The 72,089-nt window shown below is 37.8% G+C and overlaps 1 protein-coding gene, 1 long non-coding RNA gene and 3 pseudogenes across 2 annotated transcripts; 2 read left to right on the forward strand and 3 right to left on the reverse strand.

Annotated features, from left to right (window-relative positions):
- Window positions 1-20,009: 20,009 nt before the first annotated feature.
- Window positions 20,010-22,680, reverse strand: LOC113285544. The gene is made up of 4 exons (XR_003328722.1): window positions 22,502-22,680; window positions 22,263-22,384; window positions 20,657-20,906; window positions 20,010-20,427 (listed from the first exon to the last, which is right to left on the reverse strand). It is a non-coding gene; the product is annotated as an uncharacterized LOC113285544 (long non-coding RNA).
- Window positions 22,681-40,193: 17,513 nt separating this feature from the next.
- Window positions 40,194-40,334, forward strand: LOC113292200 (annotated as a pseudogene).
- A 792-nt stretch (window positions 40,335-41,126) lies between these two features.
- LOC113291961 lies at window positions 41,127-41,296 on the forward strand (annotated as a pseudogene).
- LOC113285526 (clathrin interactor EPSIN 2-like) lies at window positions 41,257-41,888 on the reverse strand. Its single transcript, XM_026534397.1, has 2 exons — window positions 41,599-41,888; window positions 41,257-41,377 (listed from the first exon to the last, which is right to left on the reverse strand). The coding sequence occupies exons 1-2, from the start codon at window positions 41,776-41,778 to the stop codon at window positions 41,264-41,266; spliced, it is 294 nt and encodes a 97-aa protein (XP_026390182.1). The 5' UTR covers window positions 41,779-41,888; the 3' UTR covers window positions 41,257-41,263.
- A 1,413-nt stretch (window positions 41,889-43,301) lies between these two features.
- LOC113290607 lies at window positions 43,302-43,943 on the reverse strand (annotated as a pseudogene).
- Between the last annotated feature and the right edge of the window lie 28,146 nt (window positions 43,944-72,089).

Raw genomic sequence — 72,089 nt, forward strand, 5'->3', positions numbered from 1 at the left:
CCCTAATACAGAAGATCTAAGATGCATTAAAAGTATTGAGTACATATTCAAATAGAACTCAGATGTTTTTTGAGGGATGGTTTTTGGAACTCTTTCCAACCATTTGGATAACTTCTTCAAATCTTGATGCTCCCATAGGAAGGAGTAATAAGCACATAACACTGTAATCATGATTAAAACCGGTAGCCATAGATCTTGTATCGAGTTGCAGAGATCAACGCAACGCCGGATGAGATCGTCGTCAATAATATACATGAATATACCATCACATGTTAAAAAAGTGCCATTAAGGTTATTATATTCTTCATAATGACAATAGTCAGCCATTAGAAGACGATCAAGAGAAATATATACAAAACCTGATTCTAAAATCCTTGTAGAACAAGGATAAATTTTATTGAAAGCATAAAAACCTAATTTAAGTGTTACCCAAATTTACCCTAATTAATACTCCCTTCGTCCCACCATTAAATGACCTATTTACTTTTAGATTTTGTCCCACCATTAAGTGACCTATATCACTAAACAAGAGATATTTCTAAAATTATCATTTTAATTGATTATAAGAAATATAAGAAATATGCATAATTTGATAGGCATGTTTATATTCGTTACATAGGTGTTTTAAAATGCTTTTCAATGGTATGAAGTTTGCGAACATCCGTAGTGTAATTTGAGAGATAAATCATTTCAAAATTTCACTAGTTATTATCTATAAGGGTATAATTGTAAAAAATGCTTAAATATACTCTTTCTCCTTGCTTGCCTTAAAAATTGTGCAAACTTGAACTAGATCACTTAATAGTGGGACGGAGGGAGTATTAGGCAACATATGTTAATCTAATAAGAAATTGATGTGTAATTGAAGTTTTGTCAAAGGAATTGAAAAAGAAAAGGTAGTTTGAGTTTTTTGGGATTTTATTGAAAGCCTGTGTCACTCTTTACCCTAACCTAAACTGTGGGGTACGTGTTATTGTTTAAGTAGCAAAGGTTCGCCCCAATTCGCTCATCATCCCTTCCTGCAGCCGTCTCTCTCTAATGAAACAAAAGAACCCTAAAAATCAACAAACAACATTCAGCAGATTAGATGCAGACCTCTCTTCATCACAAATTCACAACCAAGTCATGGCTACCCGTTGCAACATCTTCAACAACAACAACGATATATAACACTTGCACTATGATTTTTCCTCTCAAATAATTAAAATGATACCTCCTCCTCTTGTTCTTCTCTTACCTCCTCCTTTTGATTTACTGTTCTTTTTTCCTTTTTATTGTTCTCTTTTATACTCCCTCCGTCCCACTATTAGATGATCTACTTAGTTTAAAGTTTTGTCCCACCGTTAGTTGTCCTATTTCATTAAATAAGGGAATATTTCTAAAATTATCCTTTTGATTGGTTATCGTTAATGTAAGAAATGTATATAATTTGATATCCATGTTTATACCCGTTATGTAGGTGTTTTAAAATGCTTTCCAATGATACAAAGTTTACGAAAATCCATGATATAGTTTGAGAGATAAATCGTTTTCTAAATTTTACAAATTATTATCCATAAGTGTATAATTGTAAAAAACACTTAAAAATACTCCTTCTCATTCATTGCCTTAATAATTGTGCAAACTTCAACTAAGTCATCTAATAGTGGGACGGAGGGAGTAAAAAGAAAAAAATATTAGGGCGAGGGATATATGATTTAAATCCAAGTTTTAGGATCCATGAAACAAGACCTTCTTATATCATAGATAGGGGAAAGGGGTAGGCGAAGATATGAATACTAAGATTGAGGAGGTAAGATGAGGATGATAGAAGCTATGTCGACATTGAGGAAGTGTTTCTATCCTGAATTGCTGTAATGCCTAATGATCATATAATTCCTAAAATTAGTTTTAATGTCTGTATTCTGTATCCTGATCTGTTTTCTGTTCTTGTTAATGTCTGTGTGTAGTTCTGCCTTTTGTTTTAGGATACAAACTCTGGCATCATAATAAATTAAATTCCCCCTTTGATAAGGATTTTAACTTTAAAATGTTTGTTTAAATTTTTTGACAGAATTTCAAATTTCTACTTCTTCATTATCTAACCATCTGAGCATTAATAAAGAATTTCAAGTAAGCAGTTCAATGAATGTGGTTTTGGTGAATTCAAATTGAGCCTTTTAATGTTTTTACTACACTGCATTACATAATACTAGTTAGTAATTTATAGTGAACCAAAGGGAGTTGTTAAAGTAAAGACCGTCAGGAATCAGGTTAGGCGCCCTCATAGAGAGATTATCACCAAAAAACTTCTGTGCACAACAATTTCAATGTTTCATTTGATTTCAGAGATCCTGAATAAGCTTAAACCTGAGCTCTACATAAGAAGCCTCAGAGAGGATGAGGATCTTTTTGAAGGAGATTGCAAATCTGTGAATAAAGGTACTTTAAATTTTGCTTACGCTAAATGGGAAGAAACCACAATCTATTATCGGATTATAGTAGGTGGTTATCGATTGGGGGCCTAAGCATGCAAGACTGTTGTTAAATGTAACTGATGTTTTGGCTAAGCATGCAATAGTCTGTAATTTAGAGAAAAATAGTCATCTCCAGCACTTCATCAAACAAAAAACACTAACATTTACCGATAAAAACAAAATTAGAGGTTAAAAGTAGCATGTTGATAAGAGTTTTCAACCATCCGGCTAGAGCTAGCCATCCTAATTCCATCATATCTTAACAGAATTGATAATTACAATAATAGTAGATGCCTGCCTATCTGGTACCCCGACACAGGCACTACATGCATTGGTATCCTGTTTATTAGATGCTCCAGGTTTATCCTATACTGCAAGGTCATAAAACCCTAAGTCGGAGATGCTGAAACACTGAAGCAATGGCGGCAATCAGCGTATAGCCTAGCTAGACATCTTCTCTTTCAAATACTCTTCGAACCCTTTATCAACTTCTCAGCGTCCTTAGAAGCCCGCGCCAACCGTTTCTTGATTTTCTTCTCATTCTTATTCACCTCAGCAAGTGTTAGCCACCGCAGTCTGGAGTAAATGCCGCCTTTAATCTCAACTCTCTCAGCCTCTCATCAATTGCAGCCTTCAACTCTTCTTTCTGGCGCTTGACTGATAGTTTTTCCTCCTTCCCAAGTTTACTTTCTACGCGTCTTTTGGCTGTTTAATTCCTTCCAAAACTCTTAAAGATTGATACAAATCTTTATAAAAATTTATCTTCCCTTAAATCTTCATGAATTTCCAAAAGTAACTTAAATATACCCGATATCTTTTATGTAGGAATTACCTATAGATCCTATTATAGTGTTCTTAGTTAGTGGCAGGTCCACGCACTAAAGCCCAGTAACCGGAGGTCCATAATTAAAAGAAAAGATAAAAATGGACCCAATTTTTTAAGCCCAGGTCCTGCACACGTGTGTAACCTATTACGTGCATTTTAAGAATTCCCAAAATAGCCTTCACTATATATAACAGAAATAAAAACAGCTTTCCTCAATTTTCTTTTTCTTCTCAGATGCGTTTTCTCTCTCTCTCTCCCTCTCCTCTTCTCTGCTGCTGCCGCTTATGAAGTTTAAACCTAGGGTTTGTGAAGATGTTTAGTGATTTTACAGGTATGTTATTTAATTTTTCTCCAGTTCTTCTTTATTTTTGTTTTGTTTCTCAACTGAATCATGAAATTTCGATCGATTTCATGATGTTTTCACTTTCTTTTTGCGGTTTTGGTAGTTCGATCTCATGATGCGTCTCTTGTTTTCACGTGCTGCTGATTTTTAAACTATGAATCAACAGTACATATTTGGTATACTGAAATATACTGCTCTAATCTTGTTGTTTTTTATAGTTTTGGAGATTCTTCTTGTTTGATCCAGAAGTACATATATGGAATACTCAAATAAAAGTGTTTCGATTCTATTTTTTCATAGATTCGTTACTTGTTTTTCACATGCAGCTAAATTTTAGATTATGAATCAGCAGTGAATATATGATGTACTGAAAAATTATGCTTTAATTTTGTTATTTTTGTAGTTTTGGATATTTTTATTCTTCGATCTAGAAGTATATATATGGAATACTGGAAAAAAAAGTGTTTCGATCCTGTTTTTTATGGATTCATTACTTGGTTTTCACATGCAGCTGATTTTAGTTTCATTTTGGTTGTTTTTTATATGCTTTTGAGTTGCTTTTGTGTATCAATCATCCGTACGTATATGATATACTGGTGGATTTTGATGAAACAAGTTCATATCTAAATAAAAAATCATGTTTTATGTTTATTTCATTAGTAGATCTAATATTTTTATGGTTTTTGGTTTGTTTTTCAGTTTTCTTTTGTGTATTAACCATCAGTACATATATGACGTACTGTTTATTTTTGTGTTTACTATGAATTTATAGATTTTTTCTTATTTTTTTGGTTTGATCCAGGAGTACATATATGGAATACTGAAATATGTGCTTTGATTCGGTTAGATTTTACGGATTCATCACTTCTTCTTGACATTCAGTTAAGTTTTTCTCTACCTGATCAGGTGCGTATTAACTTTGATTCTTCGTTTTTATTTACTTCTTTAAAAAAATGAGTTCGATAGACTTACAAAATGAGTCTTTACAGGGATACCAGGTAACCTTAGATTTGTTAATTTTCAAAGCACCAAATTTGAAATTTTGAAGTTTCGTTCAAAACCCTAATTTTGATTTCCTTGGATGAGCAAATTAGTTCTGAGCTACTAGAGGCATTATATGAGAAATTTCAGTCTGAATATGCAAAGTTCCCGCAATATCAGGACAGTTAAGGAATGCGGGACAATTTTCAGGTCTTAACATTACTTTGTTCTCATTTAATTGATTTCCTCTTGGAATCCACTTTGAATAACGATATTTTACCTTGATTTGTTCTTATGGATATTTTATTTTGCAGTTTGATTTTCTTGCTTCTAGCTAATTTAGGATATCGATCCCGATGCAATAGGATTTCTCGGAATGTACTGCCTTTCTATTGGAGCTTAACAATAATTTTTCTGTTTGACTAGATATTTCCCGGCATATGTTTAAGAATTACACATCATATACCAACTTGAACGAGTTCCCCAAGTTGCATGATGCTAGGTCATGTTTGAGGTGATTCACACTAAGGAAAATGTGGTTTGGGTTCTGATTTAGATGCGATTATTTTCGACTTAGCAGACCATCATTCTCAGATGTGAATGATGAATACAAATACAAAGGGTAATATCCGCCATCAGACGACATTCCATGTACAAAAAACTTTGCTCGCATTTGGAAAAATTTGTAATATTGTAGGTTTAGAAATCATATTCTATTGTGTTCATAATTATAGGCATAAATGTGGTGCATATCAAAGCACTTAAATGAATCTTAATTAGAGATTGCATAGGACGGACACAGAAATGACATGAGTTATTGCGAGATAAATTAATCATCTTTTAGATGCCTATATGATAACGATGTTTTACTTGCATTTGATAGTCTGTGTTGCAGCAGAATTGAAATGACAATGGTGTTGATGTAGCTGTTGCAGTTGTGGTTCAAGCTAAGAATATTGTGATGCAGCAAGATAGAAGATTATTGAGAAGATGGAGCTGAAGGCAGTGGTGAATGGTTGACTGCAGAGTGGTGGGCCCGGGAAAGCTATAAAATTGAAGCGAAATGAAACGGGCCTACAGTAATACCGCAAGTGCACGGTCGTCGGTTGTAGCTCGTGCAAGTACGGGTCGATCCACAGAGACTGGGTGTGTTTTGGAGTTTTCTAGCTATTTTGGGCTCTAATTTTTTGTTGGTTAACTATGAATCCTTGGGCTTAGGGTACCTTTGGATTATAGGCTTGTTTGATAATGAAGTGAACTGAGCTTGGGCTCAGTTGGTCTTGAAGTGCACTAGGCTTGGCCCTTGAAGTGCACTGGGCTTTTAATTGAGTTTGGGTTTTGACCTTATTCCCTAAGAATGAACTGGGCTTTTAGCCTTTCACCTGGGCTTTGGTTAAGTCCACAGTAGACTGGGCTTAGGGTATGGTTTGAACCTGGGCTGTATTGAACTGGGTTTGGAGCAGTAGCAGCAAACAAGGCTGGGCCTGGCAGGAGCAGCAGCAGGGTTGCAGGGCAGTGGCCAAGGCAGCTGAGTAGCAAGGCAAGGAGAAAAGAAGAGATGGCAGTGAAGTAATGGTGGCACTAAGCCAAGAACAGTGAAAATTGATATAGGAAAAATGGACAGTGGAAAATGAAGAAAAACAGTGGCCAATGGCCAAAGGCAGTGATGGTGTGGCAGTGACAGTGACAAAAAAAAACAAAGCCAAGGCAATGGCTTTAGGCATTCATCTAGAGTGGGAAGAGAACCAGCTTGCTCACAGTCACTAGTAAGCACTAGTTTCTCCCCACTGCTCAATCAACTCAATGCTCTAAGGCTCTAACCTAGCATTGACACACAACAGTAAACTAAGCCTAACATTTGAGCAAAGAAGAGTGATATTTACACTAACATAATACTAACAGTTATATTTAAACATGATCATAACCCTAAACAGTGACTAACAGTCTATCATTATCATAACACAAGATTGAAATTGAAACTAAAATTAAAATCTAACATAACATGAAATTGAAATTAACCCTGACATGAAATTAAAACTAACCCTAACATGAAATTAAACCATAAAAACAGGAATTTAAACATCACACATGGAATTAAAACATAACAATTGAAATTGAAATTGAAAATTAAAACAAACCTAAATTGAAATTGGAACTAAATTGAATTAAAATTAAAATATCAAAACTGAAATTTAACCCTAATTGGTTACTTGGTTAATCCAAGAACAAGTTTTAACATCCTACATCAGTTCCTATTTATAGTTTACAACAAAACCCTAAATTGAAAATCCCCAATTTTGCAAACCCTAATTTTTAAATTCCAAATTAAACTCACTGATTTCTGAATTTGTCTCCCATGTGCTCGACCCATGCTTTTTCTGACCTTCCTGCTCCTCTCTCATGCTTCAATTGACGCCTCTGCAACCCTAGCTCGAGTTATTTTACTCACCCCAAAACCTAGGGTTTCAGTGGTTGTGAGATGGGGAAAATAACTAGGCTAGGGAGATGGGTTTGAGGTGTTGTCGGGTGGTTGTGGTGGTGGTGTGGTTCGAGAAGAAGGTGTAGCTGGTGGAGGTGATGGAGTTGCAGAGCTCTGCAATTTTTTGGGAAGAAGGGGAAGAAGAGCTCGAGAGAAGAATGGGTTAGGGGCTGTTTGTTTTGGGGTAATAGGGTTCGGTTGCTAGGGTGTTGAGCGGGTGTAGCGAGTTTTGATGAACAGCAAGTAAAGAGCGTTGGATGATCCCATATAGATTGAATCGAACGGCTACGATGGAGAGGTATGTGGCGACCGTTGGATTATGAGATACAACAAAATTGACGACACCAGATGGAGTTAGGTGTTCTAGTGTTAAGCGGAAGTATCGAGGTTTGATGCGCAGGCAAAGAAGCGACCGTAGGATCTAAATGTGATCTAATCTGAAGGCTTGGAATTTAGGTACTATGGTGCTTTGCAGGGACTTCAGATTTTGATGAACGATGAAGAAGCGGCCATTGGATGATGAGATGGATCCGATCTAACGGCTGAGAATGGAGGCGGGTATGGATATAGAAAATGGGTTTGGGTAAGGGTTTTGGGCCTTGGGTATGCCAATCCCATATCTTCTTTAAGAACAATTCTTCCTTCTTGAGCCCATTTCTACCCTTTTGGTCTTGTGCACAACATTCTTCACGGCTTCCTTGTGTAATTCCTCCCGGCTTTTCACTACTTTTCTGCTCTTTTCCGCTCTGCTATTCATCCAAACTTTATTTATTACCTAAAAATGCAAAATTAAGTAAGAAAAATATTTATTCTTGAAAACAATGAAAATACAGAATATGGGACAAAATGTAGAATTACTGCACAAAAGATGAGTTAAATGCCAACAAAATGGGATAAATATATACATTATTTGGCACTCATCAAATACCCCCAAACCTGAATTTTACTTGTCCTCAAGTAAAACAAAACTAAGGAAATCCTACCTATACCACTGTCGCTGGTCTCTCGAATGCATTTAGCGTATGCACTAAGCCTTTTAAACCACTAAGTGTCCCTAGTGGACGAGTTGAAGTCTCGTGAAGGTTTGCTTAGAACGTACCTACATAGTTTTAGGTCAAAATATAAGCTCAGATTCCATCAAATGTGACATGTGCAAGTCAGTTAAGCTCACAGCAAAATGGAGATGTCAATCTAGCTATCGAAGGCACAATCCTAGCACTGATAACAAATAAAGACATGTGATAAGAGTGTAAAGTGTATCTACACATGTGTAAAGAAAGATCGGATTTCATGACTACTAATCACCAAGAGATAGTTTCTCAGGCTAAGAACCAAGGTCGAAATCTAGCTAGCTGTCCGGACTTTACGAGAATTGTGAATGAGTTGGAGGTATTTCACAATTACTCGCGTTGTACATCAATGGCATACACCCTTCCTTTCTTATTACAATGAAACAACAAAAGATGACTCTTTACATGACTCTTATTTACATTGACTACTCTCTTTTATTTTTGGAACAAGAGAGAATGGAATTGATAAATACTTGATTTTTTTGTATTTTTCTGATATATATATATATATATATTTTTTTTTTTTGAATAAGGAAACACTTTTGATACAAATAAAAAAAGGAAACAAAAAATTACATGACACTTTGCAAGAGGTAGCCCTTTTTGATGCACCCAGTTAAATTCGATGGTTGTCTTTCTTAATGTAACCTCCACCTTCTATCCCAACCAACCAAAGAACAAGCTAGTCAAGTTTCGTTCAGTATTCTAAAGTGATTGGCAATCGTGACTTCCTATCAAACACCTTGAAGATCGAGGCCATACATGTATTGGTGGATCGTGCGCGTGCAAATTTCTTATCACTATGTGAATTGTGCTAGAATCAGGGTGCCTAAATATCTAGACTAAGACTCCTAATAATTACATATTTGCACAAGAGTCAACATTTCAAGGTAAATGAGCTCCATTTTTTTTTTTTTTTTTTTTTTTTTTTTTTTTTCAAAAAGATGGAGTTTTGTTTTCAATTATGGCATATTATCGTGGTATCTACTCTATACCCCCAAACCTAAACTAAACATTATCCTCAATGTTTCAAAATATGAACAAAATTATAATACAACATATGAAGAGGATCATGTTGAGTAGAGAAAAAGGAAAGAGAATACCCGATTTCGGCGAAAGCAATATTAGAACTCCGTTATTCAAGGCAAGAATCCAACATATGTCAGCCGAGATCATATTGGATTAGCAAAATATATACAAAAGGAACAAAAGGGTTTTTAAGAAATTTTATCTACTGGATTATATACAAAAATTCACCATACACTAACAATCTAAAGAGTTGAGGATCAACCCAAAAGACAAAGTGTAGAGGTTTCAACAGCTTCACACAATAATAATATGGTAGGCATGCAAGTGAAGCTGTGAAACAAAATGAGCTACCCCCAAACCTGGATTTTACAGAAGATATAATTTTGAAAACAAAATCGCGCAGTTTCGGGGGTTCATCATGCACAAGGTCTAGCTCGAAATGAACTGTGCTAGGGACGGGCAAACATGCTAATTCCAACTGTGGTTCCTCAAAGATATTATACTTAGAAGCAAAATAGTCCAAGAGGACTTGGGAAGCACACAGTTCCAAACCTAGATTAGGGACTCTCAGAAAAGTCGGTTTGACAATATGGGTACAAACCAAATCTAGGTTGGGTGGAAGGCCATCAGATTGTGACTTATGTAGGACGATAGGCACATCATTATTAATCACATAAACATCTCCTACGTCTTCTACACGTGTCACAACATGCTCACAACCATCAAACAAATTGGCAAGATCACAATCAGAGTCATCAACATCATCAACAAATTTATTCTCATGCATCGGCAAATCAGGAGAAATATCACAATGTGACCTAGGTAGAGAATCAGACACATCAAATATATTTTCATGCATATTAGTGTCTACAGAAGATTCAACTATTCCTATGTCATGCTCATCTTCACAGAATAATTTTACGAATCCCATGTCAATATCAAAATCATATGAATTACAATGAGTATTAGAAAGAACAACATTCATGAAGGTCGAGGGCGAGAAGCCATATGTTATTGAACCAACAGGTTCCACAATATTTTCATGTTCTTCTAACATATCATCATAATCATCATAATCATCATCATGGTAGCATGCATATTGGTCCTCATTAACAGTGGTGGTGTCATTAGTCGATTCATGTTCCTCTAAATTAGGTTCATATTCAACATTATTTACATGAATGGGACTAGACACTTCGTTAGGGACAACATACATTTCCTCATGAATTTCCTCCTTTTGTAGGTGAAGCAAAATTTGATTTAAATATGCATGAATTCGTGATGTAGATCTATCGAAGTTTTGCTCACTGAGTCTGAAAGCTTCTGTGGTGGAGTCTAAATTCATGGGAGTACAAAATTCTTCATGTTCAAATTGTGGTGATTGGTACATGTGTGCATGGTCATTAGGGTTTACAAAATACTGATCGCAACCCTCAAAGGATTGATTATGGTCCCAATGACTACCATTCTCACAATTTATGGGCATTTCATACCTTGGATTTTCTCTAGATTGCCTAAAATTATGCAAAATATGACAATTCTCAACAGGGTGGTCTAGACTACCACATGCGGGACATGCATAGATTTCAGGTTGCCTAAGAAAATTAGATGTGACAGATTCCTCATGTGATTGCATTTCTAAAGCTGTGATTCGAGCTTCTATTTGATCGATCAATGATGATTGTGTGAGTGAGGCACTAGCAAAATGTTCATTTTCACGTTGCGATGAATGATGCATGTATGAATAGTCATTAGGGTTCATGTATTGCGGCTCGGGACTTTGAAAATGTCCATTATAATTCCTATAACTATTGACATCATGGAATGGGGGAGGATCACAATGTGAATTTGGCCCGTAAGCAAGTTCTCTAAGTGTTTTGTTTCCACTCCCCGAAGCAGGACAAAATCTAGACATGATTGGCTCAAAAGCTAAGTAACTATGTTACAAAGCCCAAAATTTGGTTTTTAAAGGGTTTGGATTATTGGGAAAAATTTGGTTTTGGTGGGAGACATTTTTTTGGTTTTTTAAAATTTTGGGAGCAAGTTTGGTTTTAATGGGATAAAGAGGAAAAAATTTGGTTGTAAAAATGGGAGCAAGTAAAATTTGGTTTTTGAATGGGAGAAAAGTAAAATATTTTTTTTTTCTTTTTTTAAAAAGAAAATAAAATTTGGTTTTTGAATGGGAGCAAGCCCACTGTTGGTTTTGTGTTTGCTTTGGCTCAGCTGGTTTGAAAACGTTTGGTGAAACTGAGTCCAAAATCTCGGCCTAGAATTTGGGTACTCGGCCCACTAACGAGTTAACCTAGCGTGATGGGTTACAAGCTCAGCTGGGTTTAAAAACCCAGAATACAAAATACAAGTCCAAATTAAACAAGCTCACAAAAATTAAATACAAGCCCACAAATTAAACAAACAAGCCCACAAAAATTAATTACAAACCCAACAGAAAATAAAAAGCCCAAAAATTGGCTTTAATATTACAAGCCCACAGTTAAAAATTGGAAGCCCACAATTCGGGTTCTCTTAAATGGGTTACCTTTTTAGCACAGCCCAGCTGCTCTGATATTATTGCAAAAACCCAGTTGGGCTTTGGTTCTTTTCCTTGGTGGCGTCCCAGCAGAGGAAAAACAGGTTCAGAACAGCAGGTCCAACAGCGAATGAAGTGAAGCAGATGCAGATGCAAATGCTATGCAGTGAAATGCAAAAATAGCTAATAAAACTACAAGAAAAACACAGCACCAGTCCCCGGCAGCGGCGCCAAAAACTTGGTGGGCCCGGGAAAGCGTATAAAATTGAAGCGAAATGAAACGGGCCTACAGTAATACCGCAAGTGCACGGTCGTCGGTTGTAGCTCGTGCAAGTACGGGTCGATCCACAGAGACTGGGTGTGTTTTGGAGTTTTCTAGCTATTTTGGGCTCTAATTTGTTGTTGGTTAACTATGAAGCCTTTTGGGCTTTGGGCTTAGGGTACCTTTGGATTATAGGCTTGTTTGATAATGAAGTGAACTGAGCTTGGGCTCAGTTGGTCTTGAAGTGCACTAGGCTTGGCCCTTGAAGTGCACTGGGCTTTTAATTGAGTTTGGGTTTTGACCTTATTCCCTAAGAATAAACTGGGCTTTTAGCCTTTCACATGGGCTTTGGTTAAGTCCACAGTAGACTGGGCTTAGGGTATGGTTTGAACCTGGGCTGTATTGAACTTGGTTTGGAGCAGTAGCAGCAAACAAGGCTGGGCCTGGAAGGAGCAGCAGCAGGGTTGCAGGGCAGTGGCCAAGGCAGCTGAGTAGCAAGGCAAGGAGAAAAGAAGAGATGGCAGTGAAGTAATGGTGGCACTAAGCCAAGAACAGTGAAAATTGATATAGGAAAAATGGACAGTGGAAAATGGAGAAAAACAGTGGCCAATGGCCAAAGGCAGTGATGGTGTGGCAGTGACATTGACAAAAAAAACAAAGCCAAGGCAATGGCTTTAGGCATTCATCTAGAGTGGGAAGAGAACCAACTTGCTCACAGTCACTAGTAAGCACTAGTTTCTCCCCACTGCTCAATCAACTCAATGCTCTAAGGCTCTAACCTAGCATTGACACACAACAGTAAACTAAGCCTAACATTTGAGCAAAGAAGAGTGATATTTACACTAACGTAATACTAACAGTTATATTTAAACATGATCATAACCCTAAACAGTGACTAACAGTCTATCATTATCATAACACAAGATTGAAATTGAAACTAAAATTAAAATCTAACATAACATGAAATTGAAATTAACCCTGACATGAAATTAAAACTAACCCTAACATGAAATTAAACCATAAAAACAGGAATTTAAACATCACACATGGAATTAAAACATAACAATTGAAATTGAAATTGAAAATTAAAACAAACCTAAATTGAAACTGGAACTAAATTGAATTAAAATTAAAATATCAAAACTGAAATTTAACCCTAATTGGTTACTTGGTTAATCCAAGAACAAGTTTTAACATCCTACATCAGTTCCTATTTATAGTTTACAACAAAACCCTAAATTGAAAATCCCCAATTTTGCAAACCCTAATTTTTAAATTCCAAATTAAACTCACTGATTTCTGAATTTGTCTCCCATGTGCTCGACCCATGCTTTTTCTGACCTTCCTGCTCCTCTCTCATGCTTCAATTGACGCCTCTGCAACCCTAGCTCGAGTTATTTTACTCACCCCAAAACCTAGGGTTTCAGTGGTTGTGAGATGGGGAAAATAACTAGGCTAGGGAGATGGGGAAAATAACTAGGCTAGGGAGATGGGTTTGAGGTGTTGTCGGGTGGTTGTGGTGGTGGTGTGGTTCGAGAAGAAGGTGTAGCTGGTGGAGGTGATGGAGTTGCAGAGCTCTGCAAATTTTTGGGAAGAAGGGGAAGAAGAGCTCGACAGAAGAATGGGTTAGGGGCTGTTTGTTTTGGGGTAATAGGGTTCGGTTGCTAGGGTGTTGAGCGGGTGTAGCGAGTTTTGATGAACAGCAAGTAAAGAGCGTTGGATGATCCCATATAGATTGAATCGAACGGCTACGATGGAGAGGTATGTGGCGACCGTTGGATTATGAGATACAACAAAATTGACGACACCAGATGGAGTTAGGTGTTGTAGTGTTAAGCGGAAGTATCGAGGTTTGATGCGCAGGCAAAGAAGCGACCGTAGGATCTAAATGTGATCTAATCTGAAGGCTTGGAATTTAGGTACTATGGTGTTTTGCAGGGACTTCAGATTTTGATGAACGATGAAGAAGCGGCCATTGGATGATGAGATGGATCCGATCTAACGGCTGAGAATGGAGGCGGGTATGGATATAGAAAATGGGTTTGGGTAAGGGTTTTGGGCCTTGGGTATGCCAAGCCCATATCTTCTTTAAGAACAATTTTTCCTTCTTGAGCCCATTTCTACCCTTTTGGTCTTGTGCACAACATTCTTCGCGGCTTCCTTGTGTAATTCCTCCCGGCTTTTCACTACTTTTCTGCTCTTTTCCGCTCTGCTATTCATCCAAACTTTATTTATTACCTAAAAATGCAAAATTAAGTAAGAAAAATATTTATTCTTGAAAACAATGAAAATACAGAATATGGGACAAAATGTAGAATTACTGCACAAAAGATGAGTTAAATGCCAACAAAAAGGGATAAATATATACATTATTTGGCACTCATCACAGAGGTGCTGGTGCTGCAATAAAGTAAAGTGAATTGAGGAGTACTCAGATTCCTAAGTAGTGTAGCAGATGTGTACTCATATTTGTAAGCATTGTGGCAGATATATACTCAAATTTGTAAACAATGTAGCAGATATGTACTCAAATTTGTAAACAGTGTATCAGTTATGTACTCAAATCTATGGTAGTATGTTATTTCACACGTACTTAAACGGTGGGGTATATTAGTCATTTCCATGTTTTCAAATAACTTTGGATCTTAGAATAAGAGTAAAATCTAGTTGGACCCTGCTATAAATAACCTTATGGGCTTAGGACCAAACAAGAAATTATCCATCTTTTATTCCCTATTTTATAGAAAATCCGATTATCTAGCCAATTTCAATCGATCCCATCAACCATACCAGGCCTGTTTACTCAATTCAAGTCCAATACAACCAAACACAGTGTTTGAATCTCCTTAGAGCTCGTCCAAAATCGGGACCCTAATTATGCCCGTGAAAAATAAAGTTTCCGCCAATTTCAAAATTCAAAATGGAGAAGAAGACCTCCCCTTATCCGTGGCTGGTATAACTTTAGAAATTTGGGGGTACAAAGATTAATTCTCCATGGGTATAAATAGAAATTTTTAGGGTGTAAATACTAGAACTCCCGGGGTGGCTTTATCACCTTTTCGGGTGCCTTTAGCGATTTCCTCCGGAGGTTCAAATGCCACTTTTCAAGCCAATTTCTCTGCACAAGTGCATTTCTCAAAAAACACCTACAAAAACATAAAAATCCATAATAAATACAAAATCGAGGACTAACAGTACATACAACTGAGATCAAAATAGACACATAAATGCCTCTATCAGCCATTCATCTCTTGACTCCATTTCAATGCACGGATGGTATTTGATAACGAATCTACTGGTACGTTTTTCATTAAGTGATTCATAAATCTACTTTCATGGATTTCAAGGTGTAGAGAGAAGGCATTTTCTTCAGCATATGAAAAGATTTTGTTGGTCTTTGATGATAATACCAGAGATAGTGATTTCCATATAAGAAAGTACCTCTTTAAGATGGTGATTTTTGTATAACAAAGTACCTTCATAAATCACCATTTCATAAAAGAACGTGGTGATAGAAACCCCTAAGAAGGATTAACCAATGAAAAAATCAATGCTTATCAGAGACTTTTTAAATATATTTTATGGATCTATGACCATTGATAGAAGAACTAACTATTCGAAAGTTGATGGCTTGATAGATTGATGTTTATACTTTCATCAGTGGAACAAGAAGAAAATGAGCATATTTGTTTTGCTGTCACCCTTGATTTTTATGGTTAGGGTTTCGTGTTGGTAGGTAGGTGAAGGACTAGAATATGAAATCTAGTTAGATTAAGAAACCCACTATTTGTGTCCTAGGTAGAATAACTTAAGAGGTTTGTCTCTTATAGTTAAGTTAAGAAACCTTATACTTATAGGAAAATTAACCCTTGTTGGAATGCGTCTTTTCTTATTGATATGTATAAACATCCATAGAGAGAATCTAATAGAAACACACCAGAAATCTCTTCTTCTCTTCCAAAGGATTTGTATATTGCGCCTTCCTATATGGTAATCTATAAAATTTCTTATTCCTTCCCGGAAAAAGTCAAAATCGTTAAATACTTGTTCGCATGTGTTTGTTATTGTTTTCTTGGCGATACTGGAAAGACTTAACGCTTCCGCGCGTTTTGATGCAACAATTGGTATCGGAGTAAGGAGACGCTCTTAGATACGAGTATTCATATTGCAGTAAAAGTGATGGTATATTTATGAAGATTGCTTGAAGTAATTACAAATCTCAAAGGTTCTGTTTTACATCTATATTTGTTGTTTGTGAATAATGGTTAATCTAGAAAAAACCAGAGGATCCGGTAGGACCATCATATTTCACAAGTAAAGATAAAAAAAACAAAATAAGAAATACTTCATTCACATATGTCACAACTCAGGGTAGAACAGTTTACAAGAACCAATAACTTTTGTTTGTGGAGAACATACATAATGAATATTATTGTTCATCTCGACCTGGAAGAAGCTCTAGAAGGTCAGCCAGCGGAAATGTCTCATAAGAAGGAAACAAGATGAATATATTATTTATGAAGTCTCGTGTTAACTATTGACACGAGACTTCAGAAGGAATACCTTGTGGAATATTTGGGCCAATATGATAGGAATTTGTATCCCCATAACATGAAGAACGATGATCTACAACTGAGAATCTAGATTTATATAGTTGAATATATGCTGAGTTGGTTAACTATAGTGAGACAATCTGGGACGAGGAACAAGCTCTGTGTCTGATAATATCTCTTCTTGAAAGGCATGAACCCGTGATTAAGGCTTTAATGAACGTCAACGAAAAGATGAGATATGCTGAGGTCACTAAAACAATTCCTTGTGAGGATTTAAGGAATATGGACCATGAAGATCTTGCAAGTGAAGATGATAATGATGTGTTTATTGCAAGAGGTCTTTCAATATAAAGGAGAGAAAAGGATGGTGGCTACGCACAAGGTGAAGGGATTTCTAGAAGTAAAATAAATTTTCAAAAGGATGAGCATACTTGGTATTCCGATTCCATTCATTGGTCTAAGGATTGTACCAAGTGTAAGGATAGAGAGGAGATAACAGTAAGACCGAGGTAAACATCGTAAAGGAAAGTGAAGAATCAAATGTTACTTATGATTTCTCGACGGCTATGAAAAATCATCTTGTGCTATAACAGATGGTACATAGATATTATATACTGGAACCCCGTATCTTACATATCCTTACGGGGACTGGTTTTAAGCTTTGAAGAGCTTGATGAAGAAGTACGTATGGAAAATAATCATACACCTGCAGAGTGATTGGGATTGGTAGTGTCCATATATAGATGCATGATGGCATGGTTAGAAAGCTGAAGGAGGTAAGAAATGTACCTTTTATAAAGAAGAATTTGATTTCACTCAGAAGTTTATAAGCTAAGGGATACAAGTTAATATATGAAAATGGTGTTCTAAAGTTAATCTTTGGATTTATGGTAATGATGAAGAGCACACGTCATCATAACTTGTACTACTTGATTGGGAGTACAAAATCTTGGGATGTGTTTATATCTGTACACATCGATAATGCATCTTACAGGAAGACGAATCTATGGCACATAATACTTGCACATCCTGGTGAAAAGTCATCGCGTCGTTTGAATTAACAAAACTTGTAGAAATGTGCTGTTTTTCAAGTTATCATTTTGTGAACATTGTGTAAAGGGAAAGAAAACAAGAATAAGCTTTGGCGCAGAGATCCACAATACAAGTGAATTTCTTGACTATGTTCGCTCAAATGTTTGGGGTCCTTCCAAGAATGCATCATTGGGAGGGAGATATTGGTTTGTGTCTTTCGTTGATGACTAATCCAAGAGTATATGGGTGTACACCATGAGGCACAAGGATCAAGACCTAAAAGTTTTTATTAGGTGAAAAAAGGAAACTGGGAATCAAACTGATAGAAAAACCAAAGTACCACGTTCAAACAATTGGAGAGAGTAAAAGAGTGATTCATTATTACATAGTATGAAGAGATAAAAAAGCACTACATAATTAAGAACACGCCGCAACAGAATGGGGTAGTTGAACGCATGAATCGTACTTTGCTGGAAGATGTACGATATATGTTATTTAATGTTGGATTACATAAGGCATGTTGGGATGAGGTAGTTGCATATACGTGGTTCCTCATTAACAGGTTTCCATCAATATAATGGTAAACCATCTTATGACTATGACTCAATTCATATCTTTTGTTGTCCTGCTGGTATCATGTTTATTAAAAGAAGCTTGATCATTGTTCCGTGAGAGGAATACTTATGGGTATTAAGATTAAAGTGAAAGGGTTCAAGATTTGGAATCCTGTTGAAAAGAAGATTGTCATGAGTAGATATTTCACATTTAATGAGATGTTTATGGTAGAGTCTTGGGGTTCTCGGCTGGTGGAAAACGGAAGCACAAGTAATAATAGTCCTTCACATCAGATGGAGATTTATGCGACTCCACCACTTCCAGATAAGTCAATATCTTTTAAAAATACTTTTGAAGAATGTGGCCTAAAGGGAAATTAGCCACTGAATTTTTTTTCGAATGAGAAAGTTATATTAAGAGAGAAAAAACTCATGCAGAGGTAGTGAGTAGAATACAGACTCATGCGAAATCCAAAAGAAAATTACAGAGGATGTAGTATCATAGCAATACATGAACTACAGTAGACAAGTATTATTGACTCAGTAGGACATCCCAACTACTCCAAATAAGAGAAAAATTTTCAAGCTTGAAAGTATCCTTTTCGCAAGACCATAGAACCACTGAAAGCTTCACCAAATCAATGAGTTCAGCTGCAATCTTGTGTCTATGGCCAAAAAATTGGTCGTTTTGTTTCATCCAAAAAAGCAAACAAACAGCATAATGCAAGTTATTCCAGACTTCTTTCCCTCTCCCCTTAAGTGTTGGAAAACGATTAATAAAATATGATTTTAAAGTTTTAATAAAAATTATAATTTATTGTTTTCTTTTGTGAATGAAAAACTTATTAGTCCCACATCGTGGAGTTTCCACTTTTTAGTTGTTTTAAGAGACTATATAAGCTTTTTAGTCCCACATCGGGGAGTTCATCTTTATAAGTTGTATTATTCCATTATATAAATAAATTCACTACTTTTATAAAATCTATGGGAAAGTGGTTTCTCTATATTTTAGAGGGACCCCGAAGGGAAGATATTTTGTATTGTTTTCTTATGCATTCGCGATTTTCCTTAAGGGTCTTTTCGGAGTTGCCAAGCTCAAGTTGAGCATCTACTACATATGCTAGTAGTAGGTGTAGGAGGGTGTTTTATCCCGGAGATATCCATCCTGTGAGGGTTATAACATCACTCTTGAGTGTAGCCGGGAGCTAATGTCTTCAGGGCAACGTGTTGAACACGTGACTCACTCTGTTTTTCCAAAGTTTTGCCTTGTTGTTGTTGTTGTTGCGGAGATCTGGGGAGCTTGTCCGTTTCATCAAAACGATCACTTCCATTATAAAGGATCTAAGTATCAATAATTTTTGCTTATTTGATTTTTTCCTTGTTTTTGATTATTGCACCCAACAATCTTAAGACATTATAATTTGCAATAATCATGGATGTAATTGTGAAGTGAAAAACAAAAAAAACAAATTTTTGGTCAGCTATAGAGTTTCGAATTTATCTCTGAACCTAGAAAGAATTTCGATGAACCCTTTTGACATAATGTAGTAGACATCTTGATAGTTACCCACATAAAATTTCAGAATTTTTGGAGTTGTAAAAGTATTTTTGGTATTTTACAAAACAGAGAAAGGTTTCTGAAAAATTCTGACGAGCAGAAATTTGTTGTTAACTAAAGTAGTTTTTATGGGGTAACCATAAGTTTTCTGATATGGTGATTCAAACGAAGTTTGTAGATCTATATGTTATCATCAAAACTCATATTTTATTTTCCGATTCGGAACTAAAGTTTGTGAGATGTGGTGTATTAGGTGATTGAGAAATTACCGTGTTCGTGGTAAAAGTATAAACGAAGATTATGACATGAAATTGGAAAGGGACATGGATACCAGGAGCATGTGGATGAACACAAGTCTTCCAAAGATGAAAAAGGAGAGAACATCAAACAACTCTAAGCGTAGTCTTCAGAAGAAAGGTATGTTTCGTAAAACTGAATGCAACATTACTTTAGTTAAGGGTGATTGTTATGTTTGTAAAATTCCTGGCCACACTGCAACAAATTGTAGAAAACACAAAAACCTTAATAAGTAGAAAGTTAATGCTAATTTAGTTGAAACAAACTAGAACGAGTTCAGTGGCATGATGTCGGGAGTTATTTTAATAACCAACGTGAGAGACCAGTAGGTGGGCCCTGGAGCCACCAAGAATGTTTGTTGAAACAGAGACATGTTCACCTCCTATCATAGAATTGAATGAAGGGAAATAGTATATCCAGTAAAGAAGCTCTATCCTTCAATACGCCTCAACTGCAACAACTGATGTTGTAGTAGCAGAATGAGAAGGTAATAAAATATATTATAAATATAATACGAGAGGAAATAAAATATATTATAAATATAAATAAGAGGAGAAGCAATTCATCATTTAAATGACTATCTAAAAAAGAGAAAATACTAATGCCAAGTTCAAAATGACCACCTAACTGATAATTCATAATTGGATAGCAAACAAAAACATCAAGTATAAGAAATAATAGAGATGTACCTTGATGATATAGTATAAAGAGCCAGCAAGCAAGACCATGTTCGATTACATGCACTTACGAAAAATATTTGGATCACCTTCATTTTTGATTTTAACATCTCCTCCAACTATAAGATTTTTATTGATTTATGTTAGCATCATTCAGTACAGTTGGGTGATTCGATGCCTTTAAAAGTTACTCCCATCCCCGCAGCCTCTTTTTCAATCCCTTTCATGATCATCAAATTTCCAGTACCTTGTGTTGCCTTGTCTGTGTTCAAATGACAAAAAAACCACCAATTAGTTCAGGGGATAAAAAAAAATCTCTTTGTGGTTAGACAACAATGTGATGCATATAAACACTCAAGAAGCATGACAAATTTTTTTTTAATGTTTTAGTTTAATCGACCAAATTAATATGTAGATATTGCAATATGAATCTTGAAGCATTGGTTTGTTTCTGCATCACATATTGGATAATCCTGGAGACTTTCAAACCAATGACAAAAAAAAAACACCGATTAGCTAGTTCAGTTGCTCAAAAAACATCAATTAAATAGACTACAACATGATGCATATAAAAACTTAAGAAGGACAAAAAAAAAAATGTTGTCAACTCTCTCATATTACCGACTACAAACATACTTGTGGTTGATTAGGGTCATGCCCTATGAGATTTGGGTTACAATTTTCTCTATGGACAGTAAAAAGGCGTGCCCTACATGAAATATTTTATACAGCCTACAGGTACATGTTAGAGCATAATAACTTTCCTAATTACAGCCTACAAACATACATTTTGGCAACTAAAAATGATGATTGGGGATTTACAGGCGCTAAACTGAGAAAATCTAAGTTTAGATAACATAAACTATATTCCATAGCACATATGGGGATACAAAATGCAAGCAGTTGCATGTAATAAATTACAAAATTCATTATATACTGGGGAAATAAAGATCGTGGGCATTAATTGATAAGTATATATACCAGAACGTTTGATTATAAAGCTAATGATACAAAGCTTTGCATCCATCTCAGGTAAATGAGCATCAACATGCTATCGTTGAACCCACAATGAACTACTGAAGCTGAATGATCACAACATGAAAGTACAAAGAAATTTTTAGCAGAAACCACAAATGAGTAATTCAAAGAAGTGTAGAGCAGAAGTAACAACAATTCATGAGAAGCAATGAGCTGCGGCTACTTTCCTGTAAGACAATTATGTATTGCAGCATGAACTATCAACTACACCTATTGAAAGTTGTGTGATAACAATACCAAAACTCTTCCAAGTGTAAATGCACTAAATCCTTAGGAAATCGTCTATTTTTTGTCGTTGACAATCAGTGCACAAATTCATAAGTAAAACACAAATAAACAATTAAGTAAAACACACGTCTGTATCTTTAGTATCCATAAATTAGCTAAGCTGAAACGTTTTTGAATAATCCAAATTCAAAAACACAAAGTCGATGACAATTAGCCAAGATTAAAAAACTCAAAATTAGTCAAAAAATTATTAAACCCTGATAGCAACAAATCAACAATCACAGGCCATTTAAATGTGGCAAAACCAATTAAATCAAAGATGGGAAGTTCAGTGTTGATTTAAATGATTCACCTGAGATGGATGCTGGTTCTTTTCTCCATGTCCGTTACGAACCAAAATATGCAACAATACATCACAATCCGGACAAACCACTCGATCATTGTGTGCTGGGAAAATCAAACTATCACCGAAATCTGCAACAATACATCACAACAGTCAAAACCTACATTAGAACAATAATAATCTTATTAAACTCAAAGCAAATCAAACTATCACCGAAAGAATTGAATAAAAAAATAACCGGCCATTACTTAGTAGTTCCGCTTGAAACTAGGCAAGATGATCACCTCGCCTAGGGTTTATGTGGTGGAACATTTGAAACGGATTTAAAGTTACTATTGGGTCTTTAGAGAAGATCGTTTTTGTATTTGTAACCGAAGAGGAGGTCAATGTATAATTCGTAACTGAAGAGGATAATAGGAGGGTGAGAATATTATTGGAAACAACTCAATTATTAGCGCGGGTTGATGAGGATAATAGGAAGGGGAGAATATTATTGGAAACAACTCAATTATTAGCGCAGGTTGATGGCCTAAATTGCTGCTGATATTAATGGGATTGATAGCGGACATAGAGATAATAATGGATGCGTGAATCTGGACAGTTGGATGGGGGAGTTAAACATGGGGTGATTCTCAGCCGCGATTTGTCTCTCAATTTTTTGAATTTTGAGAGCAAATGGTGGTCGTGGATCGCACTAAAAAATAAATCCACAACCATCAGATTTATTGATGGCCAAAATCAAAAAGAAATGAAGGACCGTGGTTCTCACGCGCCGCCTTTGAGTTGTACTACTGCAAAGGCCTGGTGCACCCCTACCAAATCTAATACTAATTTTGTGTATACTTTAACTGATGTGGGTACACTTCATTCTTTATCATTTCGTGAAGGCTGCAAATTTCTCTTTCATATGTTTGTAAGAGCAACTGCAGTGGACGACTAAACCCAAATTTGGTGTCGAGTGGGCTGGCGTAGTGGGACGGACCATCGATCAAAATTTGATCAAAGAGTAAAACTCGGACCAAATTTGGTCAGCGATTAAGACCAAATCCAAATATAGTCGGGCGTTTATATAATGTCCGCCTACCCGACGGGCGTTGGTATAATGTCCGCCTGTAGCCGCGCGTTCGTAAAGTTAACGCCTGATGCAGGGCGTTGGTATAATGTCCGCCTGGATGGAGCGTTGGTATAATGTCCGCCTGAATGGGGCGTTGGTATAATCAACGCCTGGCATGGGACTTTGGTATAATGTCCGCCTGGATGGGGCGTTGGTATAATCAACGCCGGACACCAAATTTGAATGGGGCGTTGATATAGTCATGCACCCAAATTTGCAAAGTTTTGAAAACTTTGCTTGGGGCGTTGTCTTTATCAACGCCCCATTTTTTTTTTTTTTTTTTAATTTTTGAACCCGGGCGAACGTATAATCTCCGTCTCACACACCAGGCGTTGCTATAGTTCACGCCCCATACAGGCGTTGTCTTTATCAACGCCCCATACCAGGCGTTATCTTTATCAACGCCCCATGCTAGGCGTAATCTTTATCTACGCTGGACGATGAAGCGGACTTTATATCAACGCGCGACCAAATTTACTCGTCACCCGCTACGCCACAGGACGGACTAAACCCAAATTTGATCTTTTTTTTTAGTCTTTGGTCTTTAGTTATGCTCGCACCACTGTGGACGCTCTAAGCTACTAGATTTGTTCATAGACTTGAAACCTTTCTTCTGACTGGTGAATACTGTCTCCACAAACAATGCAGGCACACACATAAAAAAACAACAACAACATCCATCAAAGGTAAGAAGCAGAGTGTTACAAATTCCCAATATTCATTTTGATTGTTGGACAGAGCAACAGGCAAGAAAACTACATAAAAAATTAGTTCCGACTAGAGAGTGGTGACCAGGTTGCAAAAAATTCAAAAAAATTGCACCAGCCGGGAATCGAACCGGGTATGTACCGTGGCAGGGTACAATTCTACCACTAGACCACTGGTGCTGAATGTGCTAACTTTCCAATATTTAGAATTTCGTTGACTGACTGACAGACTGACAGAAACCAATTACCGGCTTACATTAAACCTTCATGATACAAAGAAAGGTACTTGATTTGCTAGAACTTCGACTCTATGGGGAGGAAAAGACAAACAATGGGGAAACATAGTGAATTTGATCATATGAAATGGTGGCGGAATCAAAGTCTTGCGATATTCATCTCGGGTCTTTTTTTGAGGTTCTAGATATAGCTATACCTCATGAATTGAAATATTCCGTTTCTGAATCATTAGGAAGGTAACCTTTCTTCACCGTCACCTTAGAAGCAGAATGAGTACAGTCCAGAAGCTTTGAAGCGCACTATTCCTCCTTCAGTTAGCAAGTCCAGAAAATGGCTTGTACCATGCGCATACGCCTTATGTTTTTAAGGTTTGCATAGGCGGTGCACAAAAAGCGATCTTCCACCTTAGAATACCATGTTCTGCTGATTATAAGGGGGTACGCTTGTTTTTGGAGACCTAAGGAACCCAACAATTTTCAAACCAAACTTTCATTTTCAAGGCATGGCTTTAAAATTCATAATCAAAGTTTTTTTTTTTTTGCAATATACCTCTGCAATGGTCATGGAATGGACTATGTCACTCAGAACAAATAAATAACCCAAAGATGATGAAGAGAGCACAAGGAGAAGTGTAAGGAGAGTGGTTGGAAACATCCCAGAAAGAAACATGAACCGGTAACTTTAAATCTCAGTCGAAATGAAAATGATCAGTCCCAGAGCTGGAAGCACAACTCTAGTCAAAATGTATATTTTTACCTCCTCCAACTCCGCAATTTCCAGTGAATTCAACTATCTGTAACTTGTATACTTAGAACCAACTGATTTTCAGCTGAGAATCTATTGAAAAACCCTTCCCCACAAATTCAATCACCAATTTAAATTCGAACATCCTCATAAACCATACACCATGACAAACACAACTAGAGCCCTGACTAAGGCTCTGACAATCATGTGTCGTTCTCAGAGACAAGCAAGCAAATAAAACATGGCAAAGGCAAACAGCCAAGTTGTCGACTAAAACAAACAATTAAAGGATACTAATTCAAAACAGGCTGTATCATTTAATCATCATCTCAAAAAAATACTATGAGGACTGGAAAAGAATGGTATACCTATCAATAGAGACCCACCATCACAACCACCAAAGATATCTTCAAGCTCCTCCTTTCAGACTTTGTCTATCTTTATACTGATGAGAGAAGAAGAACCAATATTTCATTTCCCCTGGAAGAAAAGTAAAAATGAAAAAGAAAAAAGCTCATATTACAACTAGTCTAGACGCGATGCGCCACCCATTCCATTCCAACTATATTAAACTTTTCATTTAATAGTTCTTCAATCATAAATACCCATTTACCAGCCGGAATGGAAGCGAACCCTCTGCAGGGTACTATTCTAGCACTAGACCACTGCTGCTGATTGGACAGACAAAAGCCATAAAAGTTTCTAGGTTAGTGACCTCGGTTGCACACTGAGGGGTGCTCGTCTAAGATCTACCCAGTGGGGAAGAGTTGGACCACATTGCAAAATTATAAAAAGAATCCACCGGAACCGGGCAAGGTGCTATTCTACCACTAGACGACTGGTGCTGATTGGACAGACAAAAGCCTTAAAATTTCCAAGGTTAGTGATCTCCGTTGCACACCGAGGTTGCACGTCTAAGATCTATCCAGTGGGGAAGAGTCTACATCATTTTTTCTTCTTAGGGTAGGTGCACGTTCCCGCAACCTTGCCCAGTTCTTTCAACTAAACTTGTCTCTTATCGATCGAATGTATCAGTTAGCTATGGTTGAGCTGGTGGTATAACAGCTGCAGTATAAGATCCAACTGCTCCATCTGGAACTGTATGTGCAGTTCAATTGACAGATTTATACTGAACCTTCAGTCCACAGGAGTGAATCTTGCGTCTTGGCTTTCTCTTCAGCTAAACTTTGCTTTTTTGGCTACGGAATTGAGTCATGATACTTGCACAAGAAACATCATTTCGTTAATATGCGGCTTTCTTATTCTATTCATCACACTGAATAGAATAAGAACGATACACACTACATAACAAGCCAAACATATCTGTATAAACCCAATCTCAATCGCTTACTCTCTTAGTGCCTACTGTATTTCAAAGCAACAGCAGATGAGTGCTCATAGCGTGTTCAACTTGCAAATGGTGAAGGACGTCATGTTTTATAGTAGATGTGCCTAAGGTATTCATATCAGTATTACTTCTCCATGTGAATGAAAAACCATATGTTGATCTTATTAGTGATGGCCTCTCAAACTCAACTCCATTTTTGGACAATAACTGGATTACTAGATTATTTAGTGATTAAAAATGTTTCCCATAGTACTAATAATCCTCCATTCGCTACTGGGTCCTCTTCCCACTTTAGGACACTCTGAAGTGTCTAAAATATTTTTACATCCCCATAAAGAACGGAACCTATGAACCTCTCTCCATTTCTTTGGTTGTCATTTCATTCGTGAAGGTTCCAATTGTTGGGTGCAATAATCAAAAACAAAGAAAAATCAAATAAGCAAAAGTTATTGATACTTAGCTCCTTTATAATGGAAGTGATTGCTTTGACGAAACGAACAAGCTCCCCGTATCTCCGCAACAGCAACAAGGCAAAACTTTGGAAAATAGAGTGAGTCACGTGTTCAACACGCTGTCCTTAAGGAAAATCGCGAATGCTTAAAAACCGCTATAAAATATTTTCCCTTAGGGGTCCCTCTAAAATATAGAGCAACCCCTTTCCCATAGATTTTACAAAAGTAGTGAATTTCTTTATATAATTGACAAATACAACTTAAGAAGAAAAACTCCCCGATGTGGGACTAAAAGCTTTATATAGTTTCTTAAAACTACTAAAAATTGGAAACTCCACGATGTGGGACTAAAAAGTTTCATTCACAAAATAAAACAATAAATTATAATTTTTTATTAAAACTTTAAAAAATTATTTTTTTATTAATCGTTTTCCAACAATCCCCCACATGAATGAAAACTCAATAAAACATGAAAACACAGATAGATCTTGGTAAATAAACATCCCAACCTCACGATCCAAACAGACTGATCGTGCAAGTGTTGAAATCATACTAGTCATTTCTACGTCCTCTCCCTCACACAAAAATGTGTTGACCCCAGGGTCATACTATGGATTGCATAAATCATAATAGTATTGAGAGCTTTCATCTTTAATTCTCACATGGTGAGACTATAGGTATCTTTCACCAAAGTGAAAAAGCATGAACTAGTGAACCCTTAGTGACCTTTAGGTCCTAAGTTCCAGTAATACCAAAACCATCAAAACGAAAATCACATAAAAAACGCAGGAAATACCATTTTAGGCAGAGGTGTCCATGAGGTCTTGAACCTTTGCTTAGTGAGATATTACCAGAATTACTTGCTAGAGACAGTGAACTATGTCTTGAACTGCTAGCATTTGATGTAATTCGTGATAACAACCACGGGTGATATCTCCAAGATTGCTGCCAAGCTCGTGTCGTTTTGTCCGTTTTGGCCCTGGACGTATCCTGTTTCTCAGAATGCTCTAGAGAATCAGCTCATATTCTCACAGGAAGCGACCCACTTCCTCATTCAGATAGGTGAGTTTCCATAAAGAGTGTTACTGCTACACCCCACTTCAATCTTAAATTGAAACTATAGAACTCATTAAGACTTATTAAAAAGTCATCCTCCACATGCAGTCACACTATCACGTCTACACCATAGGGAAGGGACAGAGAATGAAAATCTCTGATAGTGTTTACCTTTACCCACCACAAATTAGTTGTCTCATTCGAAACCTTGATCATGGGATCTCCAGTCAGCAAGGTTGAGTATCCTTCATGGCAAGTTTAATATATGAGCTTAAGCCCCAACCCCCTCGATGCATTTTTAACTATCTCTTTGTACAAACCTTTCGTCAAAGATTGCGCGATATTCTCCTTGGACTTTATCCAATCAATGGAAATAACGCCGATTGAGATTAGTTATTTCTTAGCTTTAACTATTATAGCTTGGCTAACACAATGTATAGATATAGCTGGCACAGGCCTATGCCAAAGAGGAATGTCTTCTAAAAATCATCTTAGGCACTCGGCCCCCTCTCATGCTTTATCTAACGCAATACTCTCAGATTCCATAATGAATTGAGCGATATGTTTGTTTGGAAATCTTCCAACAACAAACCCACATGTTAGAGTGAAACCATATCCACTCGTAGACTTAGACTCCTCTGAGTCAACTATCCAGTTTGCATCATAAAGTCCCAAGGACAACAAGATACCTTTCATAAATCAAAAGAGTATTTTAGGTACCATAATACTCTACTCAGTGCATCTGAATTCTCTTGCTCTGGACTACAATTATATCCACTTAACTTACTCATAATATAGGCAATGTCTGGACTCTTACAGTTCATTAAATTCATCAGACATCCTATAACTTTTGAGTATTCAAGTTAAGATACTCCACTACCCTTATTTTTCTTGAGACTACAAGAATAATCGTACGAAGTACAAGCAGGTTTACAATCAGACTGATTGTATCTCTTAAGCACAACTCAACATAATGAGAACGACTAAGACTTATAAATGTTTGATTATCTTCTAATCCTCATCCCTAAGATTACATCAAAAGGGCCCAAGTCTTTCAAGTCAATGTTCTCATTCAGTGCATGTTTTTAGTGGAATTGATCACATCTATGTTTGTATCAAGCATATCATCAACATACAAGCATACAATTACACAGACATCCTTAACAAGTTACTTGTAACATACTTGTCAGATTCATTAATTTAAATCCACTATCCATTATCACATGATTAAATTTTCCATGTCACTGTTTACGTGCTTATTTGAAAACCATACAAAGATTTTTCAAATTACAAACTTTGTATTCACAACCTTTCACTACAAAGTCTTCAGGTTGATCTATGTAAATTTCTTTACCTAATTCACGGTTTTAGAAAAAGCTGTCTTAACATCCATCTGATGTATCTCTACGTTCTTTATGGCAGCAATAACAATTAGTATCTCAACGGAAGTAATTTCCGTCACAATTGAATTAGAATCAAGGAAATCTACACCTTCTTTTAGTTTATAGCCTTTAGCTACCAACTTAGCTTAATATTTTTCCACAGTTTCATCTACCTATCGTTTCCTCTTAAAGACTCATTTACATCCCATGGTCTTACAACCTGGAGGTAAACTAGCAAGCTCCCAAGTCTGGTTCCAACGGACTGAGTCCATTTCACTAAATGAAGCTTCTTACCAGAATGGGGTTTCAGTAGATTCAAGGCTTCTTTACAAGTCTGTGGCTCGGACTAAGCTAGGCATGTTATGAAGTCGGTTTCATAAGAAGTCTCAAGTCTAATTATTTTACTTCTTAGGCTCAACATCAACTTCATCTTCCTTTAAAATAAGTTCTGACTATTTGAAATAAATCTAAGGGGATCAACAACACATCTCTAATGAGGTACAGGTTTAGAATAAACATGTTCAAAGAACTCAGCATCCCTAGATTCCGTAATAATATTCACACCAATGTCAGAAAAAATCAGAACACACAACCAAAAATCTATTTGTAGAAGTATACTCAATATACCCTATACGAAAACACAATCAACATTTTTGGTTTCAATCTAGTTCTTTTAGGAAGAGGAATTACAATCTTAGTCAAACGCCCCCACACTTTGACACATTCATAAGAAGGTCATCTACCGTTCCATAAACCATATGGAGTTTCATCTGATTCTTAAAAGGGTACTTTATTCAGGATATACTAGTTAAGAGGACTGCCTCCCCCCACAAGGCCGCAGGTAATCCTGAACTAATCAACATGGAAATTATCATCTCCTTAAGGATACGGTTGTTATGTTCAAGGCTTCTAATTGGTTTCCAACTTCAAGTTTATACATCTTAAGGCTTCTAAGGCGTCATCCTTATCCTAAGCAAGTATACAAGATAGTACCTCGTACAATCATCTACGGAAGTTATAACCATCTTTTACCACAGTGATTTTGGGTTGAACTCATGTCAACTAGGCCTCACTGAATTAATTTTAAAGGCTTATAATTACTCTGAACATTTGTGCTAAAAGATTTTATAGCATATTTTGATTCTTCACAGATTTCACTTTTGTGTTCAAAATCCAAACTAAATTTGGGTACGAAGCCTATGCTAGCCAGTTAAGCATTGACTTATAAGTTTACGGTTCCAAGTCTACCACGTAAAACAATCAATCACACAAAGATATCACAAGAATCAATTACGTTCACATCATCAGTTTTTCCGTTAAGCTTATATAGACACAAAGTCCTATAACTCTTGCTTAAAAATCACTGCCTAGTTACAACAAGTTTTCCAGATTCAATTAAGATCTTAAATATTTTTCCATCTACAACAGAACAAGATACAAGATTTTCGCATATGCTCGGAACATGAAAACTTCATTCAATGTGAGAATATTACAGATATGAGCTTCTGCTCGACCTTTTCCTTTTATGCAACCTCTATTGCATATGAGTTACTCAATAAGAGTTTCTCGACATCCCCTATTCTATGATAGGAGGTGAACAGGTCTCTGTTTCAACAAACATTCTTGGTGGCTCCAGAGTCCACCTACCGGTCTCTCACATTGGTTATTAAAATAACTTCCGACATCACGCCACCAAACTCGTTCTAGTTTGTTTCAACTAAATTAGCATTAACTTTCTACTTATTAAGGTTTTTATGTTGTCTACAATTTACTGCCGCGTGGCCAGGAATTTTACAAACATAACACTCACCCTTAACTAAAGTAATTCTGGATTCAGGTTTACGAAATATACCTTTATCATGAAGACCATGCTTATAGTTGCGTTCGATGTTCTCACCTTTGCCATCTTTGGAAGATTTGTTTCCAACCACATGCGGCTATTAGCCAGGTCCCTCGGAGATGACACCTTTATTAACAAACCACAATTCCAAATCAGAAAGTAAAATATGAGTTTTGAAGATAACATCTATATATACAAACTTCGTTTGAATCAGCGTTTCAAAAAACTCATGGTTACCCCCACAAAAATTAATTTAGTTAACAACAATTTTCTGCTCGTCAGAATTTTTCAGAAACGTTTTTCTGTTTTGTAAAATATCAAACAAATACTTGTACAACTCCAAAAATTCTGAAACTTTACGCGGGTAACTAACATGATGTCTACTACGTTGTGTAAAAAGGGTTCATCGAAATTCCTTCTATATTAAAAGATAAAATTGAAACTCTACAGCTGACCAGAAATTCGTTTTTGTTTTTCACTCCACAATTAACATCCATGATTCACAAACCAATCAATCGTGTTCGATTATTACAGGCGATAATGTCTTAAGATTGTTGGGTGCAATAATCAAAAACAAAGAAAAATCAAATAAGCAAAAGTTATTGATACTTAGCTCCTTTATAATGGAAGTGATTGCTTTGACGAAACGAACAAGCTCCCCGTATCTCCGCAACAACAACAAGGCAAAACTTTGGAAAATAGAGTGAGTCACGTGTTCAACACGCTGTCCTTAAGACATTAGAGCCCGGCTACACTCAAGAGTGATGCTATTAGGGCTGAACATGGTGTCGGTTAACCGTTGGAAACCGACCGAACCAGACCAATAAGAAAGAAACCGAACCAAACCATTTAGATTTGGATTGGTTTGGTAAAAAAAGTTGAAAAACCGACATTATTGGTTTGGTTTGGTTTGACCTGAAAACCGAACCAAAAACCATTGGGGAACCGATTAATTTTTAAACTTAGTTTCTACCGTCGGTTTAAAAGTATTAGATTCTACCCATTGATTTAGAGGATAAATAGAAACCCTAAATCTAATATTTCATTATGATACTCTCCCTCTTTCTCTCAGCCGCCTCCCTTCTCCACCCCCAACTACAGCTGCTGCTACTCGACTTTTTTCTTCCCGTCTTCCTTCTTTTTTATTTGTCAATAACTAAATTAAGATATATTATATATCTTCTTTTGATCTCTAGAATTAGAGTATGCTTTAACTATTCTTGATTATTTTTTTTTTGTCTGTATATTTGTGTAAACCAATACTATCGGCAACTACGATTTTTTTATCTGTAAATTTGTGTATTTTTTTTTATTTGACATAATTATTGGTTAACCAAAAACCACTGGAAAAAACCGAAACCAACTGGAACCATTTGGAAACTGAACCAATGGTTAATGGATTGGTTTGGTTTAGATTTTTAGAAACCAATAGTATTGGTTTCGGTTTTGGTTTGGCTATAAACCGAACCAAAACCGACCATGAACAGCCCTAGATGCTATAGCCCTCACAGGACGGATATCTCCAGGATAAAACACCCTAATACACCTACTACTAGCATATGTAGTAGATGCTCAACTTGAGCTTGGCAACTCCGAAAAAACCGTTAAGGAAAATCGCGAATGCTTAAAAACCGCTATAAAATATTTTCCCTTAGGGGTCCCTCTAAAATATAGAGCAACCCCTTTCCCATAGATTTTACAAAAGTAGTGAATTTCTTTATATAATTGACAAATACAACTTAAGAAGAAAAACTCCCCGATGTGGGACTAAAAGCTTTATATAGTTTCTTAAAACTACTAAAAATTGGAAACTCCACGATGTGGGACTAAAAAGTTTCATTCACAAAATAAAACAATAAATTATAATTTTTTATTAAAACTTTAAAAAATTATTTTTTTATTAATCGTTTTCCAACAATCCCCCACATGAATGAAAACTCAATAAAACATGAAAACACAGATAGATCTTGGTAAATAAACATCCCAACCTCACGATCCAAACAGACTGATCGTGCAAGTGTTGAAATCATACTAGTCATTTCTACGTCCTCTCCCTCACACAAAAGTGTGTTGACCCCAGGGTCATACTATGGATTGCATAAATCATAATAGTATTGAGATCTTTCATCTTTAATTCTCACATGGTGAGACTACAGGTATCTTTCACCAAAGTGAAAAAGCATGAACTAGTGAACTCTTAGTGACCTTTAGGTCCTAAGTTCCAGTAATACCAAAACCATCAAAATGAAAATCACATAAAAAACGCAGGAAATACCATTTTAGGCAGAGGTGTCCATGAGGTCTTGAACCTTTGCTTAGTGAGATATTACCAGAATTACTTGCTAGAGACAGTGAACTATGTCTTGAACTGCTAGCATTTGATGTAATTCGTGATAACAACCACGGGTGATATCTCCAAGATTGCTGCCAAGCTCGTGTCGTTTTGTCCGTTTTGGCCCTGGACGTATCCTGTTTCTCAGAATGCTCTAGAGAATCAGCTCATATTCTCACAGGAAGCGACCCACTTCCTCATTCAGATAGGTGAGTTTCCATAAAGAGTGTTACTGCTACACCCCACTTCAATCTTAAATTGAAACTATAGAACTCATTAAGACTTATTAAAAAGTCATACTCCACATGCAGTCACACTATCACGTCTACACCATAGGGAAGGGACAGAGAATGAAAATCTCTGATAGTGTTTACCTTTACCCACCACAAATTAGTTGTCTCATTCGAAACCTTGATCATGGGATCTCCAGTCAGCAAGGTTGAGTATCCTTCATGGCAAGTTTAATATATGAGCTTAAGCCCCAACCCCCTCGATGCATTTTTAACTATCTCTTTGTACAAACCTTTCGTCAAAGATTGCGCGATATTCTCCTTGGACTTTATCCAATCAATGGAAATAACGCCGATTGAGATTAGTTATTTCTTAGCTTTAACTATTATAGCTTGGCTAACACAATGTATAGATATAGCTGGCACAGGCCTATGCCAAAGAGGAATGTCTTCTAAAAATCATCTTAGGCACTCGGCCCCCTCTCATGCTTTATCTAACGCAATACTCTCAGATTCCATAATGAATTGAGCGATATGTTTGTTTGGAAATCTTCCAACAACAAACCCACATGTTAGAGTGAAACCATATCCACTCGTAGACTTAGACTCCTCTGAGTCAACTATCCAGTTTGCATCATAAAGTCCCAAGGACAACAAGATACCTTTCATAAATCAAAAGAGTATTTTAGGTACCATAATACTCTACTCAGTGCATCTGAATTCTCTTGCTCTGGACTACAATTATATCCACTTAACTTACTCATAATATAGGCAATGTCTGGACTCTTACAGTTCATTAAATTCATCAGACATCCTATAACTTTTGAGTATTCAAGTTAAGATACTCCACTACCCTTATTTTTCTTGAGACTACAAGAATAATCGTACGAAGTACAAGCAGGTTTACAATCAGACTGATTGTATCTCTTAAGCACAACTCAACATAATGAGAACGACTAAGACTTATAAATGTTTGATTATCTTCTAATCCTCATCCCTAAGATTACATCAAAAGGGCCCAAGTCTTTCAAGTCAATGTTCTCATTCAGTGCATGTTTTTAGTGGAATTGATCACATATGTTTGTATCAAGCATATCATCAACATACAAGCATACAATTACACAGACATCCTTAACAAGTTACTTGTAACATACTTGTCAGATTCATTAATTTAAATCCACTATCCATTATCACATGATTAAATTTTCCATGTCACTGTTTACGTGCTTATTTGAAAACCATACAAAGATTTTTCAAATTACAAACTTTGTATTCACAACCTTTCACTACAAAGTCTTCAGGTTGATCTATGTAAATTTCTTTACCTAATTCACGGTTTTAGAAAAAGCTGTCTTAACATCCATCTGATGTATCTCTACGTTCTTTATGGCAGCAATAACAATTAGTATCTCAACGGAAGTAATTTCCGTCACAATTGAATTAGAATCAAGGAAATCTACACCTTCTTTTAGTTTATAGCCTTTAGCTACCAACTTAGCTTAATATTTTTCCACAGTTTCATCTACCTATCGTTTCCTCTTAAAGACTCATTTACATCCCATGGTCTTACAACCTGGAGGTAAACTAGCAAGCTCCCAAGTCTGGTTCCAACGGACTGAGTCCATTTCACTAAATGAAGCTTCTTACCAGAATGGGGTTTCAGTAGATATAAGGCTTCTTTACAAGTCTGTGGCTCAGACTAAGCTAGGCATGTTATGAAGTCGGTTTCATAAGAAGTCTCAAGTCTAATTATTTTACTTCTCTTAGGCTCAACATCAACTTCATCTTCCTTTAAAATAAGTTCTGACTATTTGAAATAAATCTAGGGGATCAACAACACATCTCTAATGAGGTACAGGTTTAGAATAAACATGTTCAAAGAACTCAGCATCCCTAGATTCCGTAATAATATTCACACCAATGTCAGAAAAAATCAGAACACACAACCAAAAATCTATTTGTAGAAGTATACTCAATATACCCTATACGAAAACACAATCAACATTTTTGGTTTCAATCTAGTTCTTTTAGGAAGAGGAATTACAATCTTAGTCAAACGCCCCCACACTTTGACACATTCATAAGAAGGTCATCTACCGTTCCATAAACCATATGGAGTTTCATCTGATTCTTAAAAGGGTACTTTATTCAGGATATATAGTTAAGAGGACTGCCTCCCCCCACAAGGCCGCAGGTAATCCTGAACTAATCAACATGGAAATTATCATCTCCTTAAGGATACGGTTGTTATGTTCAAGGCTTCTAATTGGTTTCCAACTTCAAGTTTATACATCTTAAGGCTTCTAAGGCGTCATCCTTATCCTAAGCAAGTATACAAGATAGTACCTCGTACAATCATCTACGGAAGTTATAACCATCTTTTACCACAGTGTTTTGGGTTGAACTCATGTCAACTAGGCCTAACTGAATTAATTCTAAAGGCTTAGAATTACTCTGAACATTTGTGCTAAAAGATTTTATAGCATATTTTGATTCTTCACAGATTTCACTTTTGTGTTCAAAATCCAAACTAAATTTGGGTACGAAGCCTATGCTAGCCAGTTAAGCATTGACTTATAAGTTTACGGTTCCAAGTCTACCACGTAAAACAATCAATCACACAAAGATATCACAAGAATCAACTACGTTCACATCATCAGTTTTTCCGTTAAGCTTATATAGACCCAAAGTCCTATAACTCTTGCTTAAAAAATCACTGCCTAGTTACAACAAGTTTTCCAGATTCAATTAAGATCTTAAATATTTTTCCATCTACAACAGAACAAGATACAAGATTTTCGCATATGCTCGGAACATGAAAACTTCATTCAATGTGAGAATATTACAGATATGAGCTTCTGCTCGACCTTTTCCTTTTATGCAACCTCTATTGCATATGAGTTACTCAATAAGAGTTTCTCGACATCCCCTATCCTATGATAGGAGGTGAACAGGTCTCTGTTTCAACAAACATTCTTGGTGGCTCCAGAGTCCACCTACTGGTCTCTCACATTGGTTATTAAAATAACTTCCGACATCATGCCACCAAACTCGTTCTAGTTTGTTTCAACTAAATTAGCATTAACTTTCTACTTATTAAGGTTTTTATGTTGTCTACAATTTACTGCCGCGTGGCCAGGAATTTTACAAACATAACACTCACCCTTAACTAAAGTAATTCCGGATTCAGGTTTACGAAATATACCTTTATCATGAAGACCATGCTTAGAGTTGCGTTCGATGTTCTCACCTTTGCCATCTTTGGAAGATTTGTTTCCAACCACATGCGGCTATTAGCCATGTCCCTCGGAGATGACACCTTTATTCAAATCACAATTCCAAATCAGAAAGTAAAATATGAGTTTTGAAGATAACATCTATATATACAAACTTCGTTTGAATCAGCGTTTCAAAAAACTCATGGTTACCCCACAAAAATTAATTTAGTTAACAACAATTTTCTGCTCGTCAGAATTTTTCAGAAACGTTTTTCTGTTTTGTAAAATATCAAAAAATACTTTTACAACTCCAAAAATTCTGAAATTTTACGGGGTAACTATCAGGATGTCTACTACGTTGTGTCAAAAGGGTTCATCGAAATTCCTTCTATTAAAAGATAAAATTGAAACTCTACAGCTGACCAGAAATTCGTTTTTGTTTTTCACTCCACAATTAACATCCATGATTCACAAACCAATCAATCGTTTTCGATTATTACAGATAATGTCTTAAGATTGTTGGGTGCAATAATCAAAAACAAAGAAAAATCAAATAAGCAAAAGTTATTGATACTTAGCTCCTTTATAATGGAAGTGATTGCTTTGACGAAACGAACAAGCTCCCCGTATCTCCGCAACAACAACAAGGCAAAACTTTGGAAAATAGAGTGAGTCACGTGTTCAACACGCTGTCCTTAAGACATTAGCGCCCGTCTACACTCAAGAGTGATGCTATAGCCCTCACAGGACGGATATCTCCAGGATAAAACACCCTAATACACCTACTACTAGCATATGTAGTAGATGCTCAACTTGAGCTTGGCAACTCCGAAAAAACCGTTAAGGAAAATCGCGAATGCTTAAAAACCGCTATAAAATATTTTCCCTTAGGGGTCCCTCTAAAATATAGAGCAACCCCTTTCCCATAGATTTTACAAAAGTAGTGAATTTCTTTATATAATTGACAAATACAACTTAAGAAGAAAAACTCCCCGATGTGGGACTAAAAGCTTTATATAGTTTCTTAAAACTACTAAAAATTGGAAACTCCACGATGTGGGACTAAAAAGTTTCATTCACAAAATAAAACAATAAATTATAATTTTTTATTAAAACTTTAAAAAATTATTTTTTTATTAATCATTTTCCAACAATCCCCCACATGAATGAAAACTCAATAAAACATGAAAACACAGATAGATCTTGGTAAATAAACATCCCAACCTCACGATCCAAACAGACTGATCGTGCAAGTGTTGAAATCATACTAGTCATTTCTACGTCCTCTCCCTCACACAAAAGTGTGTTGACCCCAGGGTCATACTATGGATTGCATAAATCATAATAGTATTGAGATCTTTCATCTTTAATTCTCACATGGTGAGACTACAGGTATCTTTCACCAAAGTGAAAAAGCATGAACTAGTGAACCCTTAGTGACCTTTAGGTCCTAAGTTCCAGTAATACCAAAACCATCAAAATGAAAATCACATAAAAAACGCAGGAAATACCATTTTAGGCAGAGGTGTCCATGAGGTCTTGAACCTTTGCTTAGTGAGATATTACCAGAATTACTTGCTAGAGACAGTGAACTATGTCTTGAACTGCTAGCATTTGATGTAATTCGTGATAACAACCACGGGTGATATCTCCAAGATTGCTGCCAAGCTCGTGCCGTTTTGTCCGTTTTGGCTCTGGACGTATCCTGTTTCTCAGAATGCTCTAGAGAATCAGCTCATATTCTCACAGGAAGCGACCCACTTCCTCATTCAGATAGGTGAATTTCCATAAAGAGTGTTACTGCTACACCCCACTTCAATCGAAACTATAGAACTCATTAAGACTTATTAAAAAGTCATCCTCCACATGCAGTCACACTATCACGTCTACACCATAGGGAAGGGACAGAGAATGAAAATCTCTGATAGTGTTTACCTTTACCCACCACAAATTAGTTGTCTCATTCGAAACCTTGATCATGGGATCTCCAGTCAGCAAGGTTGAGTATCCTTCATGGCAAGTTTAATATATGAGCTTAAGCCCCAACCCCCTCGATGCATTTTTAACTATCTCTTTGTACAAACCTTTCGTCAAAGATTGCGCGATATTCTCCTTGGACTTTATCCAATCAATGGAAATAACGCCGATTGAGATTAGTTATTTCTTAGCTTTAACTATTATAGCTTGGCTAACACAATGTATAGATATAGCTGGCACAGGCCTATGCCAAAGAGGAATGTCTTCTAAAAATCATCTTAGGCACTCGGCCCCCTCTCATGCTTTATTTAACGCAATACTCTCAGATTCCATAATGAATTGAGCGATATGTTTGTTTGGAAATCTTCCAACAACAAACCCACATGTTAGAGTGAAACCATATCCACTCGTAGACTTAGACTCCTCTGAGTCAACTATCCAGTTTACATCATAAAGTCCCAAGGACAACAAGATACCTTTCATAAATCAAAAGAGTATTTTAGGTACCATAATACTCTACTCAGTGCATCTGAATTCTCTTGCTCTGGACTACAATTATATCCACTTAACTTACTCATAATATAGGCAATGTCTGGACTCTTACAATTCATTAAATTCATCAGACATCCTATAACTTTTGAGTATTCAAGTTAAGATACTCCACTACCCTTATTTTTCTTGAGACTACAAGAATAATCGTACGAAGTACAAGCAGGTTTACAATCAGACTGATTGTATCTCTTAAGCACAACTCAACATAATGAGAACGACTAAGACTTATAAATGTTTGATTATCTTCTAATCCTCATCCCTAAGATTACATCAAAGGGGCCCAAGTCTTTCAAGTCAATGTTCTCATTCAGTGCATGTTTTTAGTGGAATTGATCACATCTATGTTTGTATCAAGCATATCATCAACATACAAGCATACAATTACACAGACATCCTTAACAAGTTACTTGTAAACATACTTGTCAGATTCATTAATTTAAATCCACTATCCATTATCACATGATTAAATTTTCCATGTCACTGTTTACGTGCTTATTTGAAAACCATACAAAGATTTTTGAAATTACAAACTTTGTATTCACAACCTTTCACTACAAAGTCTTCAGGTTGATCTATGTAAATTTCTTTACCTAATTCACGGTTTTAGAAAAAGCTGTCTTAACATCCATCTGATGTATCTCTACGTTCTTTATGGCAGCAATAACAATTAGTATCTCAACGGAAGTAATTTCCGTCACAATTGAATTAGAATCAAGGAAATCTACACCTTCTTTTAGTTTATAGCCTTTAGCTACCAACTTAGCGGTCCATGGCCTAGGTTAGCGACCTCCATTGCACACTAAGGAGGGGTGCTTGTCTAAGATCTCCCCAAGAGGGAGAATCTACGTCATAATTTGTTCCGGAGGGGGGAAAGCGTCCGCGCTGCCCCCTGCCAAATCTTAAAACCAAACTTTTGCTGCATCAGAAGCTGCTTATGCTGAGATACTTTTGCTGCGTTTCCATTGAGTATGCATCAGAAGCTGCTCCTGCTGAGATACAAGTGGTTAAACGTAGGAGCCTACTAGGACTGGTATTCCTTTACAGAGATACGTTGAACTTTAGAAGCAGAATGAGAATATTTTAGAAGCTTTGCAGCGCATTATTCCTCCTTTGTTAGCAAGTCCAGAAACTCAGTTGAGGTGAAGAATTAGTCTTACACAGAGTATGAAGTACAGCTCGTTTGTATGACTAGGATTTCAAACTAGCAAATAAGTTATGCAGCTGAAAGCAAACTAATCTTTTTCCTTTTATAGACGGTTTGCACGCCTAATTTTGGATGATGTCTTGTTGGAAGTTTTACTTTTCGGCATGGCATCAAAGTACCAACCGAGGCGCGTCAGTTGTTGGTTGAAAACTATCTTCAAACCCCCCTCCATGGCATCAGTTTCTCAATGTTGAATGAAAAATTGAATCATAAATGGGATTTTCGAACTTCTCCATGAACTATTGTGACTAATTACTTGAGCGTGTTTAGAAGAAACAAAGTAAAATTGAATCCTTTTACAGCTTTGGGACAACCCAAATTTTCTTCATCTTTTTTAGAGGACCTGGTCGTAAAGCTAAAGAGTTGCTAGGCTGTTTTTGGGATCCAAGGTAACAAATATTTGTCCCACGTTATCCAAACCAGATTTGGAGATGTGGAAAGGAAATTATAAAAAAGCAGTTGATGCAGCCTTTACACCTTATCTTTGCGCTTGGGGCAATGACGCAGCTAACGAGGTAATAACCCAGGCGCGTCAAATGCTGGTTGAAAACTATTTCCAAACCTCTTCCTCGGCCTTGGGTCTCCCAGGGCCGTCGAGAATATCTGGAAGGGCTCCCTTAATACGTCGAGAATTTATAGACGTTACGGCCGTTTGTATGGACAGCTTTCTCTCTCTTCTCCCTGTGATGGACAGAAATTAACTCCAATTTCCGCCAGAGGATTGGTTTTAGCTGCAGGGCACAAACAAATAAGCACAGACCTAAAAAATTGAAAAGAACAAAGTAAACATATTTCCAGATATAATGCAGAAGTAATTGACACATCTGTAAGGGGGAATGAAACAAAGAAAAGCAAAGAAGCCAGTGATGGCCCAGACTTTCAGTTCGTGTGCTTGGTTTTTCAAATCTTGTTTTCTCGATCACAAACCAAACGATGCAGTTGAAGCACTTACACGTCCAGATATGTTCAAATTTACAAGCCCTCGGCTAAGTGTATCAGCACAAACTGTTGATTTGGTCTCAAATTTGCTGTCCTTCTGTTGAGGTTCCACAGGTACTCCTGCTGGAACGGAAAGAGTGGCTGCCGGTGAAGTTGCTGGTGCTGTAGGTCTTGTCTGCTGGTAATTCTCCATCGCATTATTGCTTTGCTCGGGGGCTGATCCACTTGAAGCATTAAAACCAGTCTGTGAGGTTACTGGTGCACCATATGCAGATCGTGAAATTCTTGGTCAACTTGGAGCATCAAAACCTCCGAGTGAAGCAATTGGAGCTCTATATATTCCCAGAAACGATCAGTACCAACAAAGCTCGGCTTCTTTAACAGCTCATCTACAACTTTTAACTTTATCTTTTTCGCTACTTAGTTGACACTTGGAATAGAGATGAATGTTTCTATCAGTATTAGTCTACACTAGATGTGAGATATTGTAAACAAGAAGTAAATAATCAATTTCCTAATCTATACTGATATTGCAAAACTCACCGTAGGCAAAGAGTACCAGCTTTCAAATACACAAGATCACTGATACACTTTCCTAATTCATGGCTAATCCAGCTTTAAACGTAATCAAACTTTGCCCCTCTCTGTATCAAGTCATAATAACTTCCAGACTATTCATCAAACATCCTTAATAATCAACTTCCAGGTGATCTACGAGCATAAAAACAGAATAAAACTAAGTAAAGATAAATGGGTAATCATCATCCATTTCAATATTAACCAAATTGACACACTGAATCATACATAACCTGTAAAGTAAAGTTGTCTTCAAGCATGACAAAAGGGTTGTTGTTTTTCTGGGTGGTAGAATTAGGTGCAAATTAACAAACAAAATGAGAGGAAGAAGTAATTAGGGCATACCAATTCTTTCAAACAGATTAAGGATTCACGGTACATCTCTTCCGAAATGCATGCTTGACATAATTGCTGCTGATTCTTCAATTTTCTTCTTAGATTGCTTATTCAGAAATGTTAGGGTTTCTTCCTACAATTTTCGTATCTCCTTGAAGGAAAGAGAGAAAGACTGATGTTTTGATTCGAAGGCAAATGAATGAATAGGCATTGGGGTTTTAACATCGGACACATTACAAAGTCCAGGTTTATTTATATCCGCTGCGGCTGAACGAAAGTGCAGCTGACTAAGTGTGATATGCCTCAGTATTCTTTTTTTGGCAGGCTGGCTCTGCTTGGGCTTGCGCCTTGCTGCCTTTATCTTTTTATCTTTTTTTTTTCTGCCTCCATTATACAAATTTGAAAATCTATTTTTTTTGGCATACTTATCATTTAGCTGAGTGTGAGTTTCAATTTAAATAAAATTGTTGATCGATCAACGTTTTCTTACAAAGTATTTATGTCAGGCAAAATTTATTTTTTTGGCAATTAATCTGCATCATTTAGCTGAATGTGAGATTCAATTTAAATAAAATTATTGATCGGTCAACGTTTTCTTACAAAGTATTTAAGTTAGGAAAATTTTATCTTTTTGACTATTAACCTTCATCATTTAGCCGAATGCGAGGTTCAACTTAAATAAAATTGTCGACCGATCAACGTTTTCTTACAAAGTATCTAAGTCAAGAAAAGATGCAACACAATGTTATTGTTAGTGTCACAATGTTAAAATGCCATAAGAAGTTCCAAAACAAGTTATAGAGATCAATACACATTTTTCCTTATAAAATGCTCAACATGTGATTTATCTCCTGTGTGCCCAGATGATTCTCCCACACTTACCTTGTTATGACATTGAGAAACCGTGAAAGTCTCGCTATCCACACCAAGTGCATATCAGTAGAATATCAGCAGCGGATATGGCATTCCTTGATGCTCGCGTTGTTTTCTGATGAATTCCTTGGCATGGGCATTCACTTTGTCACTCTTGTTGCACATTATAAGCAGTGAGATTTTCTTCTTCACAATATGCGCATTGGTCAAAATTTCATACAGGTACTCTGCGGCTGCGTGGAAGTTTGGCACAAAGTCGAGAGCATCAACGACAAATATGATGCCAGCCGCTTGAGGAAAATATTCATCAAGCTTCGATCGAATTCGAGAGTGTCCAGGAACATCAACTACACGGACATGATTTATCTTGCCTTCCTTAGAGGAATCAGAGCGTAGCACAAAAATTTCTTCATTTGGAACCATGGATGTAACAGTACCCTGATGTGCTGAGCCATCTCGAAGTTGGTAAACAGTTTTTTCAGTACCATTTAACCCAGCAAGAACCATCGTGTCAGATTTCGAATACTTAATTAAGCTAGATACCAAGAAAAACCAAAACACTAACAACAACATAAACCTGTTCAGTGGGTCGTATCCATTCTTGTATTACTTGGTTTCATGGAGTATTAATTTTGTTGTATCCTTGGGAGAGAAAGATGAATCTAAAGGAAGGGATGTAGAGATATCTCAATCCGAAATTATAGAAGAGAAGGAAAGATGGACTCTTGGCAGGATAATAAAAAACTTGGTAGACCTCTAATATACAAGCATAAAACTTACATAATTTGTATGAATTAATGATTCCTATAACAACATCTAGGACACGAAAATAGAAAAATGGGATTCTCATTCTTCCCATAGTTAACCGATCTAAAAACTAACTATTCGATAGAGCATGATATAAGTTTAAAAATTTGATCTATTGAATGGATATATGAATAGCTCGCTAGATGTATCTAAGCTACCCATATTTTGCGTTATGACTGGTCTTGTCTTATATTTGTATTATATTGTTCTCATGCTCAAGTAGTATTATTATGTGGTAATGCAAACTGAATTTTTTCATTAGTCTTTAAGTTTTTGCTCATCTTTTTTTCTTTTTATTTTCTTTAGGAGTTATTAGAACTCAATCCCCATAATCAAATTTTAACAATATGCACTACTACTGCCATGCATATGAAGGGGAAAGCTATATGTTGCATTGATGATTGTTTTTCTACTTGACTCTCACAGTGGGAGTCTTACTTGCGATTTAGGATCGTATCCTCCGTCCCTAAACCTCATTATCCCGTATGTCAACCTACTAAATAATGGTGACTCAGTGTTATTCCAGCAATCAAAACAAACTCCGAATTTTGTTGTGATTGAATATAAGGGGCCAGGGACAGGAAGCAACAAGCACAGAGTATCTAAGACCCTTTGGCACATATGTATAGGAATTTCCTGATATCGGGCAAAGGTAGTCAATACCGATTGTATCGTCCGATATTATAGGTTTTTATCGTGTATCAGGAAAAACCTTTACGATATCTAAAATATCGGCAATACAAGGATTGAACGATAAAAACGCTCGTATTGGCCAGTACAAACCGATATATCGGGTTCACTGATACACTGATAATATTGGTAAGGAAATTTAGTAGAATAAATTATTTAGATTTGAAAATACGTAAACAGAACCCTTCCTCCTAATTATCTGTTCTTTTGTACCCTTTAATTTATACTATGAATCTTTTGATCTTGAGAATTAATGCATCATATGAAACTATATTTTTTTAGATTGAAATATTTATAAAAAATTTAAGATTTTATTCTTAATGATGTATCACCGATAAAAACCAATATTATCTTTTGTACAGGTGTATCGGACCCGCTCGATACGATACTGATACACGATATTAACCACTTTGTGTCAGGCATTGGAGAAAACTAAATGGACTTTGGAAAACGAAGTAACACAATATCAATTTAGTTTTATCCAATCCTCACCTCCGAAAATAACGATTTGTTTTCTCCAAGTCCAAAGTGAAGGTCATGAAAGAGATGCTGAATTGAATAATAGATTCAGTTGTCTTCAACATCTCATCCACAACTTTAACTTTGTTGTTATTTCGCTTCAATTAAAGCTTAAAATGGATGGTTTCCTATAAGTATTAGTGTACACTGAACGTGATATGTTGGAGAAACCTAAATTTTGATTGTAAACAAAGGTAGTTTCATCCAACTCTCACTTTTAGACATTAACAATCTTCAAGATCAAGATCCAAACAAGTGAAGGTTGTAGGTGAGATGTTGGAGGAAACTGAACCAATTTTAAAACAAATACACACACAAAAGGTGCTAAACACGCTGAGTCTCCTGCAACTCTCACTCAAAACTTTAATACCGTAAATAATGATAGAGGAATCTTGAATATTGCTTGGTACTTATAACAAGAATTTTCACACATATTTGGGAAGACTAGCTAGATAAAAGGTTCAGAAAGGGAATACTAAAAGCACAACAACACCAAATTCATGCTAGTATTAGTGGTACATGTACAACAGAAGAATAATGCTCTAAAAGGACAAGTTTTTTTATGGTCTTTGGTGGTTGTAAATTCTTCTGAACCAAGTTTTGTAATATTTTTCCAGAAACTTGACATACCAATTTAAACCCCACTTAAAGATCTTGTGATTTCCTAGTAATTAATTAATAAACCAATCAGAATCCCCACCCCCATGAATACAATCACTATAATTGAGAAATAGGTGGTTCGGTCTTCACTTACCTTTTGCTGAAGAAGTTCTCAACAAGCTTTGTATGATCTTCATCTTCAAACAGTAAAACGCAATGATGATCGCCGTGATGTCCGTTTCTCGACTACATCTTCTATCCTAATCCGAGACTTAATTAATTGTAGACTAGAAATCAAGATATAGTTTTGACAACTAAATTTGGAAACAAACTTGAGATAACAACACTTGTGAGTTCGACCGAAAACACAAGCTACCTTTCTTTATCAATTAAAACAAAATATGGAAAATTGAGGTGAAAATACACAAATGATAATGTTATCAGACTTGTGAACGAAAGAAATATGACAAAACATGAAGGCTGTCATGGCATGAAATCTGGATATGAGCCATTTTGAAGTTTCTTAAATGTCGACAAGGAAACAAAAATGCACAAACTACCAACAATATAAATAGAAATCAAGATGAGTATTGCAGAAACATGTTATTTTTTACAGTGAGATCTCTAATATTTGTTTTATGTGCAATTCCTATGAGACACTTGAGACATGGTAAAAACCAAATAAAATCAGATTAATCGGTTGTACTAATCTTAATAACTTTTAAATTTAAATATAACCTTTATTTTTTCAAAAATAAAAAAATATAAAAAATAAACAAAGAAGATAAATTTAGCACCCAGAAGGTTGAAGTGTTGAATCACACTGGTAGCATCCACCACATCCTTCATCTGAATGACAGCCTATTCACCATCCTACTAACACCACCCAAATGGCAGGAACATATCACGCAAACTATCCTGCATTCACAAAATCAAAACAAATCACCCAGAAGCTCTAATCTTAATAATTTTGAAGCAGATCTGCTCCATCAAACTCATGTTTAAAATCACCCAGAAGCTCTAATCTTAATAATTTTGAAGTCTAACCTTTATTTTTTCAGAAATAAATAAATAAATAGCAAACAAAGAGATAAAATTAGTACACAACATGTGGAAGGTCGAAGTGCTGAATCGCACTGGTAGCTGCCTCCACATTCTCCATCTGGATGACAAACTGTCCAGAAAAGAAGAAAAAAATTAGTAACTGGAAGAAAGAAAGAAAGAATTAATGAAACATAATGGAATTCAAACTCTTCTTCAAGAACCTGTCTTCTGAATCAGGAAATCACTACCCTCCTGACTCCACCAAATAGCATGAACAGATTTCGCAAACTATCCTGCATTCACAAATAAAACCAAATTTTAGTACAAAAGAAGAAGAAGTGGAAACTGAAAACACTGGCAAAACAAGAAAATAATACATGTGTCAGATCACATCCAGCATTCAGAACCCGAATGCAGTATGAGGGTCCAAAAAGAAGATCACCTGGTTCTGTCATTGTGATTTTAAAGTCGGGAAGTCACTAGAAATTGATACTAACAGATTTATAGGTTTTTCTGTGATGGGAGGAAGAAAGAGGGAGATGAAGGTTTTTCTGTGATGGGAGGAAGAAAGAGGGAGACAAAGGTTTTTCAGCTAAATCATGTATGACCCATAAGGCTAGGGTACAAATTCATCTTTAATAGACAGTAAGGCTACTTTACTGTCAAAGAGTAATACAACTGATCACATCTAATTTAATACTGATATTTTGAAAAAAGAGCATATCAACCAGTATTTGAACTGTTAACAATACTGATATTTTTATTTTTTAGATTTCTGGTACTACAACCAGTATTGGTTTTAGATTTTTCGTATTACTCACAATAAACATCTAGTATGGGTAATATAAAAAAACATCTTACACAATACAAGTCTCTTAAAAAAGTTTCTTGTTTCACATATGTGATTCTTGTGGTATTTATTATGTTTAAAAATATAAAAAATATGTGATTCAAAGGATGATTTTACACTTCAAAATATAAAGTACGACAGATATCTTGTAATTGTATCTGAATAATGGTTTCATTTGTTGATTTTTTTACTTGGAGTCATGATTTAGTCTTTATTGTTATAAGTATGGTGGAATTTTCTGAAGTATATTTTTATGAGTTGTCAGTTTTCCATAATCATTTAATTTATATGCATATAGTTATAAATAAATAAATAAATAAGAACCAAATTTATGTTCCCCCTATCTTGTATATGTTAAAGAACCCTGGTGAAAATCAACTACTATTTGATCTTTCATTTATGATAGCATTATATTACGAATATTATCGCAAACGCAAAATTTTAGAGCATCTCTCGGTCGAACTCACAAGTTTTGTTGTGTCAAGGTTGCTGTAAATGTTTGATGCACAACTATATATTGATTTATATATAGTTTACTAGACCTAGTCTTGGATTAGGATTAGAGATTGGTAGTTGAGTGTTAGAATTTACCAAATAACCCTAAAAATATTAAAGATCATCAAAAAAGGAAAGTGAAGACTGACTACTCACTATTCTATTATTATTCTCTCTATATATAAATATATACCGAGACAATGTTGCACGGATTTAATGTAATCGATGAATTGCAAATAAGAAGTTTCGAGTTCAAACTTGTACTTCAAAATTTTTGAAACAAAAATAAAGGTTGGATGTTCATAGTAGTTGCATTTAAGGTTTAAAACAATTTATTATTCAAAAAACTATGATTCCTAAAGGAGATCCTAAAAATATCAAGTCGTAATAATGTTCACAAATCGATTTTCTAGTTCATGTATAGGTAAAAAACTTGATGTTCCTGGAACTCCAAAATTTGTTCCTTGTTCACAAACTGATTTAATAGTTTGTTGATGATGAACTTTTGGGTACGTTCATGAACTCTTTTAAATTTTTTATGGTTTACAAACTGATTTAACAGTTTACGGACGGTCAATTCTGAGTATGTTCGTGGACACTTTGAAATATTGTTCACGCACAAATTAATTTAACAGTTTGCGAACTATCGTTCATTTACACAAACGGTACATGTACACTTCAAAAAATCTCATGTATAGCAATTGATTTATCAGTTTGCGAACTAGCTTGTTTTTAGGTGTTACTGAACTCGAATGTTGATTAATGGTTCTATGAGCTAAATTTAGTAGTCGGAAATCTTTAATCAATAAATTTCCGGGTTCACATCCATTTTTCTAACTCAAGAAAAAATTCTCATGCATTTATAGTCTCCATTCTTCGGAGCTCATCTATATGAAAACTAGCTCACGAACTTGTTTTTTCTTTAATAAACTATTGCTTGAAATTTAAGCAATCTTGCGTAATTCATCTTTATAAATAAAGGACTCTTTGTATTCTAGAGTCTCAATCCTGGCATGATGTTTCCTAGTTGCAGATAGAGTCGTCCTATAGAGAGCTACATATATTTTTTTCGTGAAACATAATTAGGTTATCAATTTATAGTCTTTAGTAAGGGATTCGTGAAGCCCGGTCAGACTACCTTTTACCTAATAGATCCTTGTATATTCGAAGGTTCGTCTTTTCTGCTACACAACCATTCAAGAACTATTGATTGAGGAATAAGATCGATATAAATTACAAAGTTCTCTTCATCTCAGAATTTGTAATTCCAAAATTTTTAAGCCTTGTTTTAGATCGATCTTGTGAGGTAGAAACGATTAGGCATATCTATAACCTTTTGAATAAAGTAAGTTATCCTAATTGTTCAGGTTTGTTAATTCAATGTTTTCTTTTCCCTCGAAAATCTCTTATAAGAAAACATAATTCCATTACCTTGATTGAGTCATATTTGAAGGAAATTAATATACTACATGTTAAAGGAAGGTTAGTTAAAGTCTTCACTTCGGATGAAGAAACTCATAGGCATGTAAAGGAAGTCAGGTAGGGAAATCAAGTGTGTAGGATCTTGCAATATCCAAGAGACGTATGGACCACAATTAAGTTGAATTTCTCGAAGGACTGGTTCAATTTCAACTAAACTTCAGTCTGAAGTCTAATAGTATGCCGGTGTTTGCGTCTTAATACAATGAAGTGTTCAAACTGGGCGAGGTCTCACAGATTTACTGCTAGATTGTAGGTTTCCCCGTTAACAAAATTTCTGGTGTCTTGTGTTATTCTTTTTTCGTAGTACATTAATCAACTTAGACGTTTTTTAGCTCGATAAGTAATGATCACACAAGACTCGTTCTTTTTTTAATTGAATATATTACAAGACTCGTTCTTATTAGAATTCGGATCTTGTATGGTTTGAGTACATACTCGATTGATCTTGATATATAATCAGGAACAAGGGTCTCAATTATAAAGGTGTATACGTATTGGTTGTACAAGGATTGTGTTAGCATGCTGCTCGGTCGAACTAGCAAGTTTTACTATCTCAAGCTTGTTGTTAATGTTAGATGCACAACACAATGTTTTGATTTGTACTCTACTAAAGTCAAGTCTTGTGTAGAATCCCAATAATTTGTCCTGTGATTATTGAATTATGAATGCACAATTAATAATAATTGTGTTGCTGATATTTCAATATATGTGGTAATCCAACCATACAGTTGGATAGTTTCCTTGTTTAGTTGTCGGTATCTTACTATTAGGATCCTAAGTTTCTGGCTTTGTGTGCATTTTCTATTTTGGTGATATTAATTTAGCTTAATAATATATTAGAGATTTACAAATCAGAATAGCTTAATCTTCACAATCATTAGACATATCTTGGGCTTCTGCATTGACATCTATGGTCTACATCATTTGAGAATAAAACTTTCGAACCTATCTATATGTTATGTTTTTTATTCTTCATACAACACCTGTAGCGGTAGTGAGAGAAATCCGGGGAGGAGTCAGGTGAAAACCAAAACCATGTGAACCCTAATTTCCAAATTCAACTAAGAGAAAAGAAAGTGATGATATGAACTTCTAAATTAGTTAATCTCAGTAGGAACTTAAGAATAATTCAAAAGGGGATTTTCGTGTTCTTGACTGAAAAATTAAGATATGAATTCAACCTTATTGCTACTTGTTCCATTGTTCTTGACTGAAAAATACACTAGTGGAAAATACAAGTTTCGCGACCGTCAAAGCAAGTCATAGATATGAGTTATATGACTTGCTTTGGCCGTCGGGGAAAGGGTCGCTGTTTGAGCGTCTTTTTCATCTATGACGTGGCTGTGCGGGTCGCTGAAATTCTTATATGAACGACCGATACTAACGGTCAGTAAGTTATGACTGATCCAAATCGGCCGTAGATATAAATCTTAATATAAAAAAAAATAGATTCAAATTGGCTGTCTGGCCTGACTGAATATGTCTAGGCTGAAATAATCTGATTGAAACTCAAATGAGAATTCCAAATACTCAAATCATACTGAAATAAAACTAAATCGACTCCTTGAAGCTAAACTGAAACTTGCACTTATATATTCAAAATAAACTTTCCATTTAGCATTCATTGTATTAATTAGGTTCAAAGTTAAATCATGAGTTCAGAACAATATATTTAAGCTTAAATACAAGTGCAATTCACCAGCAAAATACTACATTCCCCTTCCCAATGCTGAACTGAGCCCACACTTAATTATAAAGTACATGCAGCAAAAATAAGTCTCCAAATAAATAGAACCAACATAAAAAGAAGCTGACAAGCTCTTATAACTTCATGAAAATATAGGTAAGGGTGAGACATACTCCTTACCTTTCAAAAGCATTCCACATACTGATGACCAGGGATGTTCAAGTGTTCTTCTAATATCGGCATCAACTGCAATCCAGCTATCTTGACACAAGCGTTGATTGACCATTGACAAAATTGGATATTACCTGCAGAATTTATCATACTCATTAAATCTCAAAGACATTTTTTTATCATTGCTTTAATGGTCATTCATTTGTTTGGTCAGGAAAGTCTATCATTATACACACATCTTAAGAGTTCCAACTGTTATTAAATATGACAAGAAAGATATAAAAAAATAAAAAATGATATTGTACGTGCAATCTTGAGGAGAACACATACTGTGGCTATCTACTGAAGCAATTAACATTATCTTTGTACGAGAGAAAAACAGAGAGAAACTCTCTGCAACTCCAAAGAGTTGTTTGCCCCCTGAGAACCAAATCCTATTTGTCTCTATAAATTTTATGCGTTGAATAATAATACTTTAACAGTCACACTAGTGATGCACATACCTTGTTGAATTGCACCTGCAAAGAGATGTCTACTCCCCAAGAACCAAATCATATTGCTTCTCCATTAGACTACTATGCTCCTGAAACAATAAAGGAAGTTAAATATGTTGCAATTGCATTTAATTAGCAGCATTCTTACAACTGGTTTTACCAGAGTTCAGAAAGCATGTAAAGTAAGCAAACATGAATTTTGAAATACTATCAAGAAGATATGAGTATTAAAATATTACCTAAACTGAAATAGAATAACACCATCACTCCAGAGACCAGCTTCCTGTGTAACCACCTTGAGTTGATACATTTACATTTGTTGCTCTCAAGCCTCTCTTCTTTACTTTTTTCACCCAGCTGATTAATCCTACTTGTTCATGCTAGCAAAATATAGCCTTGTTGAGTGTACTTCCCATCTAAACAAAATCAGAGGAAAGTAAGTAAATCAGGAGAGATACGACCATCACTAAAAGCAAGAAAAAAGATAAGTTTTGTATATTAAAGGTATTACTATTCCAGTGTTATGATGACATAAAGAGGAAGGGTACTACGACTACATAGTACTTGAATAAAGATAGTGAGAAACCCAAGAACAATCAGATTTGTGCAAGTTTGAATATATGTTTACCCACAAGGAACTTATGAGATACATGCAACTCGTTGTGTACTGGCTATTTTATCCATCCAAAGTATAAATAGACTTATATGCATACTGAATAATTAATATATAAAAGATGCATTCGAGGGTTAAAAAGCTTACAACTAGAGGGTGAAATATTTCCATAAATATGTATGACCTGCACACGAAAAAAACACAAGTTTTCATCCTTCCGATCCTGGACTAGATTGCCAAGGTAATAATAGGAAGTCTACGACATTACATAAAACGGATAAATGGATATTCGATTTGCAGCCCATACCTTGACAGCAAGGACTGGTGCAGGGGACATTACATAGTTATCCACCAGCACAAGAGAACCATTATCATGAGCAATCTCATCAATTTTTTGGAAAAGAAAATAAACAATGTAAATGGCAGCCATTTTCAAGTGGCAAGCACTAGGTAATTTAGTACATAAACTGCCCAAGGGAGATGAAATATATATCTAAAAAATACTTATTGTTGCAAGCTCCATATTTTGAGATTAAACAAGGTGGAAATCTTCCGCTTACAAATTGGAAAGATATAAGCGTAAGAAAGAATCAACTCCACTAAGTATGTACTACAACTAAATGATAAGAAAAATCATCAAATGAGTTAGTAAAAGTGAAGTACTTTTAGTTTGAGCATACTGAGAACTGAGTCACTTTTGTCAAGAGGATGCGGAGAACTAGTTATTTCCTGCAATGAGAGGAGCGGATCTGTTAGCATAAACATACACACTAGAAGATTGAATTCAATTCGCACCAACCAACTATTTGTATAAACCAACAAAAGGGGAATTTTGTTATCAGCGTTATCAACAAGAAGGCATTATTTTGCTGCCAAACCCAACACTAGTTTATACAGTTCAATAAGAAAACGAGTCGACTTCGGGTGTGAAAGCTGAAGAGGCATTCCCAAAAGATGCAATTAGTTAAGCCAGTTGTGAACACGTAAATCACGAAGGCATCTATATGTTCACAAACAATGTTCTCATTCTATACACATGCTCGCACTGATGAGACAATTGCATTGATTCCTTGGCTCAAAACCTTCGGGTTTATCATTGCCTCGTCTAATATCATCACCAGAGGCGTTCACATAGAGGAAGATAAAGAAAACGAAGTGTAAAAGTAAAACTCGTGGAGTGTTAAATGGATGTAAAGTGCTGAAATGTAAATAAGACTGGGATTTACGTGGTTCAGCACTAAGGCCTACATCCACGGGGTTGTCGTTTTCACTATGCATTTGATGATTACAGAGGTAGTCGAATGACTTTGGAGTTTACATAGGTCTTCCAATTGTAAAAGGTAAACTTACACTAACAATTCTTCTCTCTCGACTTCTCTCTACCCCTCTCTCCTTTCCGATCCCCCTCTCTCTTGGTGGAGAGGGGGTATTTATAGGGTTAGAGTGTGGGACCCGTTTCTGAGAGCCGTTGGAACCTTATCTTCTTGTGCTTTGTGTCTATTACGCAGAGGCCTTCGTTCATTGATTGATCACGCAGAGTCATCCTCGTTCGTTCCACGGGTTGATCGACACGTACACTGCTCAGAGTGTTTAATGCGGGTAGTTGAGACGCATGCTCGTGTCAGACAAGTGTCTTCTGTCCCTGTCACGTCCATGTCAGTCAACCTTCTCTTCACCGTTGATCTTGGCTTCTTTTGGGGATGAGATATAAAGTAACTCTTCGGGATTTATTTGGTGCCCCGCAGTACACCGTGCTTTTGGTACATCTTTTAACTTCTTCCCTTGTATTTGTTCGGGAGAAGATCCCACGTCGACGGGATGGGCTTCTTGGCTGTGGGCGTGTGTCATCATGTTTTGATGACTTGGTCTGCATGCTCTCCATGTGTCTTCTCACATACACGTGTTTGATGATGAAATATGTACACACAATTTTCCCTTTTTCTTCGGGGTTGAGTGTTTAGTGGGAGCATTGAAGAAAACAGACGTTACATATTCCTCCCCTCTCCTAATAACTTCTCCTAGATACTTGGGTACGTTTCTTACTCGTGCATTAACTGCTCATTTAATGGGCACGTTTCTCATTCCTCCATTAACTTCCTTTTCTTTCGAGTATATAAAGGAGAGGAGAAAAAATTAATTTCATTCTCCTTGAAAATTAATTTCATTCCCCCTGTCAGACTTCATCCTTTGTTCTTCAACCATTAAATTCTCTCTGCCCTAGCATTAATCACGCTCGTTTCTTCTTTGTTTCTGGTTTGTTCTCTCATTTATCTTCTTTTGGGATTTTGTTTGTGGTGGTAAGGTTTCTTTTCTTCGTTTCTGTTGTTTTAAATTTTGTGTTGATTGTAAATTTCCTGCTGCTGTTGTACCTTGTTTGTGATGAAGAACATCTTTAGATGCATGTATGCTAGTTTGCCCCTGTTCTTCTTCTCAAGTCGAGGAGGCCAGTGTTTCAATTGTATTGATTGAACTGTTAATTTTAGGGTTTTAGGGTTTTAGGGTATACATGCATGTATGCATGTATGCTAGTTTTAGGGTTTCTGGGCTATGTTGAGATGAACTGTTAATTTTGTGGTTTTTTGATCTTTGGTGATGCCCTCGTGTTTGCTTCTAACTTGTTTTTTGTACCTTCTCGCAGCCATGTCTGACCGTCCGCGGCTTCCTTATCAAACTCCGCCTTCCAGTCTGCCGAGATCCCATCCGCGTAGAGAGTCTGATACATCTCCACATGGGGGATATCTCTCTAAATTGTCGCAGATGTATCCCCGCGGTAATAGAGTTTCGTCTTCTTCTGGGACGAAGGCTTCACCTTCTAGGAAGGGGGATCCATCGAAGGGCCCTTCCGGGTCTCGATACGCTGCCAGCCGTGCTCCTTATCGTCCCTGTGATGACTCCAGGTGTACGCATCCACCTCCACGTGGTGACACCTTCGATATTTCCCCTCTTCGTTCTATAGTGCCCGTGCAGAACCCTCTGCCGCCGCCTCCAGTACTTTCTTTCAAAGGGAAGAACTCCAAAGGTGCTGTGCCGAGAGATGAATCATCTAAAAATCCTCCTTTCAAAAGAAAATCTTTCGAAGCTTTTGTTAGTTCGTCCGATCCCGCGGAAGAAGAGGAGGTTGTCCCGGTGATACGCAGCGTTTCGGTTAGCAAGAAGAAAGTCACGTTTAAGCATATTGACCTTGAAGTTTTCAAGGAAAATCATGAGCTCCAAGCCTTCGAGGTTCGTTTATATGCCCCTGAGGATGATATTACTTACGATCTCATCTCGAAGTATCAGTTTGATGAGTTTCATCTGTTGACTACGGTTGGAGCCTTCGAGGCGGGTCTTATGCTGCCGTTGTATAAGTCTGGTGATTCCTTTTATTATGACGTGCTGGATGGTTGCGAAGGCTCTTACACCAATACTCATAGTCGTTCCGTGTCGCAATTATCGGGGAACTATCTTCGTGCACTGAGGGAATGTTATCTGCGGAGTAAGGAGGAGACGACGATGACATGTTATGTTCCAAATCCCGCTGAGAGGGAGTGGTATACTCCTGAAAACTTCAACAACTCCTTTGGGGATTATGTCAATAGTAGGAACCGTAAACCGTGGAGTGTTAGTCTTCGTAACCTCGCTGCTCCTCGGGGCGTAATTCGTCTCTTGAGTGAGGTGAGCGATGCCAAACTGAAATATGTTCCAGGCACCGAGGGGTCGGCTCAGCGGAAACTTTTTCCTGCTCGTGAAAGGATCAAGCGTGACCATTATTATGAGTGGCATGCCACTGTCATTGAAATTGTTGGTCCTTGGGCGTATGGTTGGATTCACGGTCCGCGCGGTTGGCGTCCTTCTGAGAGTAGCAGGCCTCGTGAATTTCCTCCTGCTCGTTATGGAGATTTCTGTCCCTGGCGTTTAAATTTCGAGGGCATGAACTTTCCTTATGCTCTCGACGTTTTTTATGGAGAAGAGGAAGAGGGTTATGGTGCTATACTTCTACCGAAGAGTGCCGCTACTACCAAGGTATGGTTATTGCAGATTCTGGCCGCGCCCCTCCTTTTTTGAAAATCAAACTTTGTGTGCGAGGAAATAACTCTTTTTGTGGAACGTGTATTGGTTTGCAGTTGTCGAAATAAAAAAATATTGGGCCCAAGAAGTCTTCTACCATTCTGACGGGGAGGCTGAGGTTGATGAAGAAGTTACCAGTCCAGTGAACGAAGAGTTTGCCGAGGATGAGGAAATGTCTGATGGGGAATAGCGCACTGATACTTCCCCTCCTGATGTCGAGGAAGAGGTTGGTGCAGGTTGTGATGGTGTTGATGGGGGAAATAATACCGCGGTGGCCGAGGGAAGTGTTACTGCGGAAATGTCTGCTTCTGCTGGTAATAACCCTGGTGGTCCGGAATTTATCGGAGGGGGTGAGGCTGCGGAAACTCTCCCCACCATTTCTCAAGAGTTCTCCTCACTCGCTGATGTTTGAGGGTGAGGATGCCATAATGAATTGGCTCAAGAAAAAGAGTCTGCTCTTTATTCCCCATCTGGTGGCTCTCTAAAAGAGTCACGGAAATAACCGCAAGTGCACGGTGTCGGAAAGTAGTGTGGTGCAAATACGGGTCGATCCGCAGGGACAAGGTGGGCAAATTTGCTATTTTTTTTCTTAATCTTGCTAGCTAACTGGGCTTTGTTGGGTTTGTAAGTAGCAGTGGTCTTAATGGACGTAAAAATAATGAGCTGTGGGATCTTGGACAATGGATGAGATGATTTGTGGGTTATGGACTGAGGTTGTGAAAGTGAACAGTGGGCTGTGAGAGTTGTTTGTGGTGTTTTGAGCACTAATAAACAGTGAGTGAAGGAGCAACATAAGTTAAGGAAACAACAAAATGGAGTGAATTGATCATGAAAACAGTAAAGAAGTAAAGAAGCAAAGATAATAAACAAAAACAATACAACAAAAGAAACAATGGACAGTTGTGGATGAGTGACAGAAACTAAGGCTTCAATTCCACCACCTAGATGCATCTAATTCCCTAGTTTGATAAACTTATCCTCTTTTTCATCAAATGGCTATAGAGGTTCTAGCCTCAAACCACTTTGAATGTGTGAAACAATCACTAACCACTGTGATGACTCAATTTCAGCTAACATGTCAATTCCCTAGCATTACTTGTCTGTCTAAGGCACAAGTAATCACAGATTGAGCTATAACAGTTTACACAGAGCTTTGAATTTTGACAAAGAGTTAACCAAACTACCTAGGATGCTTGACATACAAGGTCAAAGCAAATTGGCAAAATTCAGAAATTAAGGCATGCTTATCATTAAACTTTCATTGAGGAGAAGTAAACACACAAGGGAATTTCATTCATCAGGGGTTTCATCTCTGCCTCAGAAACTAAATTAGAACATGATACTAACCCTAAATTGAAATTGGATTTAAAATTAAACAGTGAAATTAACCCACTTAGGGGGAACTAGGATAACCCAAGAACACCCCAACAGTAATACCCAGCCCTCAATTTACACAAAAAAGGAATGACGAACCCTAATTCCCAAAACCGAGAAAACTAGGGTTAGGGTTTACCTAAAATTCTTCACCCACGTTGACGACCCATGCTCTCTTCTTGTTCCTCCTGCTCTTCCCATGCTTCTATTGCTTCTTCTTCCATCTCTGTCATGCCTATAACTCTATTTCCCTAATTTCAAAACCCTAAATTCGAGAGGGTTTGTCAAACTAGCGAAATAGGCAAATAGGATGGATGGGTTTCGATGTCTTTGATGTAGGGTGGCTATGGTGTTCTGGTGGTGGCAGGACATGGTGTCTCTGCAGAGGTGAGGGGGGTGAAGGTGATGGAGTTGCAGAGCAGCTCTCTGCAACAGGGCATGGAGGAGAAGAGGTCGAGTGATTTTGGGTTAGGGGGCGTTTGGCTAGGGGTATAGGGTGTTCGATACTTAGGTGTTAGGCGGGTGCAGCGAGGTTCGATGATCTGCGACAAGGAGCGATGGATGGGAAGATGGTAGGTGGATCTGACGGCGATGCGGAGGCAGGCGATGAGCGACCGTCGGATGAAGAGATACAACGAAACGAACGGTACTTGATGGAGTTAGGTACTGTAGTGTAAGGCGGAGATATCAAACTTCGATGCACAGCAAGGGAGCGACCGTCAGATGCTTCTGAGAACTGATCTGACGGCTGAAGACGCAAGCGGGTATGGATTTGGGTTTGGGAAATGAGTTTGGGCTTGGAAAACCTTGAGCCCACTTCTTCTTTAAGAACAACTTTCTTCTTCTTGATCCCATTTCCAGCTTTTTGGACGTGCGCTCCATTCTTTGCGGCTTCCTTGCGTAATTTCTCCCGGCTTTTCACCACTTTTCTGCTCTTTTTGCTCCGCCACTCATCCAATCTTTATTTATTACCTAAAAATGCAAAATTAAGTAAGAAAAATATTTATTCTTGAAAACAATGAAAATACAGAATATGGGATAAAATGTAGAATTAATGCACAAAAGATGAGTTAAAATGCCAACAAAAAGGGATAAATATATACAATATTTGGCACTCATCACCATCCTGCCCCGGCGGTTGCTGGCGAGAAAGATTCTGATGCTTATACTCGTCGGATGATGGAACTATCTTCCGAGACGCGTGTTGCCGAGATGTGGGGGAAAAGCTTGAGTGTTCCAGAGGCTACCCTCGTAGAAGACCCTCCATCTTCTGTTGCTGAAATGATGGTCATAGCCGATGGGTACCAATATGGTTTTCCCCAGCAGCGTGTCTTGGAGGTAAGTCCTCATACATATCTCTTCGTGACACTCGAATTCTTCGGTGTAATAATGTTTTCCGTTTGATGTGTAGATGATGAGGAGTGAGAATTGTAACCATGTGTTGTATCAATTCTTTAAAGCGAAATCTTTGAACCTGGAGGCTAAGCTTCTTCACAGGGAAAAGGCATTATCTGCGGCTGAGGTGGAGATAGAAGAAATGAAGAATAGCCTTAAATAGAAAGAAAGGATGGGTGAAGCGGAGGCTGGTCTTCGTTCAGAGCTTTCCACCGTTCGCGCTGAGTTAGAGCAAACTCGCGGCAAAGTTTCAGCTTTCACAGGTTTAGTTCTTCTCCATCTTTTATCCCTCGTAATTCCTTTCTACTACTCTGTTGTTCTGTTTGAGTCTCCCCACCTTATCTTCAGTGGGTGGAGTCCCCGAGATGATATGGCTTCAGAATGAAAGGGCACGACAAAAATATCGTATCAAAGAGTTGGTCGAAAAAATTAAGAGCGAAGCCAAAAAGTGGGACGCTCGGGCTGAGGGATGGCGCGCAAGGCATGTTCAGATGGTTGATATGCAGAATCTGTACAACCATGACCGTATTTTTTTCAATGGTACGCTGTTGTGGACACGTGAGAATCTGCGAGAATCCCATGAGCGCACTTCGTTGTGAGAGGCTAGAATACATCTTCTGGAAGAGGAATTACGAAAGGCTCGCTCCCTTCCGTTTCCGGGAACTAGGGAGAGTATGCTGTGTCTTACCAGAGAAAGGGACGATGCCAGAGCCGAGGTTGGGGCTCTCAGCAAAGCCCTTGCTGCGTCTCGCGCTGAAATAGCCCGCCAGGCTGAGTCTGAGAGAAATCTCGAAGTATGCATGTACAGACTTAACAAAGGGGTAACAGAGATAAACAACGAAGTCAACCATCTTCGTCACATGGATTCGATGAAGCAGGTAGAATTAGATGCTAGTCAATTTACTCTCACCAACCTTCAACTAGATTATAAGAAACTATCCGAGGAATATGACTATCTTGACGAAGCGCGAGACGTGGTTGTTAATGAGTATGAAGAGGCTTCGGCTTGTGTCGAAGGTATAACCTCATTTCATCGAGTGTGATTTGTCTTTTCTGTGCTAACTCCCGTGTTGTCTTTTTCAGAGCTCGAGGGACAACTCCGCGCTGCAAATGAAAAATTTGAAAAGGCTCAATCTTCCTTAGCGCAGCAGGAAGGACAGACTAATTATTTTAAGAGTCTGGTGGCATCCCGCGAGGAGGCCGTTGGTGCTGTGCTGCTTCTAAAGAAGTGAATCGTCTATCCTCGTTGTTATCTCAAGCCCACCAGCGAACGACAGTTATTATGCATAAGGCTCGGTGTCAATTGGCGGAGGAGACAAACAAGATGCTGGAGAAGATTGAGCTTGGCCTTAAGACCGAGCATGGCCTCGTCAAGAGCTATCCGCGTCGTCCTGTACCTGCCTCCTTGCCTGGCTCCTCGGGACCCTCTTCTGGTGGGAGCGTCCCTTCAACTCTTCGGAACAACCCTGCTGATGGGGGCATCTTCCAAGTAGAAACCACGGCATTCAGTTAGATTTTGCTAGTATTTTGTAAAGAATGTTTTTGATGTGTTTTTTTCCTTGAATTGGCCTTGCCGCTTTTGTAACCAACCTTATGAAATGGATCCTTCTTTTGGTATACCTGCAGTATCAGTTTGTTTTTTATTTTAAGCATTGTGAGGAAGGACATTAAAAACAAAAGAAGAATGTTTTAAGTGTTTGGGTGCGATACCGAAGGGAGGTACCTTCGTGATCGTCTTGAGACCTGTCACCCCGCTGGCGAACCCTGGCCAGAGGATTCCCAGACGGTGGGGGCCGAGGCAACGTTCTAGGATATGGGGTTAAAATATTTACATACACCCATTCCGTCGACCCGTTGCCTTAAGATTGGTTGGGTATCTCTTTCTGCTGGGTGCCTTCCCCCTGGTCTTACACTCATGACACTGATGGGGGAGCCCTGAGAGATTGTAGATTAACTACTTTCCCCAATATTGTTGATAAGTTTTGTTTACTTGAAGGTTTCAAAAGCTTGTTTGATTGATAGGTTGAGGCCTGCTACTCCTCGTCCAGAGATAGAAACATGTAAGCGGTTACGCTGCCTTCTTCTTCTGGTATTCTTCACGCAGATGCAAAGCTGCGTTGCTCCTATGGGTAGTACGGTTTGAGCCACTTAGCATTCCAAGGATGCCGGAGGACCTCGCCTTTCAGATTGCGAAGATAGTAGGAACCGTTTCCCGCAATGTCGTGTATTATAAAAGGTCCTCCCCATGTAGGTGCTAACTTTCCCCATTTCTTCTCGTTGATACTGTGGGATTGTTCTTAGCACATACTGCCCCTCTACAAAATTTCGAAGCTTTACCTTTTTGTTGTACTCCCTTGCTAGTCTTCGTTGATAATTTTCCATCTTCTGCAATGCTGCTTCCCTCTTCCTTCCAGGTCGTCCAATCTCTCTAACATCATGTCTGTTGTGAGATTTTTCTCCCATGCTTCGGTCTTTGTGGTTGGCATGAGGATCTCTGTTGGGATGACTGCTTCAGCTCCATAAGTGAGGAGAAACGGGGATTCCCCAGTGGCAGATCTTCGTGTTGTCCTGTATGCCCATAACACATTGTGCAGCTGTTCACACCATCGCCCCTTATGTTCGTCTAATTTTTTTGAGGATAAGGGCGAGGGTCTTGTTAGTGGCTTCCGCTTGTCCGTTGCTTTGAGGGTATATGGGGGGGATTTGTTCTTCCTTATTTTGAAAGTATCGAAGAGCATGTCTATATTTTTCCCTGTAATTGCTTACCATTATCGGACACGATTTCCTGGTATGCCGAACCTGCAAATGATGTTTTGGAATATGAAAGTAAACACATCCACGTCTCTGATCCTGGCTAAGGCTTTAGCTTCCACCCATTTACTGAAGTAGTCCGTGGCTACTATCAAAAATCGTCTTTTCCCTGATCCTTCGATGAAAGGCCCGACGATATCTATGCCCCATTTTGCAAATGGCCACGGGCTATCTACAGAATTTAACGTTGTCTGGCGCGTGTATCTTTTTGGCGAAACGCTGACATTCTTCACATCGTCGGGACATTCTTGCGGCATCCTGTATCATTGTGGGCCAGTAATATCCTTGCATTTTTGCTTTGTCGGCTAGTGATCTCATGCCGCTATGATTCCCTGCGTCACCATAATGGATGTCGTTTAGAATTCGATGCCCCTCTTTCTGGACAAGCAGTAGTAACGGTCCGAGGAAGGATTTCTTGTACAGGACCCCATCCCGAAGATCATATCTTCCTACTTTGGAGAGTATTTTCCTGGCTTGTTTATGATCCGCGGGTAAGGTTCCTCTTCGAGAAACGCATGGATCACCATTCTCCAATCATCTTCGTTGCTGAAATCTTCGTCTTGATTTGCTCTTGACAGGATATCTTCTTCGTCAAAATCGTTATGGATGTCTTCTCCTACCTGGTCTTCGATATTTTCTTCCACTGTATCTTGATTGGTAGCGAAGGAGAATTGCGATGCAATTGAAGGCTCGTATACCCTTGTTATTTTAATAGCTTCGACGCTTTTGTCCTTCAGCATGGATGATATATATGCTAGGGCATCCGCGTGCCTGAGATCCCTTCTGCATAAGTGCCGGAACTTGATGTTCGGAATTTGTGATGCCAATGTTTGGACCAAGGCCATGTAAGCTGAGAGGGTGTCGTACACATTGTACTCGAGCCCTATTTGCCGTATGACAAGCTGCGAATCACTTGTCAGTCTTACATCGGTTACCCCCATCTCTATTATTAAGCGGAGGGCATGTACGACTGCCTCGTATTCGACGATGTTGTTAGTATGCTCTTTGAATTCTAACCTGAGTGCCTGTACGATCCTTTCTCCGTTGGGGTGGTGATGACAATGCCTATTCCTGCCCTTCCTTATTTTTGGAACCATCGACGAAGACTTCCCATTGTCTTTGACTCGCGGGTTCGAGGATATCCATTGGATCCTTGCTTTCTTCTCGGCTTCTGGTATTCCCTTAATCTCTTCGTCGTTGTCCAGGGGGAGGTCTGCTAAGAAATCCGCCAAAACTTGGGATTTTGGGAATGTTGAATTTCATGAATGATGTTGAATTGGTCCAGGTGGGTGTTCCACTTGGCTATTCTGCCTACTTTTCCGCGCTTTTGAGGACTGCTTCCAGTGGTGCTTTGCATGGGACGCGGATGAAGTGAGTTAGGAAATAGGTTCTCAGCTTTTGAGTAGCCCATACCAATGCCAGGATAAGTTGTTCGATCTTCGTGTAGTTCCTTTCCGCAGAATTGAGGGTCTTACTGACATAATAGATAGGTTTTCTATCTTCGTATTGGTTTTGACCAACACTGCGCTAACTGCGTCTTCTGTCGCTGCTATGTACAATGCCAAAACCTCATCAGGATCAGGCTTCTGCAGGATTGGAATTGAAGCCAGGTGTTCTTTGATTTTTGGAAGGCTTCTTCGCATTCTGCGGTCCATTCAAACTTACTCCCTTTTTTGAGAATATTGAAAAAATGTTTGCATTTGTCCGAGGATCGGGCAATAAATCTGCCCAAGGCTGCTATGGACCCATTGAGCTTCTGCACTTCTTTTAAATTCTTCGGGGATGGCATTTCTACTATGGCCTGAATCTTCGCTGGGTCTACCTCAATGCCCCTTTTTGTTACCAGATATCCGAGGAATTTCCCTGAGGTGACACCGAAAGTGCATTTTCTGGATTTACTTTCATGTGATGTTTCCTCATTGCTTCGAAGATATCTCTCAGATCCTGGTGGTGATCTTTGCGCTTACTTTTGACGAGCATGTCATCAACGTAGACTTCTAAGGTACTACCAATCCATGGCCTGAAGATAGCATCGACCATTCTTTGGTACGTTTCCCCTGCGTTTCGAAGTCCAAAGGGCATTCTAGTGTAGCAATAAAGGCCATGTGGGGTGTAGAATGTTGTGTAGTTGATCTTCTTCTGCCAGGGCTACTTGGTTGTAACCAGAATATCCATCCATGAATGACAGCTCTTCGTATTCTTCTACTGCTTCAACCAGCTGATCTATGCTTGGCAGGAGATAGATGTCCTTTGGACATGCCTTCTTGAGGTTAGTAAAATCGATGCATATCCTAACCCCTCCATTTTTCTTAGGAACGACGACCATGTTGGAGATCCATGTAGGGTACTTGACTTCCTTGATGAACCCTGCTTCTAGTAGTTTCCGAAGTTCTTTTTCCACTGCCTTATGGTACTCCGGTGCAACTTTTCTTATTTTCTTCCTGAAAGGTGGTGTGCCTGGTTTGATGTGAAGCTCGTGTTGGATTATTTTCGGGTTAATCCCCGGCATATCTCCTAGCTTCCAGGAGAATACATCCGCGTATTCTTTAAGTAATTTGGTTAAGGAATCTTCTATTCTTTCGTCCATTATGGTCCCTACTTTGATCATCTTCAGGTTTTCTTCCGTTCCTATGTTGATTTCTTTTATGGGCTCTACTGGTGTGAACACCGGCTTCGGATCCCCGAGGACTGGGGCGTTCTTGATTGCTATTTGGTATGTTTCTGTCCTTCGTTGGCTGTTGAAGTACCTGTTTCTGTGTTTAGGACATTATCATCTTTTGTCAAACCCCTCCCCGTGGTTTCCTTGAGGAACAGGTCTATGGCCTTTTCTTTCGCAGCTTCTTTATTTTTAATTCTTCGGGTTTTTCGCTGCTCTTCTTGTTTGTTGTTGATACGATCCTGAGTGGTTTGGCACTCTCTTGCAGAGACCCGATCTCCCTTGATTTCCATCACTCCCTCAGGTGTAGGGAATCTGAGATATTGGTAGTAAGTTGCCGCCACTCCTTTGAGTTTATGTAACCACTTTCGTCCAATAATGGCGTTATAGGGGGATGGGGCGTCAACCACGCTGAATCGTGTTTCTACTTTCATGGGTCCGGCGTTAACCTGCAACACGATGTCTCCCAATGGCTTCGTGGGTGCTCCTTTGAATCCGTAGATGGTGTAATAAGAGGTCATTAGTGTTCTTCATGGAGCTTCATTCGTTTGAATGCGTCGTAGAATAGAACGTTTACTGAGCTTCCCCCGTCTATGAGGATCTTTTTGAGGTTACATCCAGCCACTGGTAGTGTTAGGACCAGGGATCGTTATGATCTTCCATATCTTCTTCGATATCTTCAGCATCGAAGATAATAGGTGAGTCCATCCACTCTTCGTGCTCGTCCACCTCTACACCATCAATCTTATATAATTCGCAGTGGTCCTCGAACTGCTTCCGTAGCCTCTTTCCTATCTGCGTGTAAGTGAGGGCCCCGCGGCTTCAGAACACGAGATGGTGTTGATTGTGCGGTTCCCTCTGGAAGTTGGACTGGCTTGGTCCGTTTGGATCTATCCTCGGCGACCTCCTTTCGTATGTAATGTTGGAGTTCGCCAGCATCAATCAGTTTTTGGATCATTATTTTGAGGTTTTTACATTTCTCGGTCTGGTGTCCATTGAAGCAGTGATATTCACAGTAATCTTTAGACTTCTCGGTTCTTGGGGTGTTTTCCCTTAGACCACGGCCACTCCAAATTTTCCCTTCCTTTGATCTCTCGCAAGATCCGAGCATAGCTAGCATTGAGCTTCGTGTAAACTTGATCTTCGAATTTTCGATCGTCTTTTCGTCGTTCATCCTTCGTTCCTTCCTATCTTCGTGAGGCCGTTCCACTGAGCTATTCTTTTGGCCCCATTGGTTTGTTCTGCGGAATTGGTACGGTGAGACCTCTGCGGGCCCTCGGGTTCACGCTGGATTTCTTCAAGACGAGCGTGCTTTTCAATAATTATTCGAAGATCTCCTTCTGTCTTAGGCACGCTTCCATGAATCTCAACAAATAGTGGACTCATTCGGTCTAATCCCCACTTGTAGCAGTTGATACTTACCACTGGGTCCACACTTCCTATGGCTTGGCAGATCTTGTGCCATCTGTTAGTGTATTCCCTCGTGTTTTCCTTGTAGCCAATTGCCAGCGAAAAGAGCTTATCCATTCCGGTGTTAACAGCCTTGTTGTACATGTAAGTTCTTAAGAACTTTTCTGCGAGTTGATCGTAGGAGTGGATGGAGTCAGGCGGCAAATTATCAAACCAAGACAATGCCGATCCCTTCAGGCTTGATGGGAAGTATCTACAGAGTACGGCGTCGTTCTGACTCCATCTGGCTAAGACACGGTTATAATACCGAATATGTGCAGCGGGATCACTGGATCCGTCATAGCATTCGAAGGTCGGGACAGGGCACTTCAGCGGAATAGGGGTGTTGGCCAGGCGATGAGTTAGGGGCGTGGAGTTAGCCTCTCTCATGACCTCTTCTAACCTTCCCCCGCCTTGTCTAGTTTTTAACTGCCTGATCTCGCCATCATTTCATCAGCAGCTCTTCCATCGCGCGGTGGTGCCCTACGCTCTTCTGCCGTGATAGTCTGACTCTCGTCATTATAATCCGGGTCGGATGCGCTACTTCCCCTAGCCGCGTCTGCTACGATGACTCTTCGGTCTCGATTAGGTTCTGGTGCCTTTGAATTTGCTTCATCAAGTTGTTGGCTGGTCTTCGTTCTTAGGGCAATCCGGTCTTTTAAATCTTGATTTTCTATGGCCAGCAAAGCTACGGCATCTGCGTAAACCTGCTGGCTCTTCTTCAATTCTTCAAGCTCATCCATCAGTCGATGTGATTGGTTTGACCCCTGATTAGGAGTCCCATCTCGTGCTACCACGGCCATGGTGCCGCCTTCTTCTACGGTTTGCACTAAAGGTGGTAGAGGTTCAGCTTCGATTGTTGGCATTTCCAAATCAGGCTGAGTGCCCATCTGCGGTGTTAGAGCCGCCGGCACAGTTTGATTCTGATTGTTTGTTGATGGCATTCCGAAGGTTGGCGGATGCGCGGGTTGATGTGTTCTGGATTCAGCCACCCTTTCTTTTGGTTGATGGAATTGATTCGTAGCCAAAGTTTTGCTGGTTTCTGCAGTCTTCGGGGCTGCCGCAGTCGTATTGTACTTTTTCGTCGCTGCTCTGAGATCCGCGGCTGCAACGGAGTTAGCGTTCATAGGCGAAGTGATTTCCGCAGTATCCTGCCTCTGACTAGTCATTTTGGCTTTGTCTCCTTTCTGTTTGCTTCGGGTGATGATCGGGGTTGTCCTTGGTGCTTCCTTTGACGAGGCTTTGGATTTTCCTGCCTCCTGCGTCTTTTCCATCTTGGGTCCTTTTGTTGCTTTCTTTCTGCACAAGGGAATTTCAAACAACGAGAAACAGAAATGTCCGTGCGGATCGGGTTAGTTTGCGAAATACCCTATTCCAAGATGGGGAAAAACTGCCCGAGGGCCACAAAGAAAACTTTAGGGAGGCTCAATTGATTAAAACATATGAGTTAAAATACATGGGTTAAGGTCTATTAAAAGTGCGGACTCATTGAAAATACATGAAAACGCGTGAAGATCCCTTGGAAGATGCACGTAGATCCTTTGAAAATGTACGAAAACCCACCGAAGAGATAGGTCCGTACGAGATCTAAAAAATGTAAATCCGTGGATCTAAGCAATAAATCTTTTAACCAGTTTAAACTGCATCTATAGATACTGCTAGAGCTAATGAAGATAATGGGTGTGTTTTTGAAGATAATAAAGTTAACAAAAGATAAATACTGCTAGAGCTAATGAAGCAGAGCAATCATATGCTAGTTTAAGGTGAAATCACAGGATAAGATACATCTTTTACCGGGATGAAGTCCCTGTTTATAGCGCCAAATTGTGAACACGTAAATCACGAAGGCATCTATATGTTCACAAAAAATGTTCGGTTTCTATACACATGCTCGCATTGATGAGACAATTGCATTGATTCATTGGCTCAAAACCTTCGGGTTTATCATTGCCTCGTCTAATATCATCACCAGAGGCGTTCACATAGAGGAAGATAAAGAAAACGAAGTGTAAAAGTAAAACTCGTGGAGTGTTAAATGGATGTAAAGTGCTGAAATGTAAATAAGACTGGGATTTACATGGTTCAGCACTAAGGCCTACATCCACGGGGTTGTCGTTTTCACTATGCATTTGATGATTACAGAGGTAGTCGAATGACTTTGGAGTTTACATAGGTCTGCCAATTGTAAAAGGTAAACTTACACTAACAATTCTTCTCTCTCGACTTCTCTCTACCCCTCTCTCCTTTCCGATCCCCCTATCTCTTGGTGGAGAGGGGGTATTTATAGGGTTAGAGTGTGGGACCCGTTTCTGAGAGCCGTTGGAACCTTATCTTCTTGTGCTTTGTGTCCATCACGCAGAGGCCTTCGTTCATTGCTTGATCACGCAGAGTCATCCTCGTTCGTTCCACGGGTTGATCGACACGTACACTGCTCAGAGTGTTTAATGCGGGTAGTTGAGACGCATGCTCGTGTCAGACAAGTGTCTTCTGCCCCTGTCACGTCCATGTCAGTCAACCTTCTCTTCACCGTTGATCTTGGATTCTTTTGGGGATGAGATAAAGTAACTCTTCGGGAGTTATTTGGTGCCCCGCAGTACACCGTGCTTTTGGTACATCTTTTAACTTCTGCCCTTGAATTTGTTCGGGCGTAGATCCGACGTCGACGGGATGGGCTTCTTGGCTGTGGGCGTGTGTCATCATGTTTTGATGACTTGGTCCGCATGCTCTCCATGTGTCTTCTCACGTACACGTGTTTGATGATGAAATATGTACACACCAGTGTAGAAAGTCACTTGTCCTATAAGATACTCACTAATGCAGGAACACTGATAATTAGAAATAAATCTATTATCCTTTATTTAATGTTATCTGAATGCATGCTTCAAATAATAACATGATCTGAAAAATACATCCAGAGTTTTGGATTCCACCCTCGTGTTTAAAACCTCGCAAACTAACACTGGCAACGATTAGCACAGTGTTTACTACTAACTTGGTGGTCAGGTGCATTGCAGTTCCAGACTCTTAATATGTCTTTATTTAAACAGATGCTCAATACTGCTCCACATATGTTCTCTCCATACCATAGACAAGTTGGTCACCAACTAATACTAGCACCTGCGGATTTATAAGCAAATGTTTAACCTCATTCATGTCGATAGCTTCAGATTAATGAGCCCATTACACTATATAAAGGGTTCAGCCCCAACTCTTTACTACAAAGACGTCTGAGCGCAGCAAACAAATAGATCATTAAAAGTGAATACACAATTGTTATTATTGTAAGAAATATTTTTTTTAAGCAAGTAAGAACGGAATATCATTATACATGTTGAACTCTCGCCCAAATTAATTAATGATACACTCCACAAACTCATATGCTCGTAAGTACATATTGCCATTGAATTACTAGTATGGGAGTCCATGAAATCTGTACCTCCATCATCTGTTTTTCAATATGAAAGATTAAATATCATGACATTAAAAACATATCCACCCATGAGATGATAAACTCAGATTTATATGAAATTGCCCTATAGTCCAAAACGATATCTATAATGTGAATGGAGACACCTATTAATTGGCTTGACATCAAAGGGATTAATGGTTTCAGCTTCTCATTGCATTTTTCAAAGCTATACTCGTAAATGTGGTAGGATTTAGGGAAGGTTTAGGTACAAATTTTTTTTTTGTCCAAGCTAGCTATACTTGTTTAATTTCTATTCTCTAAATTACTATTTCTCAAAGAACATGGAAATCAAGTATACCTTAGGATTTGAATGGATAATCAACTTGAAATGTAATACCAGGAAAAATATAAAACACACCTGATAGACACATTTTTGTGTCTACGTTGTCCTTAATTTCATGTATTGTTGGTACTCGATTTTTGTACTTATTATGATATTTTATGTGTTTTTAGGTATTTTTGGAAATAAACAGTCGTGGAAAAATCGGCTCGAAAAGTCGTCTAAAGCATCGGAAGGAAAGTGTTATTCAAACTCTCACTTGTGGATAAGGGGCGCCCAAATGATAAGGGGTACCCAAAGGATATTTACACCCAAGCAGCTGATCAGAGACACCCCTCATGGCATCTACTATTTACACCCCAGGACCGGATAGGGGGCACCCATCTTCTTCTTCACGGGAAAGATATTTGGCGGGAAAAAAAATCTCAACTGTGTGAGATTCTGGTCATGATATATGGGGATATTTGTGTCTTTAAGACATGATTATCTTCTTACCATGATAGTAAGATTTTGTACGTATCTTGAATGGAAATAAATCGTATACTTTTGGATATTTTCGAAAACAGGGAAGGAATTATTCACGGAATTAATTGAAGATATTCTCTTCATTATTTGGCTCAACTAAATGAGAAGATTTGGATATACCATACAACTCAGAAGACTTGTGAAAATGGAGAGGAAATATTCCCGTGAAATACTTTCATTAAATGCAAAGATCTTTTGGAGTAATTGAGATGATTGTCAACCTAAGATTGGCTTCACAGTATAAATAAGAGTGTCTTGGGTATCAGTGAGGAGATGGAGAGTTTGGGGATCATTTAGAGCGAACCCGGTTTAATCATTATTTTCTCCCATTTCATCACTTGTAAACACTTTTGAGCAATGGAAAATTATTCTGAGTGTGTTTCCAATATGCGGAGCTAAACCCAATCCTTGGGGCTATGGAGGAAGCCGTTGTTTCGGTAAAAGTGATATATTTTATTAATTAATTACAACAAGTCTATTATGATTTTTGCATTGAACTAAAAATTGTTTATATGATTTTGATTAGTTAGGTGTATTTTCTCTTGATAGAATATGCTTGCTTTAGGGTTTTGATATTCTATGATTGGATTAACATCTATTCTTTTGGAAATCTACATGTCTAGGCAATACTATTAGAATCAATCTGAATGTTGAGTTGCATAATTATTGTTTTATTAAATCACTAATATCAACCAATGGTGAAATCCTAGTCCTATTCTCTCCATAATTTTCACAACATCTTTTTAATTTAGTTCGCTATTTTTATTTATTAAAAAAAATCTAAAAATCCGCTTTCACAAGTCTTGAACGAATCATACTACTACAAAAACTTTGAAAACACATCAAATTTTTGGCGCCGCCGACGCGGACTTGTCTTTAGGCTAGAGTTTTTAGATTTTTTTTTTAGGTTTTTATTTTTATTTGTTCTTCTTTACGTTTTTGGGTTTTTGTCTTTTTCTTTCAGATTTTGGAATTTGGAGCGAAAGAAAATTTTGCCAAAGCTTTTGGTGAATACTTAAAGACTGGAGTAAAAGGCAAAGCGAAAGGAGCGAAAGAAGAAGGTTTTTTTTTTATAAAAAAAAGAGAGACATTTTTATTTTTGTAGATTTTTATTTTTTTTAGACTTTCTTTTTCTTTTTCACTTTATATTTTTGGACTTTAAATTTTGGGACATTATTTTTAAACCCTACGGAAGGGTAGTTTAAATATAAACTGTTTGCAGAGAAGGACGGTGATTACGATATCACCTCGGCCCCTCGGG

Source organism: Papaver somniferum, chromosome 6, assembly GCF_003573695.1.
Source record: "Papaver somniferum cultivar HN1 chromosome 6, ASM357369v1, whole genome shotgun sequence".
Taxonomy (NCBI): Eukaryota; Viridiplantae; Streptophyta; class Magnoliopsida; order Ranunculales; family Papaveraceae; genus Papaver; species Papaver somniferum.

Bases quoted from the DNA above. Each gene is read 5' to 3' on its own strand.
- LOC113285526 (XM_026534397.1), bottom strand. From the start codon at position 41,778: ATGGAGAATTACCAGCAGACAAGACCTACAGCACCAGCAACTTCACCG. The intron at 41,378-41,598 runs GTAAGTGCTTCA...TGTGCCCTGCAG, and splicing joins ATTTGAACATATCTGGACGT to CTAAAACCAATCCTCTGGCG.